The 70,245-nt window shown below is 38.4% G+C and overlaps 2 protein-coding genes across 9 annotated transcripts; both read left to right on the forward strand.

Annotated features, from left to right (window-relative positions):
- The first annotated feature begins 7,496 nt into the window (after positions 1-7,496).
- Positions 7,497-22,314, forward strand: SLC12A9 (solute carrier family 12 member 9). 7 transcript variants are annotated; one of them, XM_074311671.1, is made up of 15 exons: positions 7,497-7,632; positions 8,842-8,906; positions 9,840-10,022; positions 10,541-10,675; positions 10,924-11,055; positions 12,340-12,648; positions 13,270-13,377; positions 13,777-13,888; positions 14,130-14,287; positions 15,689-15,771; positions 15,920-16,044; positions 16,574-16,766; positions 16,979-17,153; positions 17,371-17,517; positions 20,993-22,314. In XM_074311671.1, exons 3-15 carry the CDS (start codon positions 9,842-9,844, stop codon positions 21,862-21,864), a joined length of 2,730 nt encoding a protein of 909 aa, XP_074167772.1. In that variant the 5' UTR covers positions 7,497-7,632; positions 8,842-8,906; positions 9,840-9,841; the 3' UTR covers positions 21,865-22,314. The 7 variants fall into 7 exon arrangements, with proteins under 7 accessions (XP_074167772.1, XP_074167774.1, XP_074167775.1 ...); XM_074311673.1 differs by lacking the exon at positions 7,497-7,632 and adding an exon at positions 8,180-8,307; XM_074311674.1 differs by lacking the exon at positions 7,497-7,632 and adding an exon at positions 8,291-8,612 and having other exon boundaries at positions 10,541-10,653.
- Positions 22,315-33,523: 11,209 nt separating this feature from the next.
- Positions 33,524-44,782, forward strand: TRIP6 (thyroid hormone receptor interactor 6). 2 transcript variants are annotated; one of them, XM_074311677.1, is made up of 9 exons: positions 33,524-33,780; positions 34,120-34,202; positions 34,306-34,431; positions 34,618-34,998; positions 35,777-35,879; positions 35,999-36,168; positions 36,471-36,649; positions 37,073-37,193; positions 37,375-44,782. In XM_074311677.1, exons 1-9 carry the CDS (start codon positions 33,675-33,677, stop codon positions 37,504-37,506), a joined length of 1,401 nt encoding a protein of 466 aa, XP_074167778.1. In that variant the 5' UTR covers positions 33,524-33,674; the 3' UTR covers positions 37,507-44,782. The 2 variants fall into 2 exon arrangements, with proteins under 2 accessions (XP_074167778.1, XP_074167779.1); XM_074311678.1 differs by having other exon boundaries at positions 33,526-33,780; positions 34,117-34,202.
- Positions 44,783-70,245: the final 25,463 nt, after the last annotated feature.

Below are 70,245 nucleotides of genomic sequence, written 5' to 3' on the forward strand. Positions count from 1 at the left end.
TGAGATAGCCAATAGATTTCAGCAGAGTAGGCTCTCTCTCATCTCTCCCAGCATCGTGCCTAGGGAGGGACAGGAAGGCAGAGCTGGGTGGGGACCAGGGAAAGAGAGCAATGGGTCAGGTTTGTCCAGGGAAGGGGGTGGGGAATTAGGACCCACTAAAATTGAAGATGATGTAGTGTCTCTGGCTTCTTGTAGCCTTCCCTCCTACCCTACTTGTACCACTGAGGACAGAGAATTGAGCTGTGTCCCCCCACTCCATCTCTCTTCTTGCCCCCTTCGTCCTCTATGACTGACATCACATACATACTAGTAAGCCAGGAACCCCATATAGAGTAAATCCAGATGTCTTGCTCCTAGTTTTTATTCCTCTTCTCAGCTTTCCTGCCTTTTGCACCCTAGACATCCTGTCCCTTAGGCCCACTCCCTTCCAGGAAACAGGAGTCCTGACTCCCATCTCTTGTTGCTCTCCTGGGACCTAGGGATCTTAGGCTTTTTCTTCCTTCAAATCAAGATCACTCTGTCAGTGGTTCTAAAGGAAGGGCTCCCCTCTCTTACTATCCCTTTGTTTTCTGAAGTTTCAGGAAGCAGTCAGGGCAGCTGCCAAGTACTCATCTGCTTCTGGCGCCTAACGGGTCAGGGGCCACTGTGTTCAGGCCTGAGGAACCAGGGCAGGGGGTAGGGTAACGATCAGAAACTCATAAGCGCATAGATTTAAAACTGAAAGAAATCTCAGAGGTCATCTAGTTCAATAATCTCAATTTAGAGATAAGAAACTGAAGCCCAGGGAGGTTGTGATTTGATCATATTCAAAAAAGTAGTAAATAGCAGAACTAAGCTTCAAATCCAGATCCTTTAACTCCAAATCTCATGTTCTTTATACTTTATTATGCTATCTCCTCAGGGTGGGGCACCCAGAGAATTAGGGGACTGTATTTCCCTGGAAGTGGGGGAAATACTTAGAGGTTAGGGGTTATTTGAAAGATTAAGCATGCCTGGGCTCCTAAGATGGGACCAGGGCAAAATAGCACACAGGAAGTTTGAATCCTAAGGATCAAAAGACTCAGCCAACCTCACTATTCAGAGTTCTTCATTACCTCTTCATTCAGTCCAATTCAATTTAACAAACATTTTAAAGTTTCTATCTTAAAAATAATATGAACCTAGGGGCAGCTAGGTGACGCAGTGGATAAAACACCAGCCCTGAATTCAGGAGGACCCGAGTTCAAAATCTGGTCTCAGACACTTAACACTTCCTGGCTGTGTGACCCTGGGCAAGTCACTTAACCCCAGAAAGAAAGAAAGAAAAAGAAAAAGAATGTGAACCTGACACTTTTTTTTTTTGTGAAGAAAAAACTGAAAACAGCCGTCCTGCTAGATGTGCATATTTGTATGTGTGTTGGTATAAGATACAAGATAACTTGAGGGGGGAACCAAGGACGACTTTGGGGAGGAGGTGTCACCTAAGCTGAGTTTTAAAGGGAGGAAGGATCTTGACAGTGAGAAGAAGAAAGAATGGATTTGATGCTTGAGGTAATTTACCAAACTGGGAGACTGAGTTTTGGTTGGGTTTATGAAGAACCTAAAATAGGTCAGTTTGTCCTGAAGGTAAAGCACTTGTAGGAAGAGCCATATGAAATAAAGCAAGTCAGGTATGTAGGAGTCAGAATGTGGAGGGGCTTAAATACCAAGTGGAGAACATTGAATTTTACCTCAGAGTTAAGCATGGAACAGCAGAGGTGTGACATGGCAGATTTTTTGCCTTAGGAAGATTATTTAGTAGTATTGAGGGGAGGATTAGAAAGGAAAGAGACTGAAAGTAAGGAGACCAATGAGGAAGTCATTACACTAGCTGAGGTCAGAGATGATGAGAGCTAGAACTAGGAAGATCACCACATAAATAGAGAATAAAAAAAGAAGATGTAGCAGGGACAGGATTGAAATGATTTGGCCACTGATTGGCTATCACTCACCCAATGAGAATTTATGAAGTATCTTCCATTTACCAAACCCTTCTCTAGGTGCTGGGGACATAAATCCAAGGAATGAAACACTCCCTATTCTTAAGGACCTTATATTCAAGTGGGGAGACAAGTCCATATATAAACAAGAGAAAACCCAAGTTCAGCCCCTTTGTGCACATACAGCATGCTGAGTTGATTTACTTCTTATGTGGAAGAAGCTGGGAAATCTTCTGCAAAGATGTGATAACATGTAATGGCAGAGCCCTGCTCCCTAATTCAGAACATGCACAAGTATTATTTCTGGTATGCTTACCATGTGAAGAAAAGGAATCTTTTGATTGGTTGCTGAGCTGAAACAGAGGATGTATTCAAAAACCAGCCAAGGCATTTTCTTTTTCCTTCCTGGCTTTGTTTGAGTGAAGGGGCCAGCCCTGCATGGAGAGAAATGCCTCAGGCACTTATGTCCCCACCTGAGCTTCCACCTTGTGGCTCTGCTGTTGCTTATGTCTCTGCTGTCTAGATTTTTTTTTCTCACTCTTAATTGAAAGGACGTTAGAAATGATAATAACTTTGTGAGCTTCAAGATGTTAACAATAGGGAGAACACACCAGAAAAACTGACTGTGCATTTTCAGTCAAAAACAAGAGAGTTGTTTGTTTTCCTGGTCTATATGGAGTATTCAAGAATAAAAAAGCCTTTGGACAGAGTGGGTTCCTAACAGCTAAAAGACCACATGGTTATCTTAGATGAGTCCCTCACATGTAGCATATCCTCTGATTTGGTTATTCATATTTGAGTCTAGTCCCCAAGAGCAAGGTTGGCCATGTCCTCTCACAGCTCCAGGGTTAGCCCTGAGGGGCTGGAGATAACTTTTCTAATGCTATATATCTCAAGTACTTATTCTGGTATATTTTCTTCAAGATTAGCCACCATTATGCTTAGTGTCCATCATTTCATTTAAGTAAATATTATCACAAGACCTCGAAGCAGCTACATTCAAAGACCAAAGGTCTTGGAATACTATATATCAAAGAGCAACAGACCTGGGGTTGGAGCAGAAAATATTATACTCAGCAAAGTTAAATATAATCCTGAGTGAGCAAAAATGAACATTTCAATGAATTGTCAAATTTTTGGGATTTTGTTGCAAAAAGACTATTGAGAGAGAGAGAGAGAGGTATATATACATATATATATATATATATATATATATATATATATATATATATATATATGAGAGAGAGAAAGGTATATATATATATGCACAGAGAGAGAGAGAGAGAGAGAGAGAGAGAGAGGTATATATATATATAGAGAGAGAGAGGTATATATACATATATATATGAGAGAGAGAAAGGTATATATATATATATATATATATATATATATGCAGAGAGAGGGGGGGAGGTTTAAAAATCTTCTAAATTCAGAAAGAAATAAGAAGCTATGGTGGGTAGAGAATAAGGGAGGGGATTTTAGAGGGAACTTTATTCACATTAAATCTGAGTTAAAGAGAAAACAAATATTTAGAAGAGAATAAAAGTCTTCTAAATTTAAAAAGAAATGAAGGTTTGGGAATGGGACCAGGGAGAGATATAAAAGGTGTGTAGATTAACAGGAATAAAATAAAGATATATTTGGAAGATCATAAAAATTTTCTAAATTCAAATCTAAACAAGATGGGGAGGAGAGTGGGAGAAGAGGATAAAGGAGGGATCTTTGGTGGAGAGAGGTAGGTTAAATAATAGGAGATAGAAGTAAAGCAGAAAAGTCAAGAAGGATAGGAAATAAGAGATATACACATAATAATAAAGATCAGGAGTAGAATTTATTATGTAAAAAAAGCAAGAATAGTAATTATGATATCAAAGTTAACGCTAAAATAGATGTAATCAAAAGAGAAAAATAAAAAACTTCTGTCAGCCATATTAATCAATATTGTTTTAGACAATTTAAAAATAACTAGGTAGTTGGAATATTTCTGTGGTGCAGGAAATGATGTATTGGTAGAGTTAGAAAAATATGGAAAGACTTGAACTTATGAGGGAAGATGTTAAGCATCTTCAGAGATAAGACAAATAGTCTTAAATATATATATATATATGAATGTATATGTGTATGATTATACATATCTATGTATATATAAATATATCCATGCTTAATGATAGCATTCTTGGGGAAAAAAGGAAGAGGAAAAAAGAATAAAGTAAAAAGTGCTCAGCAAAAACAAAAGAGAATCTACAAAGCAGTAAAGATGGATAGCTCTGAACAAAGTGTATATTATTTACTATATAAGCTTTTTTTTTTAAGGAAATTTATTGCGTTATATTTTGAATTTTTTTTTGTTCTGCTGTGCACATGGCAATTTTTTTTCTATTTTTATTTTCTTTAAATAAATAAATAAAATTTAAAAAGTAATTGCATCAGCTTTTACAAAGGAATGTCTACTGAGAAGATATAGCAAGAAAAGAAATTCCAAACATTTCTACACATCTCTATATTTGGGGAGAGTGAAATTAAATTTAAAGAAATATATTTTCTTTCTTTCTTAGATGGGATTAAGCAAATATTTTTTTTCTTCCTTTCTCCTTCCCTTTTCTTTCTCTTCTTTCCTTCTCTAGCTCATTTTATCAATGAAGAAACTGAGGCAAACAGGGCTCAAGTGACCTTGGGGTCACAAAACTAGCAAGTATCAGAGGATGAGTTTGAACTCAGGCCTTCCTGATTCCAGGCCTGGCATTCCATTCACTGCTCTACCAATATGCCCCTAAAAAGGTATTATTCCAAGGATAGACAAAGTAGTTGCCCCATCAAGTTTATTCATTGTAACATAGCAGCTTGGATGAGTCTCAGTAACCAGTGTTCTGGTTCAAAATCACTTTTTAAGGCCTATGCCATTACCTTATTTGTGCTCAGTTTCCGACAATTCCCAGCAGGAACTCAAGCTCTCAGAATTAAAATTAGGAAAGAATAAACCCAAGACCAAAGAATTCACTGACTAGTGGGGGAAACGGAGCAAGGCCTTTCAGGTATCAGGAAGAGGATTACTGACAGCGTGCTAAAGGCTATAAAGAGATCAAAAAGAATGAGAAAACTGGAGGGGAAGAAAAGGCCAGGAGTCAGAAGCAGAAGATGGAGAATTTGATGAGGGGAGCCTGAAACTGAAGGTGGGACCCCAAAACTCTCTGAAAACTCCTTCAAGGAGAAATTCTCCTTGAACCCTGCATCTGAGACCCACCCCAGGGAACCAAGATAAAGTGGTTTATCTTGGTGGGACTAACTAGTAATATCATTTAGCTGGACATGTAGATTTCTATTGACCCCAGTTGTTGGCTCAAAACCACTCTCAGTAAGTGGCCTCCTCTAAACCTGGGGGTAGTGACAGCATTGAGGGAATCTCATTTGATTGAAACTTCTGTCTCCGATTTCCTTATAAAAATGACAACTTGGGACTCAGTCCTTGCAGAGGACCTGATATGTCATTCCTGGCATAGCAGCAAACTCTGCCCACTGAAATGATATTCTCTTTCAGCATTACCCTCTCTTTATCCTCATCTATTTCCCTAACGAGACTTTATGCCTCTCTGTCTGGATCTCTCTACTAGAAACTTTACTTTCTGTCAGGACTTTGCCACTAAAGAATTCAGCCTTTCTATTCATGCATAGCAAACGCTGACTTCCCAATGCCTATAATAAACCTCTGTCATCAGTCTAGCTTTTTGGGTTCCTAAATTCGTTTACAGAGAATGTCTGCGCCACCAGAAGGGGGTCCCCACAACTCTCTTCCTTGCAGGGAATCCGAAGGGGTTGCAGGGGAGCCAAACTTCTCCATGGTTCCCTGAACCCGGAACCTGCCACTGACCTCATCATCTAACTCCCTGACCACCAGGAACCTTAATCTAATGTCATCAAATTGAGTATCAGAAACACAGGAAGTCAGCTTTGCTATAGAATACTGGAAAAGGAGTAATGTACGAGGCCAGAAAGATAATTTGAGAGTGCAAAGAACCGAACAAATGAAAAGCATTTTATTAAACACTTTCTTTTGTACAAAGTCTATTTATTAAGCAACAATTATGTGTCAGGCATTAGGGACACCAAGAGGCAAAAACAGTTTCCCACTCTTAAAGGAATTCAGTCTAATTGGAGAGAGCAAAAAACCAAAATTATTCACAAACAAGACATGTACAAAATAAACTGGAAATAATTCCAGAAGGAAAGCATTAAGGGCAATCAGGAAAAGATTCTTCCAGAAAGCGGGGTTATAGCTGAGACTTGAAGGAAGACTGTGAATCGGAAGGATAGACTTGTGGACCTTGGGGACAAATGGAGTGTCTCCTGCAAGGTACTAAGGAACGGATAAAATCGGTGTCCCTGGATCATAAAGTACAAGAGCAAAGTATGAAAGCTAGAAAGGAGCTGAAAGTGTGTGTTCATGTGTGTGGTGTGTGGTGTGTGTGAGTGTGAGGTGTATGCGGTGTGTGTGAGATGTATGTGGTTGTGTGTGTGATGTATGTGTGTGGTGTGATCTGTATGCGGTGTGTGTGTAGTGTGTAGTGTGTGATGTGAGTGTGATGTGAGTGTGGTGTGTGTGGTGTGTGTGTGAGGTGTATGCGGTGTGTGTATGGGGGGTAGGTGATCGGGAGCCTTTTTGAACAGGTGTAGAGGCGGGGGTGGGGCAGATGCCGGTGATTTGGTCGGCTCTGCTAAGATTTGATAGCGATCACTTTTCTGGTCCTGAGACTCATTCAATTATACGACCAATAACATTCAAGTGCCCGAAAAACTCAGGATGACTTCTCTAGTCTTTCAGTGGGCCCGAGTCGCCACTCCCGTCACTTTTATTAGCCCCGCCCGTAAAGGTGCCAAAGCACAACGGAGCTGAGGGCAATTTAACATTTCCAGCGGCTGAATCACGGCGCGTTATCCGCACACCCGTCCTTTAATTTCCATTCCAACGCTCGTTTCACCGGACTGGGAATCGAAGCATCAAGGCCGCGGGACTGGGGACGGTTTACCTGAGGAATGGACCGAGGCCGGAAAATGCACCCTCACGCAGGCCCCAGAGTCCTAGAGGCACATAGTGAAGGGTTTTTAAAGTTACGTGTATGTAAAGAAAGGTATAGGACTGCACATGCGCAATGCCACAGGTCGGCCTGTGTTCTGTGCACCAGCCAGTCAAGTTAGATTGTTCTGCGCGCAATTAGGTAGGAGGCGGAAACGACGCTCTCACGCCGGACCGGCGTCCTCTCGTTCTCCGGTCTTTTAATCTTTTAATCCCGCCCAAGGTCCGACATTTTTTTCTCCCAAGCAACTACTGCGGCCTCCTCTCTCACGTGACAAAGGAACACGTTCTCGCCCCTCCTCCTTCCCCTTCGCCTCAATTTGCTTATTCTCGATTATCCGGGATAAAAGAGGCTGTCTTTTTTTCTTCTTTTGCCATTGATGGAGGTGCCGGAGGGATGACTATTGAATGTCACCGTGTAATCAAATTCAGTTTTAGCTTCCTTCCTCCAGCAGGCCTCACCCCGCAAAGCTCCATGTTCGTGGGGAGAGAAGGGAAGTGGATTGATGGGCGGGGAAGAATAAGTGCTGCATCTCTTTAACCCCATTCCTGCTTGGAGCGCATTTCCTTCTCCACTGGCCTCCGGAAGTCGTACATACAACTCAGGTGCTGCTTCCTACAAGAAACCCTCATTTTCAGGTTTCCTCCTCTCTCCCTCTTCAAATGACTGTCCCTGCAGGGGTTCTCAGACTGCGGCCAGGGCGCAAAAAAAAAAGTCCTCACCCTCTCACCCCCATCTCGCCCACCGAGTTATGGCAAATGGGCTGAGGGGCGGAGACAGAGTGTGAGCTCTTGTTTTTACTGTAGTCCGGCCCTCCAGCAGTCTGAGGGACTGGGCCCTATTTAAAAAGTCTGAGGACCGCTGAATGGACTCGTGCTGCGCAGGAGCTGGGAAGGTGCCGGTCACCATTCCAGCTGGGGCACAGGGACAAAAGCGAACGCGCTCTGCACCTCCAGCCTTTTGACGTTTTTTCTGGGCAGGAGTTAGGCCCGCTTTTAGCCCCGTAAGATAAAGCCAGTTCTTGCCCTCGAGGAGCTCAGTCTGGGAAGGAAGAAAGAAACATTGCAGTCCCCGGTTTTAACTACCTACTACCCAGGGGCGGAAAGGAGGACTAACAGTTCAGCATTCCAAGTCGGGCTCTTTCACCGGGGCTGCAGATTTCCCGGAGGGGGCGGGGAGGGAAGCGAGACTGCTAAGTCCGATTTTGAGTGTGCCGGGCTGAGCGTTGGGCTCCTCTCCAGCTGCGCCGCCTCACGTCCACGCGGGGGAATGCACCGAGGGTGAGAGCCCGGGAAGAGGCGGGCGCTGGGAGGACCGACCAGCCTGGAGGCCCGGAGCGGAGCCTGGGGCTGGGAATGCTGGGCTGGGGGCGTGGTAGGGAGGACTGAAGTCCCGAGGGCTCGCCCTCGCAGACCAACCGAATCCCGGGCTGCGTGTCGGACGGCCGAGACAGCCCCAGGGCTCGCCTCCTCCCCAGGGTTTTGCAGAGCTCGCCAGTCCCGGCCCCCGGAGGAAGCTTGGTTCGCCTGGGGCGGGGGTGTGTGTGAAGAAGCTAGTTACCCCCCATGGGCTGGGACTCGGCTAGGTTAGCTCTTGCCGGGGGAAGCGAGGAGGGGGAGAGGGAGAGGGAGTCTAGGCTCTTTAGGAACTGGTGAGGGCTAGGAGGGGAGTGGAGGGCTGGCCGAGGTGAGGGGCTGGGGGCGGGCAGAGTCGGGGATCTGCACACCCATAAGGAAAGTAGGGGGCGGCTGCGGGAAGCTGGGGAGGCCAGTGGAGAGTGGAATCTTTCTTTCCTTCTCCCCCTCTGACTGTAGGTGCGCTCACTCCCCCCACCAGCCATCTTCCACCGCTCTCAGGAAGTGCTGCTTTTGACGACCAGGTGAGTGTAGGATAACTCCTCCCTCCTCCCCCCAGGGTCCCAGTTTGTGGAGGTAACTTACCAAACCTTGCTCTCTCTCACCTAAGGAGGGATGTGAGCTTGAGGGGTACGTGTGGACCCCAAAGGGGAGGGGCTGCTGGGGGAGGAGATGCCGCATGAAGGGTGTGATGGGGTTGCTTTTCTGTGTAGTGGGGAAGGGCAGAGCAGGAGCTGGGATGTGGGAAGAAAATCCGGTAGATAGATGCTGCAGGTGCTTGGGAAACATGGGGGATGGAGGCTGCTCCCTCTGTGGAAAGAGGAAGGAGATGACATAGCAGCAGAGAGCCGAGGTGCTTCTGCTCCGGGGCTCAGGTGAAGCTGGAAGAAGGGTTTGCTTGTCATCTTACTTCCCCTTGTGGGCCCCAGGACCCAAGGTCAGCTTCCCTTTCGGAAATAGGGTGGGGGAAAAATGCGGTGTGTGCGGAGAAGAAATCTGCCCTCGGCTCCCCTAAAGTCCAAATATGCCTTCTCTGAACACTGAGCATAAGATTTGGGAGTCAGCAAGCCTCTGACTGGCTTTTGTGGGGGCCTCTCCTGAGACACCTAAGGGATTTGTTGCCAAGATTTTCTAAAAATGGCGAAGAGGAAGGATTCAGTGGAAGTTTTAGAGCGAGGTTTTGCCTGGACTCCAGATTAGATTATTTTGCCACCTTTAGCCTTTCTTGTTATATTCTTATAGAGTTATAATTTCCTGGTCAACAGATTTCTGAGAGGACTTTTGATGGGTTGTGGATTTTTCTAGAGAGAGGAGTCTCTTTGGGACTGCAGGAAATTATAGGGGACCAGTGGAAAATTCTGCCTTATACTGTGCGTTGGTGGGTTATAGTCCTGCCCTGTCTTCAACTCAGTTTCTGTTTTTCCCCATTACATGTTCACATATCTGTCTATCTGCAGCCATGGCAAGTGAGAGTTCCCCACTGCTCGCTTACCGCCTCCTTGGGGAAGAAGGAACCACATTTCTGCCATATGGGATAGGAGGCCCAGGAGGTGGGGCCCTCCGGAAGCTCTCCACCTTCCTTGGTGTTGTGGTGCCCACTGTGCTCTCCATGTTCAGCATTGTGGTCTTCATGAGAATAGGTGAGGAGCTGGGGAAAGAGCCAATACCTGAGATTCTAGAAGGAACAGACGAATGGATTTATGGACAGGCCTTGAGTTATGGGAAGTTTTGCTAAATTAGAAAGACACTGGATTTGAATTCCAGATCTGTTACTTATTAGCTGGTTGACTTTTTACAGAGCACATAGCCTTGCTGGACTTAAATTTCCTCCTCTATAAAATAATTAGATAATTTAAATGTGCCATCTTAGACTAGATGATCTCTTTAAAGGCTCTTTCAAATCTCAATTCTATGAGCCTTCAAATGATAGTTACAAAATCTCTATTCATTCTTTAACTTTTGCCCAGGTTAAGTTGGTGTTGGTGCCCTTGTGATCCCTGTTCACTATTCCATTCTCTACAAGGCCACATTAAATTGAGGGAAATTGGTAGAAAATATTCTTTTCCCTTGTGAATCCATGATCACTTAGGAGGGTAGAAACATATATGCCCCTCTAACCTTACTTCCCTATAATCTTCCTTTCCTTCCTTTCTTACAGGATTTGTAGTAGGCCATGCTGGGCTGATCCAAGCTTTGGCCATGCTGCTGATTGCCTACTTCATTCTGGTGTTGACTGTCCTCTCTGTTTGTGCCATCGCCACCAATGGAGCTGTGCGTGGGGGTGGAGCCTACTGTATCCTCCTATGAGAGATGAGCAAGGGGTGGGCACTTGTGTTCTCCAGTAGAGATAAGATGAGGCAATAGAGTTGGGGATTCATTCAGATGTCAGGTCAAAAGAAGTGCTTTTCTGTTTGAAAAGATAACTTGCCTAGACCTGTAGATCGGTAGAAAAGTACTGGCCTCTGTTAGAATTGCTATGAGTGGCCCACCTCATCTTTATTTTTCTTTAACTTTCCCTTCTCTTGTGTTTTCCCCTTCCAGTCATGATCAGCAGGACATTGGGTCCTGAGTTTGGAGGAAGTATTGGTCTTATGTTCTTCCTAGCCAACATCTGTGGCTGTGCTGTCTCTGTGCTGGGGCTGGTGGAAGCCATACTGGATGTCTTTGGAGCTGGTTTGTTCTCCCAATCCTGGGTCTCCAGAGTGGGGGAGGAGCCCTACTCCAAGGTCTTGGGGAGTCTGAGGTGTTAGGATTATTTTTGGTAGAGGAATGCCCTGGGGAAGGGTGTGATAGCAGACAGTCAGTGAATATTTCTTGAATATCTCTTATACTAGTAATAGTAGAGGATAAAGGTTTTGAGATATGATGCCTTCTTTCAAGGAACTTATATTGTAGTAGAGAAGAAGGGAAAGATGAAATAAATATGTAATGGGGAATTGACCACTGAGGGCCTATTCCTAAAGCATGGAGATATGTATTGAGCCTTTTCTTCTGAGAATGTTCCAAGTAGAAAGCAGGAATCCCCACTGTTCCATCTGTCTATGCTCCCAAGATGGTGCTCAACTGGCCCCTACTATACTCACACACAAAAAGAAATGCTGAGTTATGAGGTGTTCAGTGTAGTCCCACAAAAGGAGCACTGGATTTCAATAAAAGGACTTATATTTTAAGCCATACTCTGCCACTTTGAGCAAATCACTGAATCTCTAAGAGATTCAGCTTCCTCCTGTGTGTCATATCCCTATCAGCTCTTAATCCTAACTATATTCATATTAGGAAGGAGAGATGCAGAAATGCTTAAGAAAGAATGAGGAGCTGGTTTAGCTCTAGAAAGGACTTCAAATATTGTCTAATCTAACACCCTCATGTCACAGAAGAAGGAAATGAGGCCAGAAGGAAAGATCATGCTGCCTTTCCAAGAGTTTTTCCAGAATTCAAATCAACTTTAATTTGACAAATCTCTGTTAAATATTATTACTTGAAGATAGGGGTCTAAATCAATTTTGACTTTAACAGGTTTTTAATAAAAGATCCATGACTTGTTTTTATTATAATTGATTTCCTTTGTAACCCTATGCATTTTATTCTAAGTTTTTAAAAACATTATTCCAAGAGGAGTTCATAGGTTTTACCGGACTACCAGAGGGGTCCATGATACAAAAAAAGGTTAAGAACACTTGGTCTAGATGCTCTCTAAGATCACTGCCAGCTCTAACGTGTTATTATCCTTTGAAATATTTGTTAATCATTAAATTCAGAGTTGTGGTCCTGGCCATGGAACTCAGTGTGAGATGACATTTATGATAACTAGAACATTTGAAAGTGTCTGTTCTGAAGTGGGGATGTTGTGCAAGATTTCATAGGGTTCTATACCTCAATTTAGGTGGACATCAGATTTGAATAGTTTTTTGGAGTACTACTTCCCTCAAATGATTCTGTCCCTGTCTCTGCCTCCAGAAACAACAGGGCCAGCTGGGATACGATTGCTTCCCCAAGGCTATGGCTGGAATCTGCTATATGGAACAATATTGTTGGGTCTGGTAGGTGGAGTCTGTACCTTGGGAGCTGGCCTTTATGCACAGGCCTCCTTCCTTACATTCCTGCTGGTCTCTGCCTCCTTGGCCTTGGTGCTGATCAGCTTTATGGCTGTGGAGCCCCGAGATGTCACCCTCCCTCTTAGGCCAGGCACCAATGGTTCTTCGACACTCCCCCAGCTGGGCCACTTCACTGGCTTCAACAGTAGCACCTTGAAATCTAACTTGGGTGGTGAGTAGAAGTTGTAACTTGGAACTGTACAGAATCCTGAGATGAGGACTGAGGAAAGAACATTTGGGTATAGGATATTGAGAAAACAGGAAGTATGGTCCCAACACAATTCAGTTTAATTCAATAAATGAACACGTGTGCTTTATCCTTCCACTCTGTAGCCAGCAGTATGGTAGAATATAAAATAAATATTTTTTATAACATTAATAAAATAAGACTCTGCTTTTAAGGAAGTGTGGAAGTAAGATACATTCAAGGAATAATTAAATAATGAAGGACAGAATAAGTGATAGAGTGAATTGTTTAAATAAAGATTGCCACCATGGGTTGGAATGGCAGGAAAAAGTGAGACAAGCTCAAAAGAGAAGGGAAGGTATGCCAGAACAGGAATGAAAAAACAAAAAGACATGCCAAATTTATGGGCAAGTAGGAAAGACTACCCTGGCTAGAACAGAGAGACAGACTAGTTGGGGAAGAGGGAAAATGAGAGTTGGAATATTGGAAGAGAAAGATTAGCATCTTAGCTTCAAGGACAGCAAGTGTGGAGGAAAGGGAATGGGTGCCTTGGTTTCCAGGAAAAATGTCCATAGTCCCTTCCTTCTCTCTGTACTCTTTTCTCAGCGGGCTATTCCCAGGACTACACCACCGGGGCTACCATGAATTTTGCTAGTGTGTTTGCCATCCTCTTCAATGGTTGCACAGGCATCATGGCTGGGGCCAACATGTCAGGTGAGTCACTGTTGTCTTTGACCTCCTCAAAGGAAGTGCAAGTCCTAAGTACTTGGTGAAGGATCTAGCAATGATGAGAAAACGGTTTCATTTCTAGGAGATAACTACTTGGGGCCAGGAGGCCTGGATTGATGGTTCAGCTTTGTCAGTTCTTAATTGGGTGACCTCTTCTCTCTACACCATATTTCAAATGGGTATAGATTAGTACTCTGTAGAAGGGCCATTGTTGTTCTCTGGCCCTAACTTTCTTCTCACCTACTTAATATCCTGATTTCTTTGAATGGCCAAACTCTAATCTTGGAAAGAAAAACCTTTGAAGGTTTGAGGGGAGCAGAGGACCCTAAAGTTTGACACTTCCCCACACTTTGTCACCTAATTTAGCTTCTTTTTTTTCCCCAGGGGAGCTGAAGAACCCGAGCCGAGCTATCCCTCTGGGCACTATTATTGCTGTGGTGTATACGTTCTTCATTTATGCTCTGCTATTCTTCTTCTCCAGCTTTACCTGTGATAGGTAGGGGAAGTGTGAGGGTAGAACTGAGACCCCAATTTTGGAGGTGAAAATGAATGAGAAATACTTGGAGAGAAACTAGATACTTAAGTATAGGCTGGAGTTAGGGGAAGATATCTGGGTCCATAAGAGAATCAAGGTTCAAAGGAGAATTATGAGCAAGAGAATTGGCTATCTATGTCACTGATTAGAAAAGTGAGGGTTAGGCATGAGAAGAAGGATCATCTTCATTCTCTCCCTCAAGGACATTGCTACGGGAAGACTATGGCTTCTTTCGAGGCATTAGCCTTTGGCCTCCAATGGTGTTAATTGGAATATATGCTGCATCACTTTCAGCTTCTATGAGCTCACTCATTGGTGCCTCACGAATTCTTCATGCCTTGGCACAGGATGACCTTTTTGGTGGGTTTTCTTTCTTTCTTTCTTTCTTTTTAAATTTCTTGCCTTCAATGTTTTCCCCCAGCTTTTAAATATTTTTATTTAAAGTTTTGAGTTTGAAATTCTATCCCTCCTTTTACTCCTTGCTGTCCCACTCCCCCAGATAGTAAACAATCAAATATTAGTTATATGTGTGCAATTATGCAAAACATTTCCATATTAGTCATTTTTTACAAGAAGACCTGAATAAAAGAAAAAAAAATGAAAGAGAAAGAAAATAGCATGCTTTGGTCTGTATTCAGTCAATCTCAATTCTTTCTCTGGAGATGGATAATAGCTTCATCATTAGTCCTTTGGGACTGCCTTAGATCATTGTGTTGCTGAGATCACAGCGAGTCAATCACAGTTCTTCATCAAATAATATTGCTGTTAACAACATTTTCCTGAGTCTATTCACTGTACCTCAGTTCTTGTCTTTCCAGGTTTTTCTGAAATCATCCTGCTTTCATATAGCACAATAATATTCTATTACAATTATATACCACAGCCATTCCCCGATTGATGGGCATCCTTTTGATTTTCAATTGTTAGCTACTAAAAAAAAGAGCTGCTACAAATATTTTAGTATATATAAGTCATTTTCTCTTTTTTTTTGGATGCCTTTGAGTTATATTCCTAGTAGTAATATTGCTGGATCAAAGGGTAGGAACAGTTTTATAGCCCTATGGGCATAATTCTAAGTTCTTTAGAATGGTTGACGTAGTTTTCCCACATCTCATCCGATATCCAACATTTTCTTCCCTTTTTTTTTTTCAATATCACTCACTCTAATAGGTGTGACTAGTTTTAACAGTGTTGTTTTAATTTGCGTTTCTTTGATTAATAGTGATTTAGAGCATTTTTTCATATACCTATAAATAGCTTTGATTTTTTAAATCTGAAAACTGCCTGTTCATATCCTTTGACCATTATCAATTGGGGAATGATTTATATTTTTATAAATTTGACTCAGTTTTCTATATATTTGAGAAATGAGGGCTTTATCAGCGATATTTGTTACAAAATCTCCTCCCCCCAAGTTCTTCTGCTTTCCTTATAATTTTAGTTGCATTGGTTTTGTTTGTGCAAAATTTTTAATTTTATATAATCAAAATTATTTATTTTGCATTTTGTAATATTCTCTTATTTGGTCATAAATTCTTTCCTAATTCATAAATCTGGCAGATAAATTATTTCATGTTCTCAATTATTCTCAGTTTTAGTAAGTGTATATATATCTGACCTAATTTTGTGGCCTTTCTTGAATCCTCCAGATTTTCTTGAATTCTCTCTACCATTTATTGCTTCCCCCATTTCCCCCCTCCCCTTTGTTATCCTTTGAAGTTTTCTTGTTTAACCTCTGCCTCCTATCGCTTTCCCTTGCAGGGCTAATTCTGGCTCCAGCTAAAGTTGTATCCCAGGGAGGGAACCCCTGGGGAGCTGTGTTGTACTCCTGGTGTTTAGTGCAGGTGAACTGGGAAAACTATAGACTTGTCTCTTTTACTTTTCCTAAATGGTCAGGAAGTTGGGTGGGAAATCAGTTCTGAGGGAATTTGGCCAAGGGCAGGGGTTGGTGGTTAGGTTAGATGAAGAGACCTAAGTACCTTTTTCCTCTAGATTATGCTTCTGGTTGGGAAGCTCAACACCCTGGCAGCTGTGGTCACAGTGTTCTATTTAGTAGCCTATGCTGCAGTGGACCTTTCATGCCTGAGCCTTGAGTGGGCATCAGCCCCCAACTTCCGGTGAGGAGCATGGTAACCTTAGATTTTGGAGGGAACATTAATATTCCAGAAGTCTGGGATCATGAATTAGATCATGAGTCAGAGAACCTTCCAGAGAGTTGGAAGGGACCTTGGGGATTATTTAATCCAACCCCCTCATTTTATGTTGTGGAAATTAAGGCTTAAAGAGGTTATGTGACTTGCCCAACATAGTGAGTAGCACAGATGGAATTTGAATTCAGGTCCTTTGACTACAATCCCATGCTTTTTTGACTGTCCCACATAGACTAGAGTAATCAAATGGGTCACCCAGGGCACGTGCCTAGTAAATGGCAGGGATAAAACAAGTCTTTTGATGTCCCATCCAGTGTTATTACTTTTTTGTTAAGTCTGGGAATGAATGTAAGGTAGAGAAAAAAAACTGGATTTAGATCCCTATAGATTCCTGAAGGGAATTTAAAATAAATTAACCCTGGGCCTAAGGGTATAGAGTAGGAAGTCCCAATTTTTATCTGTCCTTGTCTTAAATGGTCTGTCTTTCTGTCATTAGCCCTACTTTCAGCTTGTTCTCCTGGCATACCTGCTTGTTGGGCATGACCTCTTGCTTGCTCATGATGTTCCTAATCAGCCCAGGAGCTGCAGGTGGATCTCTGCTGCTCATGGGGCTGCTTTCTGCCTTGCTCACTGCCCGAGGAGGGCCTAGCAGCTGGGGCTATGTCAGTCAAGCCCTGCTGTTCCACCAGGTTAGCAAGGGATGGGAATCAGAATTGCTGGTAGGGATCATGGGGACCTTCCTTTCCTTGTCCTTAATCTTGGGAGGGAATTGGTGACAGACTTTTAAGAAATGTTGTCCCAAGAGAGATTCACATTGGTACATAATGAGAGGGAGGGGGTTGGGGGAGTGGCAGCATGAAAAATACTGTTTAATTCTGTATCCTAATCCTTTTCTACTGAGGTCCGAAAATACCTATTGCGGCTGGATGTGCGGAAGGATCACGTAAAGTTCTGGAGACCACAGCTACTGTTGTTGGTGGGAAACCCACGTGGAGCGCTACCCCTGCTACGGCTGGCCAATCAACTGAAAAAGGGTGGTCTCTACGTGCTGGGCCATGTCAGCTTGGGAGATCTTGGTGAAGAACCCCCCCTCTACATCCCTAAGTGTACTCTGATTAGCCCCCACTCCTAAATCCCTTGATTCCCTAATTCCTTTTAAATATCATTCATGTTCTCTAGCTACCCCTTCCTCTGGGCTTATTGGGGAATGGAAGGAAGTTTTCATATGAGAGTTTGAGGATGAAAATGCAGATTTTCTGATGTTTCTCATTCTCAACCCCCCCCCCCACTCAGATTCTCTGCCCTTGGACCCTGTGCAGCCCCAGTATGGGGCATGGCTGAGTCTCATAGATCGTGCTCAAGTGAAGGCTTTTGTGGACCTTACTCTTTCACCTTCTGTGCGCCAAGGGGCCCAGCACCTGCTGCATATTTCTGGTCTTGGTGAGATTCTTCCCCCATCTTTCTCCTCTCTTTTTCTCCATCTTCTCTTCGTGATTCCTGCTGCTAGTTTTGGTTTCCATTTGTGCCAGTCAGAAAATGTTTATAATACTCTATTATGGGTAAGGGACTGTGCAGACATTGTGGGAGGAATATGAGGCACAGTTACTACTGTTGTGGAAATTTTAATCTATTTGGGGAAGTAATATATGCAGATACACAGATGCAAATAATAATACAAGGTGTTATGTGATAAGCTCTAGATGAATGATGCAGGTAATTGCTTTAAGAATATTGAGAACAGAGTCAGTCAACAAATATTTATTAAACATCTACTGTGTGCCAACCTAAATATAGAGATTCAAAGAAACGCTGTATAGTCCTTACTCTCAAGAAGCTTACATTATAATGGGAGAGAGGGACTATATTCAAACGACTATGTATAAACAAGATATATACAGGGTGAATTGGAAATAATTTCAGAGAGAAAGCACCAGTATTGAGGAGGTTTAGGAAAGACTTTTTGTAGAAGGTGAGATTTTAATTGATTTTAGTCAGAAGACAGAGATGTGGAAAGCATGGGAAATAGCCAATGAAAAGACATGGAATAAGGGAGGTGGGAGAGCCTTGTGCAAAGAAAACAGTAAGATCTGCACCCCTGGAAAAAGGAGGATGGAACCTTTAAAAACTAAAAAAGGCTTTAAAAACCAAAAAGAAGTTTTTTTTTTTTTTTTTTTTTTTTTTTTTAAATCTTGGAGATATTTGGAAGCCAGGAAGTTTATTTAATGAGAGTGTGATGGGCAGGAGGGATTTGACATGATTAGACTTGTCTGTTAGAAATATCATTTTAGCATCACAGTGGATAATAGACTGGAAAGCAACTAGCAGGCTATTATAAGAGATGTTGCAAAGATAAAAATGAACAAATCTTGTGAGAGATAATGAGGAGGGAGGATGACACCTGGGTTGCTAGGCTAGGTTACTGGGAATATGGTAATGTCCTCAATAGTCGTAAAGAAATTGGGAAGAGTGAAGGGTTTTTGGGAAAAGATAACAAATTAAGTTCTGTATATGTGTTTAAGCTGTTTATGGGACATCCATTTAGAAATGTCTGGTAGGCAGAGAAGTGAGATTAGAGGTGAACAAAAAGATTAGGATTGGATAAGTAGATCTGAGAATCATTAGAGACAATTGAATCTATGGAAGCTGATGAAATTACCAAGTGAAATAGTATAGGAAGAGAACAGAAAAAAAAACTTGGCACAGAGCCTTGTAGAATAGGCCTGACCTAGATGAATATCCAGCAAAGGATACTAAGGAAAAATAGTCAAATGGATAAAAGAACTAGGAAAATCTAGAGAAAAGAATAAAGGGAAAAAATGAGAGAAAGCTAGTTAGAACAAAAGCAAGAAAGAGAAGAGAATAAAGAGAAAAAAAGAAAAGTAATTATGAAAGATATATCAGACTTTTTTGAAGGAGAGAGGTAATAAACAAATATATTGGAATCTTGTATTTTCTATACTTTTTTCATTTGTTGTGATGCAATGAAAATGTGATCTGTTGTAGAAAGTCATTTGTGAATGCTTGCCTCTTTCCTTCTCATATTTTCATTAAGGACCTCATTACAATGTTTTCGTTGGGAAAAAAATTAGCTAAAAAGGCTTAATAATTGCTAATGTCTTGTGTTAGTAGTAATAACATCAACTCTGAATTTTCCCCCCTATTTTCCTGTTATGTTCAACTCTGATTGAAAATTGGTATCTTGGAAATGGGGAGTGAGGGATAGAGAATGGGATTTGTGTAATGACAACTATATGTTCAGAATCATTATAATGAGGAGGAAATGATCAGGTGAGAGTTTGTTGATCATTGTCAAATGAGTTCAGAAGAGTTATTAACATCACTAGCAGTTCAGCCTTCTAGTGTTGTTTTCTTATAGTGAGGGGACCAATGTGAAGTATTGATGAAATAGTGTTCCTCTCCTGTCCCTGCAGGCAGGTCAGATCAGGAGATAGCTAGAGAGTTAGAAGGAATGGCATCTGTCCAGAAGGAATGGCAGGAATGGTCCCCTGTAGCCAAGAAGGCCATCTCAGCAGACCACACAACAGTGGAATAATATCTACTTGATTCCCTGCTAACCAGGAAGAGAAGCCAGGCCAGGAAACTGGCACTGGGTATATTGGCATCTCTTTGATTCCCCAGAAAGGATCTCTTAGCATCATAATTCAATTTGACTCTTTTAAGACAGCTCCACCAAGATGCTAAAACAAGATGTTGCAAAGCCTCTTCTGCTTTTCTGTCTCAGTGCAGAGGTGGAAAGCTTTACCTTTCTTCAACTTTAGGTGGCGAGAGAACAATAGCTGTCCCTGGAGTTCTTAGCCAATAAAGTGAATTTCTTTCTGGGATATCAGGAATCACTAAATAGAACTGAAAACTTCTCTCAGACGACTGCATCTAACTGCCCCATCTCCAACAGAATAATTTTTCAGGTTCCTCATTCTCTCTTGCCACTGTCTGTTCAGTGGCATAAATGACTCTATGATTCACCTTTTACGTAATAAGTCAAAGCTTCCCATTTTTTTCTATCAAATTGATACTCTTTAAACAAACAAACAAAAAAACATTCTCCATAGGAGGAGATCTTATTTTCTAAGTTTTACTCTTTTTGGTCATAAAACATGTAGATACAAATTAACGCCCTTCCATCCAACCCTTCTCCCCAGAGTCTTGTAGCATGACTTCCTACTTGAATCATCCACACAGGAAAAAGGGTACAAATTGTCCCTTTGGGAGTCTTTTATTGGAGTCTTTTATCTGCTTCTCAATTCTAGTTCAGTAGTCAACAGCAACAACAGAAATCATTTTGCCCAGAGGCAAATTAAGTGTCAATGGCAGGACATCAATCCTCAGGTCTTCTTGATTCCAAGACAGTACTCTACCCAAGAAGATAGAATGCCTCTCCTGAACAATGTCCCATGAAATAATATTTATTATTGTCTTTAGTTGGCCAAACTCTTTAAGACTTTTATTTGCCTCTCTAAGAGGAACCTAAGGAATCAAAGAATTATATGTATGTATGTAATACACACTGCTTTTAAACTGTGGTCTGTTTCCAAGACTGTGTTCAAACACTTTCCAACTAAGTAGAACTTGTCAGAATTTGTACTCCACAGGCAAGATTACCATTTAAATTTTGTAATCACTTCCTTTCATGCATTACTTATTAAAGTAGGACTCTTCTGTGGCAGGTATAGTCAAGTAAGATAGATATGTGTTTGACAGCACTTTGCAGGTTTTCAAAGGTATAATAGTGGCATAAGGTGAGTATATTGAATAATCCACAAAGCACAAAATAAGCTATATTTAGGTGCCTACTAAGTAAGTGCAAACTAAGAAATGAGGTGCTGAAAGTCTTTGAAGGAGTCTTATTTTTGTATATTTTTTCCTTACCTTTTCTGTTTTGCCTTCCTCTTGCCAGGTGGCATGAAGCCCAACACATTGGTCTTAGGATTCTATGATGATGCCCAGCCTCAAGACCATTTCCTAACAGACCCAGTCTTTTCAGAGCCAATGGAAGGAGGAGGACCTGCTCTAGACTCCTTATTTCCTCCTCCACGAACACCTGGAAGTCCTAGGGCACTAACTCCCCACGACTATGTGGCCATGGTGGTAGATGCCCTGAAGATGAACAAGAATGTTGTGCTAGCTCGAGGGTGTGAGGCATTGCCACCTGAACGGCTAACCCGGAGCTCAGGGAGTTCCTCCCATTCTCACCACGTGGATGTATGGCCCCTTAACTTGTTGCGGCCAAAAGGGAGCCCTGGTTATGTGGATGTCTGTGGTCTCTTCCTCTTGCAGATGGCAACTATCTTGAGCATGGTACCTGCCTGGCAAAGTGCCAGGCTTCGAATCTTCCTGTGTCTGGGACCTAAGGAAGCTCCAGGGACTGGTGAGGCAAGGCTCCAGGTGTTGTTGAATCAACTTCGGATCCGGGCAGAAGTTCAAGAAGTGGCCTGGGGTGAAGGAGCCAGAATAGAAGAGGGAGAAGATGAGGGGAACTTTGTAAATGGGAGCCGTGGAGATGCTGAAGCTGATGCATTAGCCATAAGTGCCAATGCCTTAGTTCGGGCACAGCAGGCCAGTGGCAGGGGTGATGGTTCAGGGGGGCCTGATGGGGATTATAAAAAGGATGGGCCAACTACAGCCCTTACCTTCCTCTATCTACCTCGACCACCTGCTGACCCTGCTCGATATCTTCGATACTTAGCTCTGTTGGAGATGTTGAGTCAGGACCTAGGTCCAACATTGCTCATCCATGGAGTCACTCCAGTCACCTGCACTGATATTTGACTTTCCTCTTCTTCCTTAGGAGGAATTGAGAGGGGAATGATTAGTCTACTTACCCATCTCTATCATGTGGTCTCTGAGATTCAAAGAGGAGGTTAATTTGGGTTTACCTCCTAGGGCCAAAATCCCAGTAAGGATATTAAATGGATCATTTTAAGGGGCTTAACTTTTGTCTCCACTGTGGGAAAAGCCCTTCTGCACTGATGGGGGACAGCTCTGTTCCTTTAAATTATGAATGTGTGTGGAAGTGAACTCACTTTTCCTACTTCAAACCTACTTTACTTTCACTTCACTGGTGCCTTGTTAGGAGGGGCAGGTTCTCCTCATTTTGGGCTTCTGTTCTTTAGCCTACCTCACCATGATCCCTTATTTCTGATGCTCACTAATCTCCCAAGGCTTTTTGTATTTTAAATTTCTGTGCTTGCCGTGAATAAAAGGCCAACATGTTATGGATTATCTGGCTGTTGTCTGGTGAAAGTAGAAGAAGGGAAGGAGTTAACTGTAACTGAGAGTTAGGAAGTGGGGAAATTGGGCAGTAGGTGATTGGAAGCGTATGTATTTTCCAATCGGACTTTGGATACATAAAATCCTGATAAGATCCAGAGAGACACCAGCTAGCAAAGGTAGCAAGCTAAGTATAAATTGGCTGTTTGAGTCCTTGGCTTGGTCTTGTGTGATGCTAATAGCTAAACTTAGAATTAGGAGAAAGACATCAGGCAGAAATATCTGTCAGAAACCCTTAGTAAGAGCAGGGGGAAGAACTACAGGCACAGCTTAACTCAAGTGGATCCAAGGCAGAACCCAACTTAGAAGTAGTCCCATACTCCCTTGAAGGAGAAATTTAAGTTATTGCTACCATTCTCAGAACAAGTCAGGATCTGCCCATGCCATTTTTGGCCCAAGCAAAGATTGATCCAAGCATGTAATTACCACCCCCCAACCAAAATACTGGGCAAACCAAGATAAACTCCAAATACCATAAGGAAACACCTTGATTTGATAATACCCCAGAAGTAAATTTTGAAGTAGATTGTGACCCATAAGAAGTCCAGGTGAAGCCTTCAGGGAAAAAATATTCTCTGGCTACAATGATTACAGAAATACCTAAAGAGAAATTAAAAGAAGAGGGGGAAGGAGAAAAAATGGAATAGGTTGGGAGAAAAAGAATAGCAAGGTGAATGGATACTTAGAACATATAGAAAGCTTCATTCAGAAATTTTAAAATGTGATTAGATATGTATACATATATTGGATTTAACATACATTTAAAATATTTAACATATTGAATTACCTAGGGAAGGGGGTAAAGAGGAGGGGCATTTGGAGTACAAGGTTTTAGAAGGGTCAGTGTTGAAAAATTATCCATGCATAAATTTTGAAAATAAAAAGCTTTGGGGAAGCTAAGTGGCACAGTGGATAGAGCACCAACCCTGAAGTCAGGACCTAGGTTCAAATGTGGCCTCAGACACTTAATACTTCTTAGCTATGTAACCCTGGGCAAGTCACTTAACCCCAATTGCCTTAGCAAAAAAAAAAAGAAAAGAAAAAGCTTTAATAAAATTAAGAAATGTATTTAGAGTAGGCTAATTAGAAAACAATGACTCAAGGCAAGAAGAAACATTAAAATATACTTAAAAAAAAAAAAAATCAAATTTGTCAGAAATAACTGCCCTGAAAATTACATCAAAGAAAATACAATCTAAAAATTATCAGACTGTCGGAATTTATTACCAAACAAAAGAGTTCCAATAATTAAAAATGAAAACTGTCTAGAAATCTTATAACAAGGTATGAAATAAGAAGCCACCAATCATTTCTTGAAAGACATTCTAAAGTAAAGTTTTAACTAAGTATAATTTTGTCTGGGTGCAGGGAGGGGATGAAGTAAGGAAAGGGGAAGTGGATTCAATGGAATATAGAATTTCTGATGAAAAGGCCAGACATTTTGAAATGGAATTGGAAGAGCTAAGGATACATGAATGTATTTACACAAAAGTACACACATTTATTTAGTTGGAAGGGAATTTGCAAGGATTGATTGTTTATATGTTAATAGCGGAATAAGAAACAAGTGTTTGATATCTTTATCCTAATCCATTTTTAAGGATCATGAAGAAAGGTAAATATAGTAAGGAGCTTGTGGAAAGTTTTGTTCTTTTTTGTGGCTTAGGAGAAAACAAAAATAAGGAAGAATAGGGATTAAGTGGAAAAGGAGGAAAATTATATAATAGAGTGATACATAATACAGTGAAAGGTAATTGTAGAAGAAGGGGTGGGAAGAAATAGGCATTCCATAAAACAGACAAAAGAAGATTCAACACAATTATAAATACCTATATGGAAATTTTGATACAGTAAAACAGCAAATTCAAAAAGGAAAGAGTATGAAATGGTGATAAAGGTTGGGCAAGGTAAAGTCTAAGAAAGAACCCACAATGTGAAATGGAATGGTCATAAATAAAGCAATTTGCATGTTGGAGAAGAGAGATAGAAAGGAAGAAAGTGAAAATTTGAGATTGGGAGAAGGTTAAGAAGAAAAGAAAAGAAATGGTACTGTTGTTCATTCTTGGCTCTCAAAGAGGACCAATAGCATCAGGAAGGTGATGTCTTGACTTACAAGTAAATTGGATTTAAGTGAGCCTATGCTATGCAGTTATCAGTATCACTCTCTCCTTCAGAATCATTTCATTCAATGTCCAGTGTCAAGACATAGGTCAGGAGAACTGACAATGGCTCCAGATGCAATGGGAGATCTTGGCCTTTTTAAGGTAAGGTCTTTCCCAGTTCTCCATTTGTCTGAGGCAATATCCATTCTGTTATCTGAACTTTGCAAATGTCAGGCAACTGCTGTCTTTTACTACCTTCTTATAAAGAGGGCATGGGAGCAAAGACAATAGGGTGGAGGGAAGTATACAATGAGTGTAACTCTGTGAATAGGATAAATTCACCCACAAAATGGAAAAAGATAGCAGGATGAATTAGAAAACAGAATTTGATGTTTTTATAAGAAACATAATTGAAAAATTAAGATTCAGGGTTAAAATGAGGTGCTAGAACAAAATTTATCAAGCTTCAGCTGAATTTTAAAAAGCAGGAGGTAGGACTCATAATTTCATAGTAAGCAGAGACAAGATAAAAAGATAAGCAGGGAAATTATATTTAAATCCACCATAGATAATGAATCAATATCTATTTCAATGGATATATGTATCTAAGAGCACAGCTTCTAAATATTTGAAGGAAAAGTTAATCATAGTGGAAGAAAAAAATAATAAAACTTGAACAGTGGGGAACTTCAATATATCCATTTTGGGTCAAAATAAATTTAGTCAAAAGATCTTTTAAAAATCTGATTAAAAGTTTGAAAAACTTAAAAATGGCAGATTTCTAAAATACTAGATGGGAATAGAAAAGAATTATATACTGCTAGCTTTACAATGCATCTTTATGAAAATTGTCAATGTATTGGGACATTGTGACTTCTCCAAAAAATACAGAAAAACTTACTAATCACAATGTAATAAGATTATATTTAATAAAGGGCCCATGGAATATTTAAAAATTGGATACTAAATAACAACTTTAAAGAATTTGTGGACCAATGAAAAAATCATAGAAACAATAGAAAATCTCATAAAAGAAAATGAAAATAATGTGACAACATAATAAAACTCATGGCATGTAGCTAAAACAGTTCTTAGAGGAAAATATGTATTGTTAAACACTTCCACTGGTAAAAATGAGAAAGAACAAATTAATGGCTTGAGTATACAACTGTAAAAAACTTGTATATATATTAAAAAAACCCAACCAAACAACAAAATAGAAATTCCAAAAATTAAAGAAAAGATGAATAAAAAGAAAAGCAAATAAAACATTAAATTAATAAATTAACAAATTGTTGTTGTTGTTTTTTGCTGAGGTAATTGGGGTTAAGTGACTTAGTGTCTGAGATCAGAATTGAACTCAGGCCCTCCTAACTTCAGGGCTGGTGCTCTATCCACTGCACCACCTAGCTGCCCCCAAATTAGAGCTTTTTAAAGAAAAAACTAATTAAAAAAGCTAACTACTCAGATTTTTTTTTTAAGAGAGAAAAAAACCAAATTATACAAATCAAAAATGGAAAAGAATTCAGCAACTGAAAAAATAAATGACCAGAAACCATTTTTCTCAATTATATGCTAACAAAATTGATAAGCTAGAAGAAATAGATAAATATTCATAAGAAGATTAAATCTCAAAATGAAATTAAACAAACTATTAAAAAAGCAAAAAGCTTCCAAATAGGGAAGAGGAGAACTACAGAACCAGACAGATTTATAAGTACTTCCATCAAACATTCAGAGAACAATTGATCTATAATTACAAACTTTCTGCAATAATTATGTTTTTAAAAAGTAATAACTTTCTATGATACAAATATGGTCTTGACATCTAAATCATGAAGAAACAAAGTAAAAAAAGAGAACTATAGGTCTCTAGACTCAATGAACATTGATGCAAAAATGTTAAAGTTCCATAAAGTTTATTATAACATAAGAAAGATTTTATCTTATGATAAGATTGAGTTTAAATGAGAAATGCAGTATTTAGTTTAAGAAAGGAGTATAAATAATATCAATCATGATAATATAATAAAAACCATGTTTCATGAACAGATGGTGAAAAGGCTTTTGTCAAAATTCAGTACCAATTTCTTTAAAAAACTCTAGGAAGCATAAGGGAAAAAAATGACTTTTCTTTAACAGAATAAATAATAGCTGTTTAAATTTAAAAGTAAACATTGTATATAAAGAAAAAAGATAGGGACCTTTCCAATAAGATGGAATAAGAATTATCATTACCACTGGAAATAATAGCTGAACTAATATCAAAATGAAAAACTGAGGGAATAAGCATAGACAAAAAAACCCAAATTGCTTTCTTGCTAATTCAAGGATTTACTTATAGAGAGTAGCCTAAAGAAGTGAACCAATTTAAGCTTATTGAAATTCAGTAGTTGAAGGTTATAAAATAAATCAATGTAAATTGTCAGCACTCTTCTATGATAAATCAGTGTAAATTGTTAGCACTCTTCTATGTTATCAACAAAACACAACAGGAAGTTCTTGAAAGAAAAATTTTATTGAAAATAACTGCAAAAACTAAAATATTTGAAAGTGTGTTTACCAAGATGAACTTGAATCCAGTTATAAAACACTGTAGGAATAAAAACAGACCTATTTAAAGAAACATTAATTGCTTGTAAGTAGGTCTAGCCATTAAAATAAAAATGACAATATTACATGAATTAATCATAGTGCTGTGCCAATCCTACTACCAAAGGAATATTTTATAGAGCTAGAAAAAAATAAAAAATAAAAAGGAAATCCATATGGAAAAACACACGATCAAGAATCTCAAGGGTAATAATGAAAAAACTGTGAAGGAAGGAGAATCTATCAGTACCAAATCTTAAATTTTACTAGAAAGCAGCTATCTTTAAAATAATCTGGCCATGGTTAAAAGGGGAAAGATTGATCAGTGGAAATTTCATATTTATGAAAACCCCAAAGATTCCAGTTACTGGGGGACTCAGTATTTGACAAAAAAAAAAAAAAAATGGATAGTGGTCTGATAGAAATTAAGTTTAGACCAACATTTCACAGTATACATCAAAATAAGCTCTAAATGGAGATATGACTTCGATATAAAAGTTCATATCATAAAGAAATTAGAGCATTGGGGAAAATTATCTTTCAGATCTATATCTATGGGATGAAGAAGGGTTCATGACTAAACAAATGATAGAGCTCACACAATTTTAAAACTTTTTGCACAAATATAATCTGGTAAAAATTAAAAGTGAATTAGGTAAATAAGAAATATAGCTCTGCAGCAAATTTCTCTGCTAAAGATCTGATATCTAATAAAATTAAAGAATTCATTCAAATTTATAAGAATAATAGCCATAGCCCTATTAATAAATAGTCAAAGGATAAAAACAAGCTATTTTGAAAGAAATCCAAACTGCAAATAACCATCTAACAAATGCTCTAAATAATTAAAGAAGTGAAAATTAAAGCAATTCCTGATGGATGCATCAGATGATCAAAGATGACAAAATAGAATAAATGGCTGTGAAGTAGGAGCTAGTTCCTTGGAGGGCCTCGGGGTCAGCCAGAGTCAGGATAAATTAAAGTCCTTGGTCTTTAGGGGGAGGATTGAGGACAGACAAAGGGCAGCAGAAAAAGAGAGAAGGGGCAGACAAACTGCTACGAGGCTTGCCAATGATCTATCCTGGATTCTTGAGTCCAAAATCCAATTTCTCTCCTCCTGGGAAAAGTGATTCTGGCTTGTCTCACCCCATCCTCTTATTCTTGCCTACGATTATCTTAACACCAAACATTCAGCCAGCATCACCAGTGAGAGAAACATGCTAATAGAGTCATTGTCTCATATCAAATAGGTAATTAGCCTTAAGTGCTTGGTTGCCTGATTCAAATATACATTTTCAGAGTTTCAGCCCTCTACAAATGGCAAAGTTTGTGGGGGGAATACAAGAAAAATAGGCATTAGTATACTTAATAGAATTGAATTGGTCCAAACTATTCTGGAAAGCAATTTAGAATGATGCCCAAAAAGCTACAAAGGAGGTGCATACCTCACAATCCAGCTATATCATCACTAGACCTATATCTTAGATCAGAAAAAAAGAAAAGAGACTTAGGTAAACAAAAATATTTAGTGGTTCTTTTTGTAGTAGCCAAAAAGTGGAAATTAATAAAAAGCTTTTTTTTCTATTGGGGAAACAAATTATGATATCTGTCTGTAAGTATATTTTTGTGCCCTAAGAAATGATGAACTTGACAATTTCAGTGGAAAACCGGGAAGAACTCTATGATGAGATTCAGAACTAAGTGAGTACAACTGGAAATACAATTTATACAATATCAACATTATAAAGAGAAGACTTAAAAATTAAATAGCCAGATTCATCTCCTGCTGGATCTGTATTGTACTGTACAGCAGTAATCATTAAACTGTACTGCAAAGCAGTAATCATTAAAATAATGTCATGATTTAAATTGGAAGAGATCAAACAGTGGAACAGATGAGGTACACAGCACACTAAAGAAAATAAACATAGTAGCACAGTTTATGAAAAACTCAAAGATCGAGTGAACCTGCGAAATTTTAAAAGCAGAAACATTTTCAGCAATGGCTAATGTGGGAATTTGTTTTGTATGTGTATGAAGATAGTTTTGTTTTTTGTTACATGTTTTTTTCAACAGGGAAGGAATGGGAGGGGCATATTGCAAATTCATGTAAAAATATAAGTGAATATGTGTATAAGTACATATGTATATATGTGTGTATATATGTGTGGGGAAAAGTACTGATGGGGATCAGTTCAACCTTTTGTGGAGGTTGTGGGTAGCTCCACCTCACTGGATCAAGTCAGAAATTTAAGTTATGTCAAACCCCAAATTAAATTTTCCTTCTAAATCTGTCAATGGCCCATGCCAATTTGGCTGAAACCCTTTTGGGATTGATAGCCTGCCACAGCAATTTGCCTCCTAGTGTCTTTTTCCCTTCCCCATGCTCTCCTCTCATCCTCCCATCATGTCCCATGGTGTTTTTCTCCTTATAGCTAACTCTTCTAGGGTGCAAAATCCCTCTATGGATTTAGCCTGCCAGTCTTTCTCCAGGTTAATTGTGAGTTCCACTAAGGAATCTGTCTTTTCCATTTGTTAAATGCTAAAATCATTTCCTTTTGTTTTTTGTTTGTTTTTATTAAAACTTTTTATTTACAAAGCATATGCATGGATAATTTTTCCAACACTGACCCTTGCAAAACCTTTTGTTCCAAATTTTCCCCTCCTTCCCTCTATCCCCTCCCCTAGCTGACAAGTAGTCCAATACTTTTTTTTTTTTTTTTTTTTTGTGGATCATAATATTTTTTAAAATTTTTTAAAATTTTAATTATAGCATTTTATTGACAGAACAAAATCATGGGTAATTTTTACACCATTGTTCCTTGCACTCACTTCTGTTACAACTTTTCCCATCCCTCCCTCCAACCCCTCCCCTAGATGGCAGGTAGTCATATACATGTTAAACATGTTAAAGTATTTCCTAGATACAATATATGTGTGCAGATCCGTACAGTTCTCTTGTTGTACAAGAAAAATTGGATTCAGAAGGTAAAATTAACAGTTTACACTCATTTCCCAGTGTTCCTTTTCTGGATGTAGTTGTTTCTGTCCATCATTGATCAATTGGAATTGGATTAGCTCTTCTCTATGTTGAAGATATCCACTTCCATCAGAATACATCCTCATACAGTATCATTGTTGATAGTGTATAATGATCTTCTGGTTCTGCTCCTTTCACTCAGCATCAGTTGATGTAAGTCTCTCCAAGCCTCTCTGTATTCCTCCTGCTGGTCATTTCTAAAAGAGCAATAACACTCCATAACATTCATATACCATAATTTACCCAACCATTCTCCAATTGATGGACATCCATTCATTTTCCAGCTTCTAGCTACTATGAAAAGGGCTGCCACAAACATTTTGGCACATACAGGTCCCTTTCCCTTCTTTAGTATTTCCTTGGGGTATAAGCCCAGTAGTAGTATGGCTGGGTCAAAGGGTATGCACATTTTGATAACTTTTTGGGCATAATTCCAGATTGCTCTCCAGAATGGTTGGATTTTTTTCACAACTCCACCAACAATGCATCAGTGTCCCAGTTTTCCCACAGCCCCTCCAACATTCATCGTTATTTGTTCCTGTCATCTTAGCCAAATGACAGATGTGTAATGATATCTCAGAGTTGTCTTAATTTGCATTTCTCTGATCAATAGTGATTTGGAACACTCTTTCATATGAGTGGAAATAGTTTTAATTTCATCATCTGAAAACTGTCTGTTCATATCCTTTGACCATTTATCAATTGGAGAATGGTTGATTTCTTATAAATTAAAGTCAATTCTCTGTATATTTTGGAGATGAGGCCTTTATCAGAACCTTTAACTGTAAAAATGTTTTCCCAATTTGTTACTTCCCTTCTAATCTTGTTTGCATTAGTTTTGTTTGTGCAGAAACTTTTTAATTTGGTGTAATCAAAATGTTCTATTTTGTGATCAATAATGGTCTCTAGTTCTCCACAAGTCTGAGAGGTAAACCATCCCATGTTCCTCCAATTTATTTATGGTTTCGTTCTTTATGCCTAAATCTTGGACCCATTTTGATCTTATCTTAGTATGTGGTGTTAAATATGGGTCCATGCCTAGTTTCTGCCATACTAATTTCCAGTTTTCCCAGCAGTTTTTGTCAAATAATGAATTCTTATCCCAAAATTTGGGATCTTTGGGTTTGTCAAAGATTAGATTGCTATTTTTATTCACTATCTTGCCCTGTGAACCTAACCTTTGCCACTGATCAACTAGTCTATTTCTTAGCCAATACCAAATGGTTTTGGTGACTGTTGCTTTATAATACAGTTCTAGATCAGGTACAGCTAGACCACCTTCATTTAATTTTTTTTTTCATTACTTCCCTTGAAATTCTCGACCTTTTGTTGTTCCATATGAATTCTGTTGTTATTTTTTCTAGGTTATTAAAATAGTTTCTTGGAAGTCTGATTGGTATAGCACTAAATAAATAGATTCGTTTATGTCCAATACATTTTAAATATGTTGAAATACATGTTAGATCCAATATACATATGTATATACATACATATTTATACAATTATCTTGTTGCACAAGAAAAATCAGATCAAGAAAAAAGAAAAAGAAAACAAAATGCAAGTAAATAAAAACAGAAAGGGTGGGAATGCTATGTTGTGTTCCACACTCTATTCCCACAGTCATGTCTCTGAGTGTAGATAGTTCTCTTCATCACTGCACAAGTGGAACTGGTGTGAATCATCTCAATGTTGAAGAGATCCATGTCCATCACAATTGATCGTCATTTAGTCTTGTTGTTGCCATGTATAATGATCTCCTGGTCCTGCTCATTTCACTTAGCATCAGTTCATGTAAGTCTTTCCAGGCCTCTCTGAAACCATCCTCTTGGTTGTTTCTTACAAAACAATAACATTCCATAACATTCATATACCATAATTTATTCAGCCATTCTCCAATAAATGATGGGCATCCACTCCATTTCCAGTTTCTTACCATTACACAGGGGGCTGCCACAAACATTTTTGCACATGAACTCATTTCCTTTTGAACTGGAAACAGAGTGGATGCCCATGAGTTGGAGAATGGCTAGATAAGTTATGGTGTATGAATGTAATGGAATATTATTGCTCTATAAAAAATGATGAGCAGGATGATTTCAGAAAAGCCTTGAAAGACTTACATGAGCTAATACTAAGTGAAGTGAGTAAAAAGCAGAGAACATTATATACACAGCAACAAGATTATGTGATGTTCAACTGTGATGGACTTGGCTCCTTTCAACAATGAGGTGATTCAAGACAATTCCAGTAGTGTGATAGAAAGCCATCTGCTGTGAAGTGAAATGAGCAGAATCAGGAGATCATTCTAGACAGCAACATCAATATTATACTATAATTCTGATGAACTTGACTCTTTCCAACAATGAGATGATGCCATTTCCAATGATCTTGTGATGAAGCTATCTACGACTGAATGTGAATCTCAACATAACATTCTCACTCTTTTTGATGTTGTTCACTTGCATTTTATCTTCTTACTCATTTTCTTTCCTTTTTGATCTGACTTTTCTTGTGCAACAAGAGATGTATAAGTATGTTTACACATATTGGATTTAACATATATTTTAGCATGTACAACATATATTGGACTGCTTGCCATCTAGGGAAGGGGGTGGGGAAGAGGGGAAAATCTGAAACACAAGGCTATGCAAGGGTCAATGTTGAAAAAGTATTTGTGCATATGTTTTGAAAATAAAAAGCTTTAAAAAAAAAAAAAAAAGAAAAGAAAAAAGAAAGAGCCATCTGCACCCAGAGAGAGAACTATGGAGACTGAATTGTGCATCAAAGGAAAGCATAGTATTTCCACTTTTTGTTGTCATTGCTTATTTGTTTTTCCTTTGATCTGATTTTTCTCACTCAGCAAGACAAATGTGGAATTATGGTCAGAGGAATTCCACATTTAACCTATATTGGATTGCTTGCTGAAAGTGGAGGGAGGGAGGGAAAAAACCTTGGAATGCAAGGTTTTGCAAGGGTGAATGTTAAAAATTATCTTTGAATGTACTTTGAAAATAAACAAACTATTATTATAAAAATATGAACAAAAACAAAATAGAAAAAAACAAACCTTTTCTTGGTAACTATATGTTCTTCCAAGTCTATTTCATATTTACCATTCCTGTTATCTATTTTTAATCTCATTTCCTCTGTAACCTCCTCTCCTAAACGAAACCTACCTTTTGCCAAAGAGAACAGCCATTGTAAAATTTTGACTTGAAAGAACCCCGACGTTTGGTGCCTGAGCATCAATCCCAACCTTCGGTGCAGTCTCCAAACACATCATACGTGTGTATGTCTGAGGGGCTGAGGTGGAGGAGGAAAGAGAGGGGCGTGGAAAGCGGAGTCTGGGGCCACCACGTGATCTTCATCATTTAGGAATGCAATGATGTCAGTGGGGGCGTGGCTCCCCCAAAATTGGTGAAGAAGAAAAAAGAGAAATCAGAAAGTTTCTTCTCTCGGAGCTGGATCCAGAATCCAGGTGGAGAAGGAGAAAAAGAGGCCACTTCCGCTGGCAGAACGCGACTCCAGAGTTCCCAGCCGCTTCTCCCCTCCTGGAGAACACCTCCTTCCCTGCCATGTCTGGCCCCACCTGGCTCCCCCCAAAACAGCCAGAGCCGACCAGGCTGCCCCAGGGAAGGACCCTCTTGCGGGGCGCGTCTGGCCCGTTAGTCCACGGAGCAGGTAACTGATGCATGCTCAGCCCACGGGAATGAAGAGTTTCTGTGTCTCCGGTGCTCCCTTCCCGTCAGGATTCCTGTTCCCCTTTCCTTTTCCCGACCCCCTGCTGCAGACCCCAGGGCTCCCCCTCCCCCCACCCGCTGCACTCTGGTCTCCCTTCTTCCAAGTTCCTGTCTCTTAAAGCCTGGACCGTGCGGACCCTGTGCCTCGGGAAGCAGCGCCTTCCCCCTCCTTCCCCTCTGCCTGAAAGCCTGCTTTTCTCTCCCCTTCCTTTTCTCTCCTCCCCTAACCAGCTCCTTAATTCCCCTTCCTGTGTAGTCAGTTCCTACCGTTTTCCAGCAGAGCCAAGTTACCGGGGCCCGGGCCGGCCGGAAGAACTGGCGCCAGGCGTGGGAAGGTGCCCCAGAGCATCCCCAAGCACTCAGGTAGGAAGCGGGGAGATTTTGAGGCGGGGGCTTGGTGTGGAGTTCCCAGGAAAAGGGAGAAGAAATTTCCTTACTCCCTTGTCCCATTTCTTCTTGACTCCAGGGGCTCCGACCTGACCGGGGAGCCATCCACCTCAGAAGTTTGGATGCGGAGATAGACTCCCTGACCAGCATGCTGGCGGATCTGGACAGCAGCAGGGATCCCGGCCCGTACCGCCCAGACAGACAGGTGCTCCTCTCAGAATCCTCATCCTTTGCCTCTCCGACAACCTGTCCTTGTAGAACAGGAAAAGCTTTCCTGCATAATTTCTACAAGATGCCAAATCCCCAACTTTCCCTATCCGGGACTTTAGGGTTTGTCTTATTGAGCTTGGTTGCCAAGGTGGACACTACGCATCTCATTCTTTCTTTGTAGGCATGTGAACCCTTTCAGCCCCCTCCCAACCGCATGGCTCTCCTGAAACCTGGTGGAGGAGGGTCCACTCCACCAAGAATCCCAGCCCCATCTTATGGGGGCCCTACCCCTGCCTCCTATACTACAGCGAGCACTCCAGTTGGTCCTGCCTTCCCGGTGCAGGTGAAGGTGGCTCAGCCTGTGAGGGGGTATGGCCAGTCCTGGAGGGGAATGCCTCAAGCCGCCAGCCCAGCTCCAGCTCCTTACCCTCCCTCCACCAGTTGGGCTGACTCTTGGGGAGGCTCCTATGAGGGGCATAGAGAGCTCAGGGCCAAAGAGGAGAGCGTTAGAAATTCTGGCCCGAAAGGAGGAAGAAGAACAGGAGGAGGATATATAGCCAAGGTGAGCCAGGGAGACTGTAATGTACTGATGGGAACTGGTTGGGAGTGACTCTGGAGTAGGGGTGGCAAAAAAGAAAAAGGGATGGCTGGAAGAGAGGAGAGAGGGAACGGGAGAGAGAATTGGCAATCGGTTCTCATGGGAGGAATACTGAGGTTTGGGACTAAAGTGTGAGTTCTAACTCTTTAACATTTACTGAATTATTATGCGAATCATTTAATTGCAGCTTCCTCTTTAAAGTGAAGATAATCATACTTGCCTTACAGAAATTCAAAAATGCTATTTAATGTGAACTGTTATTTACTGCTATGTGGTTCTTTGTAATACCTGGCTCCTTCTTCTTAGGGAATTAGGAGAAGGACAGGCAGCAGATGAGATTGAGCCTCATTCTTGTCTGTAGTGAACCGTTGTCTCCAGGCAGTTGCTGTTAACTCTTGTCCTTAGAAGTGACTTCCCTTCCTGCAGAGAGCCCCGTCAGGCCTGATGCAATGCAGAGTCTTTCTCTTGAATCCTGCTCTGAATCTCCTCCAGCTCTTATCCTTCTCCAGGCCGATCTGCTCTCTGCGCCCAGTGCTGTCTCTTTTTATCCTCCCAGAGAATGGGCGTGGGATAATGCAAGGGCTTCTGGGAAGAACCACCCCAGCCAATGAGCTTGCCCCCTCTATCAAGTCAACCTGAGTTCTCACCTTGTAATTGTCCAACCTGAATTCTCACCTCGTCACTATCCAGACAACCCGAGTTCTCACTTAGTAATCCTAACACTTGTCCCCTCTTCTCATAGCCCCAGGCTGCTCCCAGCAGAGACCCCCCTGAGGAAGAGCTGGAAAGACTAACCAAGAAGCTAGTGTATGACATGAACCATCCACCCAGTGGGGAATACTTTGGTGAGCCAGGGTCTAATCATCTGGATTTTTTCAGCATTGTGCAGAGACGTTCTGGTATTCCCAAGACTAAGTTGAATCTCTCTTTTCCCTTTCTCCTGACCCCCTGCCTTGCTCTTTAGGCCGATGTGGAGGTTGTGGAGAAGACATAGTAGGGGATGGTGCTGGAGTTATTGCCCTGGATCGGGTCTTCCATGTTGGCTGCTTTGTCTGCTCCACATGCCGGGCTCAGCTTCGGGGCCAGCATTTCTATGCAATAGAAAGAAAGGCATATTGTGAAGGCTGCTATGTGGTAAGTGACAAGAGGTCAGTGTTTAGAGTGAAGAAAGATTTGCAATCAGAAAGAATTGCCAAGATAGGGAAGTAGATAATTTAATCTACAAGGGAAATCAGACTGCACTGCAGTCTGTTCCAGGTAGGCTATGGATCTTCAGGTTATTCCCTAGAGGGGTCTAGGAACTGAAGTAGGGAGTGGGGAAAATCCTGAGACTTGGTGGAGTGCTAAGATAATGAGATGCTGGAAGTATAGACATAGACTCAGGCATGGAGTTTAGTTGGAAAGTTAATGGGGCTATTCTGTTCCTTCTTCAACAGGCTACCCTAGAGAAGTGTTCGATGTGCTCCCAACCTATCTTGGATCGGATTCTGCGGGCCATGGGGAAAGCCTATCACCCTAGTTGCTTTACGTGTGTTGTATGTCACCAAGGTCTCGATGGCATTCCTTTCACAGTGGATGCCACCAGCCAGATCCACTGTATTGAAGACTTCCACAGGTATTGAGGCATCTCCTCCCTCTGCCCCCTCGTCTTTCTGTAGTCTAAACAACACCATTCCCCGACTTATGTCAGTTCCCCCAAATCTTTACCCTATTTATAGGAATCACATGTTACAAAGAGAAAAAATTTGAGAAGCCACTAGTCCAATCATTCATTTTTACAAGTAAGCAGACTAAAGCCCAGAGAAGTAGGGTGAAATGTCTACTCACATGGACAAGGAAGTGGTAGAACTAGGTTTTGAACCCAGGTCTGTTGACCTCAAGATGATATCTTTCCATCATGCCATTCTAACTATATCTGTCTGTAATAATATTTCTCCCAAATCCATGCTATTTTCCTGTGATTTTGGACTTCTACCTCCCTGGGTACCATTTTTCTTCTACTACCCTGTCTCAATGCCCTTCTTCACTCTACCCTCAGGAAATTTGCTCCTCGATGCTCTGTGTGTGGTGATGCTATTATGCCTGAACCTGGGCAAGAGGAGACTGTGAGGATTGTTGCCCTTGATCGAAGTTTCCACATTGGTTGCTACAAATGCGAGGTCAGGGGGCATATGCTGGGATGGGGTGTTACTAGGTGGGAAAGAGAGAGTGGTGAGATTAGGGAAGGAAATGGAAGATATAGTTGGAGGCTCTGTGGGGATCCTGGGAGCAGGGGGAGCAAATCTTGCCTGATGACTCCCTATCCTTTCTTCCTCCCTTTCTCTTCCTTCTTTCCCTCAGGAATGTGGACTGTTGCTATCATCAGAGGGAGAATGTCAGGGCTGCTACCCATTGGATGGTCATATCCTGTGCAAGAGCTGTAGTGCTTGGCGAATACAGGAGCTCTCGGCCACCGTTACCACTGACTGCTGAGATTCTCCATCATCATGACCTGCCACCATGTCCTCCTCCTTGCTCCCATTTACAATTAGACACCAAGTCCCATACCTTTTGCCCCCAATCTTCATCACATAACTACTGAGCCCCAGAACTATTATATCTGCCTGTGAGTGGAGCATGAATTGCTCCTTAGCTGGATTGCTATCATATAGGGAGGGAGTCGAGGAAGGTGCAGAGGAGGTTGGGTTGAGGCTGGTTGCACAGTGGCTTAGGCTGTAGAGGGGAAACAACCAAAGGACTAAATGCTTAATTTCCAGCATTATTGGACATCTGGGTACTGGAAAGAAGTAGAACTGGAAACTGATCCTGAGACTGTTCTCTTTTGGAAAGAGTGCTACTCTAGAGAAGAGTTTCATGGGCTCCAAATTCATCTGATCCTTTAAACCGCGGAAAAGGCCTACTTTCTTAGCTATTCATTATGCAACTGAGGGCCCTCTCTAAAATAAATCCTTCAAGAGTGCAAAAACCACCTGGTCTGGCAGCACAAAGGAGTAGAGAAAGTTACATTATTTCACTTAATCACAGACTTCCAGAGTTAGAAGGGATTTCAGAGGTCCATTTAGTCCAATCATAACCTCAGTTAATGGTCAACAAGCATTTATTAAGTACTTACTATATGGTAAGAATTAGGGGAAACAACATAGAAACGATTTCTATAAAATATGTACAGGCTAAGATGGAGATAACCAATAGAGGAAAGGCACTAGTATTAAGAGGTTGGATTAGGAAAGTTTCTTGTTAAAGGTGGGATACCTGGAACTTATAGAAATCCAAAGAAGCTAGGAAAGGGAGAATGAGGAGGGAAAGACTTTTAGGCATGGGTAATGACCTGTGAACATGAACTGAGCAGAGAAATGGAAGTTTTGTGCAAGGATCAGCAAGGAGGCCAGTGTCACTGATTGGAAAGGTAGAAGAGGTTAGATTGTGAAAGGCTTTGTAAGAGGATTTTGGTTTTGATCCTGAAGGTGATAGGGAGCCATTAGAGCTTACTGAACAGAGAAGTGGCATGATTGGAACTGTGCTTTAAGTTAGCCACCTTGATAGTTGATGATTTGGAGTAGAGAGTAAAAAGAGACTTAAGGTAGAGATCAACCAGGCTATAGAGGTAATTCTCAACAAAAAATTCCTCTAGAACAGAATAAGAGTAGTACCTAGCATGTAACAGGCACCTAATAAATGTTTTTTGTTTGACTGAGGCCTGACAAGAGACCATCCAACCTTTGCTCGAAGACCTCCAGTGAGGGAGGAAACTGTCTCATACCAGCCCTTTTGGATAGCTTGAATGCAAGTAGGAAGCTTTTTCTTTTATCAAGCACAATTTGCTTTTTTGGGGGTTACTGTTCTTTGTTTTTAGTTCTGCTTTTAAGACCAAGCAGAATAATTTGGAAAGAATTCTGAATTAGGTGTTAGAGGCCCAGTTTTAGATTCTAGTTTTAGTGCTTATTTTGTGACCTTGAGCAAATAAATCATTTGAGCAAGATACCCTTCAAGATCCCTTGCTGTGGTAAATCTATTATTCTAAGCCTAAAGAAGTAATCACGTTGCCCTGTTTTCTTCGACTAAATAGTCTCAATTCAAGACCTTATATCAGGAATGCAGAATCTTTCTTCTGCCACTGGCCACTTGGATATTTATAACATCATTTGGGGGCCATACAAAGTTATCAATTTACAGAACTCAAGCAGTGAGAAGTTGTACCTTGTTTTCAGATCATCTTCTCTTGCTATTGATTATGCAAATGATTTTGTGGCCAGATGTTCCCCACTCCAGCCTTATATGGTAGGATCTTGAAGCCCCAAGTTCTCACTTTCTCAGCTTGCAATATGCTCTTTGACACCTAACTTCTCCATCCCCAAGTTTCCCTAATAGAGAGGTACATTCCCAATAGCTTTATTAGAATCCTAATTTACTTTGCTTCTGGAGAGAGGAAGAGATTCCCCCTTATTCAAAATGGAGATTATTTTAATCATGGAGAAAATCTAGAGTTTCCTGCTGGTTGGGGCTAATATTTCCCTCTTTCCTTCACAGCCATTCTCCTTTTCCCTTAAGATATATGAATCCTCCAAAAAAGATGCTGGCAAGCCCAGATTTGTAATAGATTAATTCAGAATTTTATGAGTAAAGCAGGAATTTGGATAACCTTTTAAAGAAAGGTTTTAAAGAATCTTTTAAAGAAAGTTGAGAGATATGGCCTTGGAAGGTACAGGTAGAAATGGGAGGTTTTGTGGAACCAGTAAAGAAACTTTAGGTGTAAGATGTGTGGTAGCACAAAATAGCGATGGAAAGTTTCAATAGAACAGTTGTGATAAGGTCCCCACAAGACTACCCTTGCCCCCATCTCCAATTGCCAGGCTCAGTCTCATCTTCCTTCCTTTAGTAGGGGAAATCTTGGCCAGACAACACAGCCAGTATTGATTGATTGATTGAGGCAAAATGATGCTATAAGATGCTCTTCTTTTCCCTCTCCCCCAAATATCTTTTGCAAGGTATAGGGAACAAATGGGAGTATTTCCAAAGAAAGTAAATCTGGAGAGAAGCCCTGAAGGAAAGGAGGGAAAATCACTACAAGTTCTGTAAGAAATAGGCATATGTTGTATTTCTAATAAACCCTGTTGCTTGGAGAGAATAACCAAGAATAGGTGAGAAGAATTACTTCATGAAGAAAAGATCAGCTTGAGAGGGGACCAGTTTATAAGAAAGTTCCCAAGAGGTAAAGTTTAGGACATTGTGAAGGAGTGCATATGACAAAAGAAACACTAGTTGAGTTCTAGACTTCCTTTAATCCAGCCAGATATTCAAGATGGTGATCTCCCTTGACTTTTTTTTAGACTGATAAAAAGAAATTTATTATTGGCATTTGGGAAGTCAGCCTTTGCTATGCATGAATAGAAAGACTGAATTCCTTAGTGGCAAGGTTTGGCAGAGAAGTGAAGTTTCTAGTAGAGAAATCCAAAGAGAGAGGTATAAAGTCTTGTTAAGGAAATAAGTGAGGAGGAGATAAAAGAGAGTAACATTGAAAGAGAATATCATTTCGGTGGGCAGAGGGTTCCTCTGCCCCTTGCCCTCATTTATGAACCTTGCCCTTCCATGTGTGTCTAGTTGGCTTTCCATAACCTCCTCTTTGGAACTGGGAGAGGGATGAGATGTGTAAGATGGATTTAGCTATCCCATGGCTTCCTGATTCTAGTCAGAGCGATGGATTAACCCAGTACCAAAGGCCACTTCATTTTGCATCAGTTCATACTAATCTTCCCAGGTTTCTTTGAAGTCATTCTTTTATCATTTCTGGTATATAATAGTATTCTAGCATGTTCATATAGCAAAACTGAAGGACATCCCTTATTTTCCAATCTTTTGCCACCATAAAAAGCTATTCTAAATATTTTTTAAATATATAAATCAATCACTGGAAGTTTCTACTGTGGTGTCAGTGATATTTATTCATGCTAAAGCCCTATAATCCAATCAAATTTATTAAAGAACTTGATATCAACAAAAGGAGTAAAGTGTAAACCTCATACTTTATACTAAGTAGTCTCTATAATCTCAGGTTTATTCAGAGCCCATAAACTCCAGTGGTTCCCTATTATTTCCAAGATCTAGAATAAAATCCTCTGCTTTGCATTCAAAGTCTTTCATAACTTGATTTTCCTCTCACTTTTCTAATATTCCTGACAATAAATATGCAATTTAAATAAGCAAACAACTCCCTTGGAAAACTACAAATATAGACCATTTTAATTACAAAAGGCAATAAAAAATCACATGATTACATCAATAGTTACAGAAAAGTTTTTTGGTTTCCCCCCCCCCCCCGAGATTGGGTTATTTTAATTTTTGTTCTAATAATCTGAATATTTTATTTTTTGTGAATGTTCATCAGTTTGAATTATTTTGAGAAGCATATAATTGAGCAAAATCATTTCTAGCAAATTTACATTGTTGGACCTTTTTTTTTTTTTTTCTTTTTTTGGTAATCTTATTTTCCTTTTAAAAATCAAATTAGATAATGGTTCTTCTATTTTGTTGTGGTTTTTTTTTTTCCTTCAAAACAATCAACTCCTGGTCTATTTGTCATTTCAATAAGTTTGGGGTTTTTGTCGTTTGTTTGTTTTTTGCTGAGGCAATTGGGATTAAGTGACTTGCCCAGGGTCAGACAGCTAGAAAGTATTAAGTACATGAGGTCCCATTTGAACTGAGGTTTTCCTGACTTCAGGGCTGGTGCTCTATCCACTGTGCTATCTAGCTGCCTCCTCAATGGTTTTTAAAAATTTATTTCTCCTTTGATTTTCTGAATTTTTCTTTGTGTTTTAGTTAGTCTTAAAATTGTATTGCTTTTCTAGTTATTTTAGTTGAACTCTTTTAATTGATCTGTTAATTCTTTCTTTTGTTAATGAGTGTGTTTAAACGTATCATTCCAAAACTTATGGAATGCTGTCTCTTTCTTGTCAGTTTCCTTAATGAAATTACCCAGTGTTTCTGTGATTTGTTATTTGACCCATCAGTTCTTTATAATTAAATTACTTAGTTTAAAGTTTGAGATTTTTTCCTTTAAAGGTTCTTTATTGATAATTTTTCTTGTATGGAGGTCATTATAAGATATTTTTAAAGATTCACTTTTTGCATTTGTTCATGAGATTTTTAAGGCCTAACAAAAGATCAATTTTTGCAAAGGTATATACAACTGAAAAATATGTATATTCTAGTTCGGTTCATGTTCTGTAATGGCTAGATGTATCGTATTCATGATTCTATTTGAATCCTAATTTTTAAAAAAATTTCTTTTTTATTAGATTTGTCTAATGTAGAGCAGATGGTGGGTCCTTACTTATAATAATTTTATTGTGTGATTTTCCCTATAATTCAATTCATTTTTTCTTGAAGTATTTGGATGCTGTACCATTTGGTACATGGTTCTTATAGGGGTAGGTACCAAAGGATATGATTTAGGAGAGCACCAAATATTGAGATTGATGTAGGCACCAAATGTTGGGGTTCTGTCATGTGAAGAATCCATAATGGAATTAGTAGAAGTTTGAGGTCTTCCAAAATATCACAACCACGGATATTCTTTCAGTTTATATTTAAGGGAATTTGGGCAGGAACCCAGCATTGAGCATGGTTATGTTTTTGCAGGAGATGATTTGTCAAAGAAGTAGGCAGATAGGGCCTATATCCCAAAGAGATCTTAAAGGAGAGAAAGAGACCCATATTTACAAAAATGTTTGTAGCAGTCCTTTGTGGTGGCAAGAAACTGGAAACTGAGTGGATGTCCATCAGTTGGAGGATAGGTAAATAAGTTATGGTATATGATTGTTATGGAATATTATTATTCTATAAGAAACTACCAACAGGATGGTTTCAGAAAGGCCTGGAGAGACTTACATGAACTGATGCTAAGTGAAATGAACAGAACCAGGAGATCATTGTACGCAGCAACAAGAAGATTATATGATGATTAGTTCTAATGGATATGGCTCTCTTCAACAGTATGAGATTCAGACCAATTCCAATGATTTTATGATGAAGAAAGCCATTCACACCCAGAGAGAGGTGGGTAGGAACTGAGTGTAATTCACAATATAGCATTTTCACTCATTTTTTATTGTTTCCTTGCATTTTATTTTCTTTCTCATTTTTTTCCTGTTTGATTATTTTTCTTGTGAAGCAAGATAACTGTATAAGTATGAATGCATATATTGGATTTAATATATATTTCTACCATGTTTAACATATATTGGATTATTTGCCATCTAGGGGAGGGGATGAGGGAAGGGGAAAGAAAATTGGAACACAAGGTTTTGCCAGAGTTAATGTTGAAAAATTATTCATGCATATGTTTTGAAAATTAAAAAGCTTTAATAAAAAATTAAAATATATTTTATAACTTAAAAAAAAAACCTAGGCAGATAGTTTATAATAAAAAAAAAAAATCCATGAAAGTTCTGAACTGTGATACTAGATTACCCTAGTGCCTGTCAAAATACATTTCCATGAGCAGTTCATCAAATTCCCATATGGTTTGGTAACAAGCAGAGCATTCTGTGTATAGGGTGAGAATTGGGCCTCATTACACAAAGAATGAATTTCTTCGATATCAAACAGGAAATGTCCTAATGTTCTAGGTATAGGATGAGGTATATAGGGCCAGGAAAAGGATATAGAGTCCCTTAACTAGTAACTTAAACATATGAAAGTAGTTAAAATTCATTGCCAGCACAGTTTGAAAACCCAAATTTTTTTTAAATTAATTTTTATAATTATAAATTTTTTGACTATATATGCATGAGTAATTTTTTTTATAACATTATCCTTTGTATTCATTTTTCCAAATTTTCCCCTCTCTCCCTCTCCTCCCTCCCCTAGATGACAGGCAATCCCATACATTTTACATGTGTTACAGTATAACCTAGATACAATATATGTGTGTAAATCCAATTTTCTTGTTGCACGTTAAGTGAAAATCCAAATTTTAAAAGATCATATATGGTTCACTTTTGAGTTACAAGTTGCAAAAACAAATAATTTTTACATTTTATTTTCCTGGTTTTTCATTCCTCCCATGATTAGCCAAATTTAAAAAACAAGAAAAAAATATATATGGCTCAGTATTCAATCAGATAATTTAGAAAAGTTTAATTAATGAAAAATCTTTTTAAAAGTTTAAATTTAAAATTTTTTCTGATTTAATTAGTAGCTGTTTTCCTTTTGTACTGAACAAATCTTAGTCTCCTCATTTCCTCAAACATCAGAATTCACAAAAATAAAACCTCCCAAGTAAAACATTAAAACTAACTCAGATATGTTTGATTCTATCATTCACAGGAAATAGGCAGAAGCCATGTTATCATATTGTCGATGTTAAGCAATTTTAATGTTTGTTTCAGTATTCTACTATTAAACTTGGTAGTAAATTTGTTGGGTTTTTTTTTTAAAGAGATAGTTTTGTTTTAAATGGACTGTGAAAGATTATTTTTCTTTGCAACATTTAGAGTTTGGGTTTTTTCTTTAGATATGAATAGCATTTTCCATCATGAATATTTTATTATTGTCTTGGATCATTGTATTGCTGAGAAGACCTAAGTCAATCAATCATAGTTGATCACTGTACAATGTTACTGTTATTGTATATATTATTCTCTTGACTTTGCTCTCTTCACTCAGCATCAGTTCATGGAAGCCTTTCTAAGTTTTTTCTGAAATCTGCCTGTTCATTTGTTTTGTTTTGTTTTTTTTTTATTTTTTATTTTTCAAAATACATGCAAAGATAGTTTTCACATTCACCCTTGCTAAATCTTGTATTCCAAAATTTTCTCCCACCCTCTCCCATCCCTTCCCCTAAACAGTGAGTAGTCCAAAATAGGTTAAACATGCACAATTCTGAACATATTTCCACATTTGCCATGCTGCTGCACAGCATTTCTTAAAGCACAAAAGTAATTCATTACATTCATATACCACAATTTGTTCAGTCATTCTTCACTTGAAAGGCAACCTCAATTGACTGCCCTTTAGGAAGAGTTCTAAATTACTCTTTAGAATGATTGGGTCAATTCATAACTCCACTTACAATGTATTAGTGTCCAAATTTTCCCACATGTTTTCCAACATTTATCATTTTCCTTTTCTGTCATATTAGTCATTCTGATAGGTGTGAGATGATACTTCAGAGTTCTTTTAATTTGTATTTCTCCAATTAGAGAATTGCATTTCCCCAATGCAATTTCTCCAATCTAAATCAGTGATTTAGGGTTTTTTTGTTTTCATATGACTACAGTTAGCTTTGATTTCTTTATCTGAAACTGCCTGTTCAAATCCCAGTTTATCAATTGGGGAATAACTTGTATTCTTACAAATTTGAATTATTACTTTAGTTTCCCTTTTGCTGGTATGAATTCACCCTTTTCATTTTTGATATTGATAACTTGGTTTATAGGGAGATTCCTTAATATTTTATGTTGTCTATAGTTATTTTAAATAGAAATTGTCTATTGACAACATAGATGGAAAATCTCTTGCTTCTTGATTTTGTTGGTAAATCCACAGAAATGACAGTGATTTATGTTAGTTTATCCTTCCAATGTATCCTTCACTTTAGCTGAAGTTTTTAATTATTTCAAGTAATTGAAATTTAATGAATTTAATTTGCAAAGAAAAATAATCTTTCATAGTCCATTTACAACTAAGCTATCTCTTTCTGTTTATAGGAATAGGTTTAAAAAACCCAAAATTTACTACCAAGATTAATAGTAGAACGCTGAAACAAACATTAACATTGCTTAATATTGACAATATGATAACATTGCTTCTGTGTATTTACTGTGAATGATAGAATCAAACATATCTGAGTTAGTTTTAATGTTTTACTTGTGAGGTTTTATTTTTTTATGAAAGGTTAAGTGAATTGAAATTCAAGTTTATTCTCTAAAACTCTTTAAGTATACCACCATATAATTTGCAAAAGTGATAGTTTTGTTTCTTCATTGTTTATTCTAATTCCTTCAATTTCCTTTTCCTTCTTTTATTGCTAATGCTAATATTTCTAGTACAGTATTGAAAAATAATGGTGATAATGGACATCCTTGTTTCACCCCTGATCTTACTTGGAAGGCTACTAGCTTATCCCCATTACAGATTATGCTTGGTGATAGTTTTAAATAAATTAGTATCATTTTAAGGAAAGTCCCATTTATTTTTTATTTTTTTTTAAGTCCCATTTATTTTTATGCTTTCTAATGCTTTTAAGAAAATGGGTGCTTCATGTAAAATGTATGGGACTGCCTGTCATCGGGGGGAGGGAGTAGAGGAAGGGGGGGATAATTTGGAAAAATGAATACAAGGGATAATATTATAAAAAAATATATAATAAAAAAAAAGAAAATGGGTGCTTTGATAAAAACATTTTATCAAAATTTTTCGGCCTATATTAAGGTAATCATGTAATTTCTGTTGGTTTTATTATTGATATGGTGAATTACATTGACGATTTTCCTAATAATGAACCTTCATTCCTGGTATAAATCCTACCTGGTCATAGTGTATGATCTTTTTTAAAATTATCATAATCTCTTTGTTAATTTTTTATTGAAAATTCATTAGGGAAACTGGTCTATAATTTTCTTTTTCCATTTTGGTGCTTCCTTATTTAAGCATTACCACCATATTGGAGGTCACAAAAGGAATTTGGTTGGACTCCTTTGTCTGTTTTCCCAAATAGTTTATACAGTATTGAAATTAACTATTCTTTAAATGCTTGGTGGAATTCACTTGTAAGTTCATCTGGCTATGGGAATTTTTTTCTTCTGGAGTCCATTGGTAATTTGTTCAATTTCTTTTTCTAAAATGAAATTATTTAAATATTCTATCACCTCTTCTATTAATCTGGGCAATTTATATTTTTGTAAATATATATCCATTTCATTTATATTTTCAGATTTGTTGGCATATAATTGAACAAAATAATGCCAAATTATTGCTTTAATTTCCTCTTTATTGGTGTGAATTCACCCTTTTCATTTTTGATACTAGTAATTTGGGGTTTTTTTCTTTTTTTTTTAATCAAATTAAACAAATGTTTATATATTTTGTTGTTTTTTCCCCATAAAACCAGTTCTGAATTTTATTTATTAGTTCAATAGTTTTCTTAAGTTTTATTAATGTCTCCTTTGAATTTCAGGATTTCCAAGTTGATATTTAATTAAGAATTTTTAATTTGTTCTTTCTTAATTTTTAAAAATTATATGCCCAGTTCATTGATCTGTTCTTTCTCTGTTTATTAATGTAAATATTCAGAGCTACAAAAATTTCCCCTGAGTATTGATTTGATTGTATCCTATAAATTTTGGTATGTTATCTCATTTTTGTCATTCTCTTTGATGGAATTATTGTTTCTATAGTTAGTTGTTTGACTTATGCATTCCTTAGGATTAGATTATTTAGTTTCCAATTAATGTTTAATCTATCTTTCCATGTCCCTTTATTAAATATAATTTGTATTAAATATATTTGAAAAAGATGTATTTAGTATTTCTGCCTTTGATTGTGAAGTTTTTATGCCCTAATTTTTATGTGGATGCCATGTACCACTGAGAAAAAAGTATATTCCTTTTTATTCCCATTTAATTTTTTCCACAGGTCTGTCTATGTAGTTTTTCTAGAATTCTGTTCTTGACTTCTTTCTTGTTTATTCTGATGTTGGATTTATCTAGTTCTAAGAGGGGGAAGTTGAGGTTCCTAACTGGTATTGTCTTACTATTTCCCCCTGTAATTCATTTAGCTTCTCTTTTAGAAATTGGATGCTATGCTATTTGATATATATTCTTTAGTAGTGATATTACTTCATGTCTGTGGTACCTTTTAACCAGATGTAATTTCCTTCCTTTTCTCTATTTTTGTTTTTGATCATGATTGCTACCACCAATTTTTTTTTTTTAACTTCAGCTAAAACATAATACTTTCTTTTTTCCCTGAGGCAATTGGAGATTAAGTGACTTGCCTAAGGTCACACAGCTGGGAAGTGTTAAGTATCTGAGGTCTTCAGGGCTGGTGCTCTATCCGCTGAACCAGCTAGCTGCCCCAAGCATAATACTTTTTTGTTGTAGCTTTTTTACTTTACTCTATGTGTACTCTCTGCTTCAGATGTGTTTCTTGTAAACAAAGGATTCTAGTTTTTAATCTACTCTGTTGTCTATTTCTATTTTATGGGTGAGGCCATCCCATTCTTCCCATTCCCAGTTATGATTACTATGATTTCCCTCCATCCTAATTTTCTGGTTTATACTTTTCTCTCTATTTCCTTTCATCTTGTTCTTCCTCACCAGTGTTTTGCTTATAAATATCACCTCCTTCAATCTGCTCTCCCTTCTATCAGTTTCTTTCTCTCTCTTCTTCCTTCCTATTTCCCTATTGAGTAAGATAGATATCTATACCCAATTGAGTGTGTATGTTATTTCCTTTTTGAGCCAAATCTGATTGAATGAAGTAATCCTCACTTCTTTCTCTCAACTACAACAGGTTCCACACATCTTTATGTGACATAATTTATCCCATTTTCTCCCCACTTTACTCTTCTCAGCATGATCTTTTTTTTAATCCCATAATTTTAAAAATATCATATCAAAGTCAACTTATACATTCATCCTTTGACTATATAAGTACTCTTTCCAACTGCTCTAAAAAAGAAACAGTTCTTAAGAATTACTAGTATCACCTTCCAGTTAGGGATGTGAACAGTTTAACCTTATTGAATAACATGTTTTATTCCTTCCTGTTTATCTTTTTATGCTTTTCTTGAATCTTGTATTTGAAATTTGACAGCCTCCAGGTGATATATTTTCATATTCTATTTATTTTCTATTACTTATTTATTCTATTTATTTTCATATTCTATTTAAGAATTTCATGATCAAAAGATACTTCTAAGGGAAATTGCAGTTGGGAACTATGTCTAGTATACAAATTCTATTTGGTCATAACCTAATGGACACGATCACATAATGATTGTGCAGAAAAATTTATCTAAGTTCTTTTCAGAAAGGACAGATTCCTATCTTGGAAGTAATTCTTCCTATAACTACATAATTATCTCAGAAAGTGAAGATACCAAGCAGGTAGTGCTACTGAGTTGCTTCCAAAAAATCCAAGAGTATGTAACCAACAAAAGCAGAAAAAACAGATTTTGTGACTGAGGTCACAGGAAAGAATCAAGAGGAATTAAGTAGAATTTTAATTCCATAAATGTAATCACCAATATTTCATTATTTCTTGGAGTCCTTGGCAAAGTACTATCATTTCACTTCTGACATCAAAATTTCAAGGAGATAATCCACAGGATTCTACTGATGACTGAGGAACTGTCATAGCAGAGAATCATATTGTAAATAAGTTCTTTAGAAAACTCCCATTTTTCATTAATAAAGGAGTAAAGTTTATAAGATAACAGTTATAGATATGCAGAATAGAAAACTACTGGTAACAAAAACATGTCAGATAATAATAATTGTCAGATAGATAGGTCTCCTACTACATTTATAGTATGCTTCAGGTCCTTGGTTTAATTTGGTTTTATTTGTTCAGTCAAGGATGGAACATTTAACTTTATTGTTACTGGCTTGTAATGGTCATATTCAAAATATAACTAGAATTAATGTTATCTCCTGTCATTTTTCAACCTCTATTAGCTTCAAGTTCAGCAACTGAAATCTGTTTTCATTTCCCTAGTACAGCATTATTCCTACCTCTGATGCTTCTATGTTTAACTGAGCTGGCACTAGCTGCCCTTGGTTTGACTCCTCTACTAGACTTTTTCCCTTCTGGCCAACTGGGGCATTATATTATGTCCATATTTGACGTCAGAAATTAGTACTGGATTGTTTTAAGCAAAATTAATGTGATTTCACTAAGGAAAAAATAAACATAAGCATAATAATTTTACATATTAATGAGCTAAATTCATTTGTAAAAATTGAGTTGCAAAATGGAACAGCACCCAACAACATGCAACATATAAGGAACACACTTCAATAATAAATACACATAAAAAAATAAAGTGAGGGACCAGAAGAAAATGTATTGTGTCTCAGATGAATCCATAAAAGCAAGAATTGCAAACAAAGAATAATTTTTTTGGATAAGGCAACCATAAAAATAAATTCTGACAAGAAAGACAAATGATAAGAAATGACAAAAGAAAGACAAAAAAATATATTATGCTTAAAGGCCTTAAAAATAATGAATATTAGATATATATCTACCTAATGGCATAATATTTAAGTACTTTAAGGAAAAGCTAATTGAAATGTTTTAAAGGATTGTAGGCAATTTTAATGTCATTTTTTTCTACTGTAATAAATTCAACAGAAAGTTAAGAAGATTATGGATTGGAATAGAAAGTAGGAAAAATTGATTTAATATATTTTTTTGGTAACTATACAATAGTAATATGAAAGAGCAAACTTTTTTTTTTTTTAGCATCAAGGGATTGTGGATTTAAAACTAAAACAATTATGTTGTTCATCCTAAAGTGATATAGACTGGAAACTGAGTCCTGGAAAAGTTTAAGTTATATGCCCATAAGATTCAAAATCAGATCTCTTCTCTCCCATCAAATGCTGCATCACAAGATTTTTTTTTTGCCCTTAATACATTCTGACATTCTATCAATTTCTATAAAATATGAAAAAGCAAATATTAAAATACAATCTTATAATTTTTAATACTTTGAAGAGCTATCATTTCATGTATGTGGTTATGTTCTTTACTGGCTCATACTATAGATTTTCTGTGGTCTCAAGATATTTTTAAAGATAGGCTATACAATAAATTGAAAAATCATTTTACATTTAACGGTTCAGATAAAGCCCTCATTTCTAAAATATATAGAGAACTGACTCAAATTTACAAGAATTCAAGCCATTCTCCCATTGATAAATGGTCAAAGTATATGGACAGACAATTTTCAGATGAAGAAATTGAAACCATTTCTATTGATCAGAGAAATGCAAATTGACAACTCTGAGATACCACTACACACCTCTCATATTGGCTAAGATAACAAGAAAAGATAATGACCAATGTTGGAGAGGATGTGGGAAAACAGGTCCAGCCATTCTGGAGAGCAATTTGGAACTATGCTCAAAGAGCTATCAAACTGTGCATACCCTTTGATCCACAAATGTTTCTATTGGGCCTATATCCCAAAGAGATCTTAAAGAAAGGAAAAGGACCCCCATGTGCAAAAATGTTGTGGCAGCCCTCTTTGTAGTAACTAGAAACTGGAAAGTGGATGTCCATTAGTTGGAGAATGGCTGAATAAGTTATGGTATATGAATGTTACGGAATATTATTATTCCATAAGAAATGATCAGGAAGATGATTTCAGAGAGACTTACATGAACTGATGCTAAGTGAAATGAGCAAAAACAAGAGATCATTGTACACATCAATATCAATATTATACGACAATCAATTCTGATGGTGACTCTTTCCAACAATGAGATGACTGATCCCAGTTCCAATAATTTTGTGATAAAGAGAGCTATCTATACCCAGAGAAAGGACTGTGAGAACTGAATATGAACATTCTCACTCTTTTTGTTGTTGTTGTTGTTGTTTTTTGTTTTCTTACTCATTTTCTTACTTTTTTTGATCTGATTTTTCTTGTGCAGCAAGAGAATTGTATAAATGTTTATACATATTGGATTTAACATATATTTTAACATGTTTAACATATATTGGATTGCTTGCCATCTAGGGATGAGGATAGGGATAAGGAAGAGAAAATATGAAACACAAGACTATGCAATGGTCAATGTTGTCAAATTATCCATGCATATGTTTTGAAAATAAAGAGCTTTATAATTTTTTTTAAAGGCTACATGAGTTGCTATGACTGAAAAAATTCATTATCCTATGGCAAACCTGGTGAAGAACATCCCTTAGGTATATTAACCGCATTGTTATCTATGTATGTGTATATTCTTTTATTTGTTGGGAGGGTAGGACTACATTTAATGTCAGTCAATAAACTGGAGGCAATAAGTTAAGTGCTTACTATGTGCCTGGCACTGTATCAAGTGCTGGAGATACAAAAAAAGGCAAGAGACAAAGTTTGTTCCTAAGAAGCTCACTGCTTAACTATAACAAAAACTATGTACAAGCAAATTATATACAAGAAAATAAGAAATAATTGACATTGGAACTTGAAGGAAGCTAGGGAAGTCAAGAGGCAGTGTTGAGGAAAGAGAGAATTCTAGGCACTAGGGACAACCAATGAAAATGCAAAGATGGCAGAGTAATTACAAGTAGCAAGGGGTGGTCTCCCCTTGACAAAATTCCTCCAAAGAGATCTAAAAAAATGTACCAGAACAAATTCTAAAGGGGAAATGAAGAAGAAGGCAGTGAGTGATTTCTCCACATAAATTCAGCATATGGGGACAGACAGTAGGTCTGCAGATATGAATGGAGTTGGACCAGAATCATGTAATGTATAAACACTCCAGTGCCCAGGGAGAAGCTGTATATGAAACCAAAAAAAGGTAACTGGGAAAACAACTGGATCCAAAAAGACAAAGCAATAGGGATAGATGCAAACTGGCAGTTTTGTTGTTCACTATTTAGTTCTGGAAAACAAATTTAGGGGAGACAGAAGCAGATCTATGAATAAGGGTGAGGTTCTCTGATACAAAGGTCCTGGGCAGTATACTTAAAAAAAAAAAAAAAACATTTCAGAAATAAGTAAAAACAGTATAGTTTGGACCCCCAGATGTGAACAGGGTCTAATTTCCAGTATCTATTCTAGCTTGCAAGAATCCCAGACCAAAGGAAGTATACTCTGTCATTCTGAAATAACAAAACTTTCCAGCTGGTTGATAGGGACTGAATCCTGTGGCAATTTGAACTTATTCAGATGTAGACTAAGGTCAGGAACTTGCAAAGATCAGACCAGAGGGCAGCAATTATACTTTTCCCTAGATCAGATCACTTTGGGAGCACTGAAAGTTTACAATCCCCAATCTGTCCTAAAATAATACAACACAATACCATAAGAAAGAAGTAACAGGACCAGTCTAGACTCTCCCTCCAGAAGTATCACAAGAGTCCGGTTCTAATATCAAGACTGAAGTTAGGAAGAAGGCTAAAAGAACAAGCAAGCAGATAAAAAGAAGCCCACCATAAAAAGCTGTTGATGAAAAGACCAGAATCATGTTGAAAGTATTAATTTAAACACAAGAGTGAAAAGAAATATAAGAAGATAAATAAGGATGAAAAAAATGACAAAGAACTAAATAAGAATAAACTGTTTACATGTCCCCTCTGAACGGTTATATCATTAGGGTTCATAGAGGAAGTCCAATTATTCAGTCTGGGAATGGTTCTGCTTTGTCTTAATTTTAAGAAAAGATGTGTGACCCTGGGCAAGTCACTACCCCAGCCTCGGGGGGGGGGGGAATTTTTAAAGAAAAGAATGAAATTGTTTTTATTAAGATAATACTAAGAAAATAATGGGAAAAGAAGGATGGAGGAATACTGGAGGCAGGGGAATAGGAAAGGGAAGAAAAGTTAAGCAAAATTATCTTATATATTCGGGGTATACAAGTGAACAGATATACAAGGAAAAAGTAGCTACAGGGAGCTGCTAATACTTGAACCTCACTTTCATCTAAACTGGTCGAAAAAAGGAAGAGTACACAGTGTTGGGTTTAGAAATTTTTTTTTGCTTTACAAAAATAAAGGGGGAAATAATGGAGGAAGAATTAAAGAAAAGATGGATTAAGTTCTAAAGATGCACAAAACTATTTATAGCTCTTTTTGAGGCAGCAAAGAATGAGAATTTGAGGAGGTCCAATAATTAGGGAATGAGTGAACACATTATGGTATATAAATGTGATGGAGTAATATTGTGCTGAACTTTTATCAACATAATGACCAGTTACAATTTTAGAGGATTAATGATGAAATATGTTTTCTACTTCCTAAAAGAGAGGTAAAAACTTAGAATTCAGAATACCAGAATGCCAAAAATTTTGAACATGGCTAATGTCAACATTTGTTTTGATTGAATATATATTTATAATGGGTTTGAGGGTTTGTTGTTTTTTTGTTTTGTTTTGTTTTTGTATTCTCAATTTAAGGGAAGAGGGGTCAGATTGGGAGGGTAAAAAGGCATAATTTTTTTTAAAGAATATCAATCAATATTAAGCTCTTACTATGTGATAGGCACTGTACTAAGCAGTGGGAACACAAAAAAGAAGCAAAAGACAGTCCCTGAACTCAAGGAGTTTATAATCCGACGGTGGAGACACCATGCAAACAATTATATACAAAGCAAGCTATGTACAAGACATGTAGGAAATAATTAACAGAGGAAAGGCACTATAATAGGGATTAGGGAAAGTATCCTTTAGAATCTGGGATTTTAGTTGGATCTTAAAGGAATCCATAGCATGATCAAAAAAGGGAGAACATTCCAAGCATGGTTCTCCAAAGAAAAAGCCTGGAGCCAAACAGATGGAATGTATTGTTCCTGGAAAAGCCAGGAGAGCAATGTTACTGTATTGAAGAGTACATGTTGAAGAGTAGCCATTTAACAATGGCTAGAAAGGTAGAAGAGATTTTGAAGAACTTTGAATGTCAAACAGAAAATTTGTATTTATTCCTAGAGGTAACAGGAAGCCACTAGAATTTATTCAGTGGGGGGGGGAGGGGGAGGGAAATGGGTGACATAATCAAATCAGCACTTTAGGAAAATCACTTTAGTGGCAGAATGGAGGTAGATTTAGTGGAGAGAGAGTTGAGGTAGGCAGACCAATTAGCAGGCCATTTCAGTAATCGATATGGCAGAGGAGAGAAGAGGATGAGAGACGTTGCAAGGGTAAAATTGATAAGCTTTGGCAACAACTTTGATATGTAGCTAGAAGGGGGGGGAAGTGGAAGTGGTGAGAAATCGTAAGGAATTCAGCATGGCTCTTAAATTGTGAATTTGAGGGATTGTGAGAATAGTAATGTCCTCTACAATAATAAGTTAGGTTGGCAGAGTAGCATTTAAGGGGAAAGATAATGAGTTCTGTTTTGGACATATTGAGTTTAAGATTGTAAAATCTGTTTGACATATCTGGGAGGCAGCTGAAGCTGCAAGATTGGAGAGGAACAGAATATAAATGCCTGGAATCAAGAGATGGAGAGTCTCCTTCAAGAAATAGAAGTAACATCTTCTAGAACTCATTTTCAATTCATAGTTATAGTGGAAGAGAAATGCATTTGACCAGTGAGATCAATGGGAGGAGAGACAGAAATTCTGGAGGAACTAGAAGCTAGATGATGAGGCAGAGAGAACCCACCATAGTTACTTCAGGAGCACTAAGAATAGTGATATGCCCCAGTGGAGTCAAGCACAGCAACAAACCTCTTGGAAGTTAGAAAGCTCAGTACATTTAAACGAGGGGCATAGACTCAATAGTGTTTGTGGTGTTATGCCAGTCTCCTTGAATTGTTCTACCTCAGTTTCCCTGAATTATAATATCTCAATTTCCCTGAGTTAGTATGCTATGCCCTCCCCCCTTTTCTGTTCATTAGGGCTGAGATAATCAGGGCTGTAGAGATCTGGCCACCCTGGCATTCCAAAAGGTGTCCTACCTTAGATACCTAATTGACATCCTCTACCTCTATCTCTCCAGACTTCCTAATTCTAGTTTGACTACTTCCTTAACTCCCAATTTGTAAGAATTTATAGTTCTTATCTCCAACCTGTCAGAATTGAATTTATGTTCCATCCCTGAAAATTGCCACTCTCTGCCTTCTGCCTTTGTTTCTCTTTTCACTGAAGTCCTATAATAGTCCTTAGAGTCTCACATTTAATCAATTAAACTCTCCAATAAATAAAATATTAAAAACTCTTTAATTTCTATATTGCCTCAATTTCTCCAGCATTACAGTTGTAAGGTTATGATGAGGGAATACATTGTTCTAGAGAGTTAAGAGAGGATTCCTAGTTCTTGAATCCTACATAAATTCTCAACCAGATGTTATTAGATCCTAGTTTTCCTCTGAAATCTCAGTTTGTATTTACAAGAAAGCGCATCCTCTACTCTCTCATTTTTCTAACATAAGTTTTTTTTAATTATTATAGCTTTTTATTTACAAGATATATGCATGGGAAAATTTTCAGCATTGCAAAACCTTCTGTTCCAACTTTTCCCCTCCTCCTCCCCACCCCCTCCCCCAGATGGCAGGTAGACCAATACATGTTAAATATATTAAATTATCTGTTAAATACAATATATGTATACATATCCATATAGCTATTTTGCTGCACAAGAAAAATTGGACTTAGAAATAAGGTGAAAATAACCTGAGAAGGAAATCAAAAATGCAAGCGGACAAAAAAAGAGGGAATAGAAATGCTATGTTGTGGTTCATACTTATTTCCCATAGTTCTTTTGCTGGGTGTAGGTGGAGCTCTTCATTATTGAATAAATGGAATTGATTTGGTTCATCTCATTGTTGAAGAGCTTTGGTAAAAACAATGCTCATTACCAATCCAGGGTTTGGGAGAATCACTTCAGTGCTGTTATTTTGTATACATGGACTCATTATTTGTCATTTGTATGCTAATTCTTTAAGTACCTAACATTTGGTGAGGAAGAACTAAGCTGGCAAGAATGGGATCCTTAAGAGTGATCAGGGAATTATTTTTCTTTCTGAACTCAAATTCATACCCTTGGAATAGTTATAATAATTCTATCCCAGTACCTATCTTGGAAATAGGACATTCATAATAGTCCTGGATCCTGTTTGCTCTGTCTCCAAAAGAGAATTTGCACATCCCTTGGCCCTTTTCCTATTCCTTGTAAAAGTGTGTCAGACCTTGGATCATATCTATCTGATGAGGTCAGGGAACCAAATGATGAAGTACAAATGTTGAGGTGTGAGAATTGGGATGGGAGATCCCCTCTGGTTATGTTGTGATCCACATTCAGTTCCCACAGTCCTCCCTCTGGGTGTAGATGGCTCTCTTCATCTCAAGATCATTGGAACTGGTATCAGTCATCTCATTGTTGGAAGGAGTCATGTTCATCAGAATTGAATAGTCATAATATTGATGTTGCTGTGTATAATGATCTTCTGGTTCTGCTCATTTTACTTAGCAAAAGTTCATGTAATTCTCTCCAGGCTTCTCTAAAATCACCCCCCTAATCATTTCTTATAGAACAATAATATTCCATAGCATTCATATACCATAACTTATTCAGCCATTCTCCAACTGATGGGCATCTACTCAATCCAGTTTCTTGCCACTGTGAAAAGGGCTGCTACAAACAGTTTTGCACATGTGGGCTTCTTTATTTCCTTTAAGATCTCTTTGGGATATAGGCTTAATAGAAACACTGCTGGGTCAAAGGAGTTTGAATGGTTGGATCCATTCACAATTCCACCAAAAAAAATGTATCAGTGTCCCAGTTTTCCCACATCCTTTCTGTTAGGTTCTTACTAAGTAAAACAAAAGAAAGGGGGAGCCACAGGTAGCCCTAGGGAACTTCTAAATTTAGTTTTCTATACCATTAATTTTCTAATTTTTGACTGGCTCAGGCAGACAGGTTTTATAACCCACCAGAAGGGCAGTGTCCAGTGCAAGCAGCTCCACTGTCCTTAGATAATCGCCAGGTGATGTGGAGAGACCCAGAAAGTGGTGAATGGAAGGGGCATGGGGAAGGTTTGCTAAGCATCTCAAAACATTTTTAGATTTCAGGTGGAGGTAAGGCAATAGTCTATAAAGTCTAATGGGCTTAATTTAAAACTCTATGTTTTTATTCATGGGCTCTGATGATTCTCCTTCATCTTGTGTATTTTTTGTGGTGGAGTGCGATGGTCCAGTCTAGCTCCTCTGAAGGGCTCAGAATAAGTCTTTGTCAGGATAAGCAAAAGTCCTTGCCCCACGTTGTGGACGCCAATTTGTAACATGCTGTTGTCTCCAGAAGTTGTCAATCTCTCTGCTGTGTCAACTCAAATCTCTCCAACAGATTCTTCTTCCTGTAGAGAGCGGTTGTCTCCAGACAGTGGCCGTCCACTCTGGTCCAGAGAAGTGATTTCCCTTCCTGCAGAGAGCTGTCTCAAGTCTAGAGCAGAGACTCACTTTTCCTCCAGAGCTGCCCTCTTTTATCCTCCCAGAGAATGGGCATGGGATAATGCAAGGGCTTTTGGGAAGAATTACTTCAACCAATGAACTTGCTCCTCTTAAGCATGCAAGCTCTTCCCCAGAAATTCACAAGTAAAACTCCCAGTCATGGCCGGAACTAGAGAATTGTCAAGTATCGACTTAGCAATTAGTAAGAACCTAATATCTAATTATCTCATTAGCACTTCGTAAGAACTTAACATCCTTCCAACATTCATTATTATTTTTTCCTGTCATTTTAGCCACTCTGAGAGGTGTATAGTGGTACCTCAAAATTGTCTTAATTTGCATTTCTCTGAACAATAATGATTTAGAGTATCTTTTCATATGACTAAAAGTGATTTTAATTTCTTCATCTGAAAATTGCCTGTTCATATCCTTTGATCATTTATTAATTGGAGAATGGCTTGAATTCTTATAAATTTGAGGTCAGTTCTCTATATAGTTTTGAAATGAGGCCTTTATCAGAACCCTTGAATGTAAAAATTTTTCCGTTTATTGCTTCCCTTCTAATTTTGTTTGCATTGGGTTTGTATGAAACTTTTTTAACTTAATATACTCAAAATTATCCATTTTGCATTCCATAATGTATTGTTGTTCTTCTTTGGCCACTAATTCTTTCCTTCTCCATAAATCTGAGAGATAGATTATCTTTTGTTCTTAGAATTTGCTTATAGTATTACTCTTTATGTCTAAATCATGAACCCATTTCAATCTATTGGTATAGGGTGTTAGATATGGGCCAATGCCTAGTTTCTGCCATACTAATTTACAATTTTCCCAGCAGTTTTTGTCAAATAGTGAGTTCTTATCCCAAAAGCTGGGGTCTTTGGGTTTGTCAAACACTAGATTACTATAGTCATTAACTATTTTGTCCTGTGAACTAACCTATTCCGCTAATCAACTACTCTGTTTCTTAGCCAGAACCAAATGGTTTTGATGACTGATGCTTTATAATACAGTTTAAGGTCTCGTATAGCTAGACCACATTCATTTGAGTTTTGTTTCATTAGTTCCCTTGAAATTCTTGACCTTTTGTTCTTCCAGATAAATTGTGTTATTATTTTTTCTAGTTCTGTGAAGTAATTTATTGGGAGTTTTGCTTTGATTGTTCTGATTTGATTGGCACTGAATAAGCAGATTAATTTAGGTATTATTGTCATTTTTATTATATTAGCTTAGTTTCTTCATGAGCATTTGACATTTTTCCAAGAAATTAGATCTGACTTTTTTTGTGTATTATCCTGGGGATAACTTACTGCAATCTCTTTGCTAATATTTTATTTAAGATTTTTGTATCAATATTCATTGGGGAAATCGGTCATAATTTTCTTTCTCTATTTTGACCCTACCTGGTTTAGGTATCAGCACCACATCTGTGTCACAAAAAGAATTTGGTAGGATTCTTTCTTTCCCTATTTTTCCAAAGAGTTTGTATAATATTGGAATTAATTGTTCTTTAAATGTTTGGTAGAATTCACATGCAAAATCCATCTGGTCTTGAAGATTTTTTCTTAAGGAGTTGATTAATAGCTTATTCAATTTCTTTTTATAAAATGAGAATACTTAATTTGTTTCCTCCTCTGTTAATCTAGGCAATCTATATTTTTGTAACTATTCATCCATTTTACTTAGATGATCATATTTATTGGCATACAGTTGGGCAAAATAGTTCCTAATTATTGTTCTAATTTCCTCTTTATTAGTGGAATGTTCATCTTTTTCATTTTTGACACTAACAATTTGATTTTCTCTTCTTTTTCTGATCAAATTAAGTAAATGTTTATTTAGTTTTTTTTCCCCATAAAACAAGATCTTAGTTTTGTTTAGTAGATCAATAGTTGTTTTTTACTTTCAATTTTATTAATCTCCCCTTTTATTTTCACAATTTCAAATTTGGTATTTACTTGGGTTTTTAAAAATTTGTTCTTTTTCTAGTTTTTTTAGTTGCATGCTCAATTTTTTGATCTTCTCTTTTTCTATTTTATGCAAGTAAGCATCTAGAGATATAAAACTTTCTCTAAGAACTGCTTTGACTGCATCCCATAAATTTTGGTATGTTGAAATGATCAATTGTGTTTATGATTTGTTGTTTCATTCACTCATTCTTTAGGATCAGTTTATTTAGTTTTCAAATACCTTAAGTTATGCTTTTCTTTTTCCTTTTCCCTCCTCCCCAGTATTTTGCTTCTGACTACCACTTCCCTCAAACAGCCCTCCTCCTTTATAGCTCCTCTCCCTTTTTTATACTTTTCCCCTACTATTTCTGTTTTCTCTTCTATTAGCCTCCCTCTTTCCTTTCCCCCTTCTCTCTCACATCCCTTTAGGGTGAGACAAGTTTCTCTGTGAAGTCAAATATGTCTGATATTCTCTCTTTGAGAAAAAGCTTATGTGAGTAAGATTCACACAATATTCATCTCCTTCCCTTCTTTCCCTCAATTATAATAGTTATTTTTTGTGCCTCTTCATGAGATGTAATTTCCCTCATTTTATCTCCATTTTCCTCTTTTTCCACTACAATCCCCTTTCCACCTCTAGTTTTATATTTTTAATATATTTTTATTATTTTTAAAAAATTGTTATATTATCCCGATAAAATCAAATTATAACTGCATTCTCAAAGTACACCTATAACAGAGATATAGTTCTCAAGAGTTCTTTCCTTTTTATCTTTTTATATGTCTCTTGAATTCTGTATTTGGAAAACAAATTTTTTTGTTCAGCTCTGATCTATTCAGAAATAAATGAAATTCACCTATATGTCCATCTTCTTCCCTGAAAGATGATGCTCAGTTTTGCTGGATAGTTGATTCTTGGCTGCAATCCAAGTTCCTTTCCTTTTCAGAATATCATATTCCAGGCCCTTCAATCCTTTAAGGTGGAAGCTGCTAAGTCCTGGGTAATGCTGATTGTGGCTTCTAAATATTTGAATTGTTTCTTTCTGGCTGCTTGCAATATTTTCTCCTTCATCCTGTAATTCTGAAATTTAGTTATAATATGCCTTGGAGTTTTCATTTTGGGGTTTCTTTGAGGAGGAGATTGGTGAATTCTTTTAATGGCTATTTTACTCTTTGGTTCTAGGACCTCAGGGCACTTTTCTTTGATGATTTCCTGAAAGATGATGGCTAGACTCTTTTTTTTCATCATGGTTTTCCATTAGAGTGTCCCTCCTAGGGCTTGGAGTCCGGAGGACTCATCTTCATGGTGCATAGATAATCCCATGTGGCACAGTGTCCCCTGTAAAATGAATTTACAGGCCTGAAAACCTAGATTGATAAATAAAAGGTTTATTGTAGGAATTTGGAAGTAAAATTCAGTTACAAAGATGCCAGGGCCAGAGGTGGCCGCTGGGCGGGCAGGAACCCCTACATGGCTAAAAGGATACCATGTGTTGGCTGGGAGAGCTCCTGCCAAGAGGGCTCCGGCTTGGCCCTTTTTATATCTAGAAGATGATGGGCGGTACCCCTAAGTTCTCGGCAGGCTTTTCAATTAGCTCAGATCAGGTGAGGGCTGGGGGAGGCTGAGCTGATGATGGGGGCTGGGCCCAGATATTCAAAGGGTGCCTTTGACCAGGATTTGTGAATCAAGGTCAGCCAAGGGTTGGGCAATTAAAAAGGAATCTTTCAACCCCCATCAGTTCCCCCCTTAAACAATTAAGACTTAAATTCATTTAAAAAAAAGGAAATTAGGGGTAGTGTTCTTCATTTAAGGCAAGATTGAAGATTTTCTCCAAAGATCTTCAGAGTAGCGGGGTCCCCTTGTCTTGTTCCCCCCTCAAACCATCGCCTCCAGATGCATGTGGGAAAAGGGGCGTTGATCTCCTCTTTAACTGCTTTGAGCTGACAAGGGTCATAGAGATTTGGGGTTCCATGCCAGGAGGTGAGGCATGAGGTGTGGGGGATGGCAGGGCATCGAGGAGGTGTCCTGGTCAGAGTTCCCTGGTCAGTTGTCCCCAGCCAATGTTCTCCAGGCTGAAAGGCCAGCTGAAAATCCAAAGTATGAAGCCTAGAGAAAACAGATCTCGGGAACAGATTAAAAGTGGGATGTCATCCAGGGTGGAGATGGTGACATTCAGGAGAATGGGGCCTTTAGCAAGAAATGCATCAGGTCCCTTCTGTGGGCTGCTTGTCTGATGGCCCATCTAATTATCAAAGAGAAATAGGAGAAAATGCTGAGAAAATATTATTTGTAGCCTATCTCTTTCACCCTTAATTTCCAGGAAAGCTAATTTCTCCTGGGGTTGGGATTGACGGGTGTGGACTTTTCTGAGTCTTCAGGGGAGGCAAGAGGCCTTGATACCTAGTAGATTTAATGAACCACTGCTCTTTTGTGAGGCAGGGTCTAGGGATGGGTATATCCCCAGTTGACAGAGCTGCAGATCAAGATAAGAATGCAGTTTAAGCTCTTGGAAATGTTGGAAAAACTGCTGTTTTTCTTGAAGAGAGTTAGTTATTCAATAAACAAAGATCCTGAATCTTTTCCTTCCTAGTTTCCCCACTCTTTATGGAGGAGGGGTGAAAAGTATCAGCATAGCCTACCCAGCTTACCGGCTGGGGGTAAGGGGACACCTCAGGGCTGTCCTGGGATAAAGGGAAACAGGGTCAGAACTCAAATTCCTACCAGGGAACAGGATGCTGGGGGGCCAGGTGAACTCTTGTGGTATTCTGTGGTGTGAAAAGACAGCTCCTCCTGCTCGGATTCAGGGCAGAGACTGGGGTCTTCTAAGGTCTAAGTCTAGAAGAGATTTGCATTAAAAGGGCATCTCTGCTTCTTTCTGAGTGACTGGAGGCAGGAGTTGCCTGAGGAGAGAACTGAGAGTCTCAGGTTAACGAAATAAAGGGAAACAAACAGGTGTTAGAAATCAGTTTTAGTCTTACAGATTTCTATTAGTTGTCCATTGTCCAGTAGCAGACAGATGACCAGGCTAAATGCTTATTTGCCCAAGCATTTAGGATACACTGATTACATATAATCAGGCTAGAAACAGCAAGGTATGACATAATTGAATTGCATTAACTATTGCTCTGATGTTAAAATCAGTTACATGAGGAAAAAATGCAAGAACATAAATTCTAAACAAATATTTATCATAATCTTATATTGATAACAATAAAGAATTTGTCCCCATAGGTTCATATCCAAGTAAATGATATTCATACAAATCAGTTTGTTTTAAAATACCCAATGCAAATACAATCATATACAGAGTGTCTAATTCCACATAAGAGAATTCAAGAAGTTAGCAGTTAAACTTTTAGAAATAAAGCCTACCAAAATATGGATGGCATTCACAGAAACCCAGGCTAAGTTTGAATATTGCTCTTTTCCCAACCTTTTGGCTCCAAAAAGGGTTGGCTTTGCTGGGTGTGTCCTAACAGCAGGGAAGCCCCGTCAAGGGGGGTGGAGAGAGATTGGTTAATCTGTTCAGTGGAGTTTATTGAGAGGCAGTAACTGGACCCCAACTCTATAGCTTTCATTCTCTTTAGGCGTCCCTAAGAGAGAGAGATACAACAAAAAGTTTTAATTTCGCCAGAGCTGTGCCATGACGTCTCAATGAACAATGCTTGGCTTGACAGCGTCAATCAAGTCCTGGGAAATTGAGCTGTCCCACCTCACTGATAGAGTGTGTGGGGGGGTGTTACCTCACGAAGTGGAAGACTGAAATAGAGGGAAGAGCAATATTGGAGTAGGTCTCTAGAGAGATGACATAGTCAGTGGAGACAGCATCTTGATAAGAGATTCCCATAGCTTGGGATGGGAGAGGCATTCTGCTATTCTGAAATATAAGATCTTATCAAGTATTCTGATAAAGAGGCAGGGGGAGGTTTTGTAGAACTAAGAGGCAGGGAAACTGAGGCAGGACTGAGTCAGGATAATTAGGGAAACTGAGTCAGGGCAATAAAACAAACCAGACTAAAACTAGAAAATGTAAGGACTTGTGGCAAGAACCAGTTTCTCCCTGATAACCCCAGAATTATTAGCATAGAACAGCACTCCTTATTCAGAGAGACACATGCCTCCCTGTTTGGATCTCTGCAGTTGGGGGGCATCTCAGCTAGAGATGGATAGTCTTTAGGTCTGTGGTCATTTGTACATTTAACTCAATGTCTGCTGTGTAGCAGTGCTCAAGGCAGTCCCGTTGCCCTGAGAAGGCACCCCAACTCAGGGGCTCCGAGAGAGAGAGACCAAAAATGGAGTTTGAGAACTTCATTCTCTCTCTCTCTCTCTAGGGAGGACAGATTTCTGAGTAAATTATGCAATTAGACCAAGAGACAGGCCACCCCAACCATTAGAGTTCTGATCTCGAAATGCTGAAATAATAATTAAGGAAAGGAGGTAACAGGGGTGGAGAAACAGATCAGAGAGACTGCCAGTCTCAGGACGGTGTCTGATTTTGATTGTTTCTAAAGGATAATCCCAAAGACTGAATAAGGGATTTCAAAGTTAAAACATAAACCAGCCAATCATAGTCTAGTAAATTTTAAGCAAAGAGTAAAATAGTGAACTAAGACATCAGTTTTTCCCAATTTCCTGACCAGCTGAAATCTCAGTTTCCTTTCCCCCCTGTTTACAGAAATTATCAGATTATACATAACAGGCTAGTAAATTTCCTGAAAAAGTAATAGTCAAAGAGTTCTATGCAGCAACAGTTAAACAGGTTTATACAGCAATAGTTAAAAGTTTTTCTCATACAGAACAATAGTCAAACAGTTTTATGCAAGTCCCCCAGTTTTAACAAGTCTTAAAAAAACAGATCAATTAATTTGAAAGCTGCCCTATCTCACTCAGAACCTTTTCGGTGGAAGGTGGGTGGAGAAATCCCACATGGCCCCTCCCTACTCTGATAGTAGAGGCAGAGAGAGGGGAAGCCATCTAGCATTAATGCAGAGAATAGTGAGTTGAAGACAAAAAACCCTACCCCCACCCATCTTCTAGTGATTAGGGTGTGGGGGTGTTTGGGGCATTTAGAAAGGTCAGACCCTAATTGGAGATAAAACGACTCCTGAAGCAAGTTGGGGGTTGGGCAAGTAGATTGGAACTCTACATAGAATTCAGGTGTTAATGTAGCCATTCTCTAAAAGGCAGCTTGAGGGAGAGTCTATTCTTATTCTATATCCCTGGCTTCCTGGACTGAAGCCAGAGAAGTTCAGTCAAGAAAGAGACAGTTTAAGGAAACTGAGGCAGTAAAAAAAAAAGAACTGTTTCATACCAGAACAGAGAAAGATTCTAGCGAGGCACCAAATTAAAAGTACTTAAGGAGTGTTTTTTCTTAAATAGTTTCAATCTCTTAATTCTCCTCCCGCTGCAGTCAGGATGAGAGAAAGAGAAAAGAAACTATTTTCACTCTCTTAACAATTAATTTGCCTGGATTCAGAATTTTGTTCCCCAGCCCAAATTACAAAGATGTCCTTTCTGAAACTCTAGCATGGCCAGGACCAGAACTTAGAAAGGGCATCTTTTAATTGTCAGCATATGAGGGGGCATAGGGAGCATCCAATTGAGAGAAATACAGTGTGCGCTAGGAGCTGAGACAGAGAAAGGCTTGAACAGCTACTTTAAATTCTGTCTAGGCTTTAGAAAGCAGGTAAGTATGAGGCTTAGAAAGAAAATGGGCAGCTTTAAAATCCTATATCCTGTCTAGAGAGCATGTAAACCGAGTCCCATTTTAAAAGATATGGGACAAGCTAGTTCTCTGAGAGTGCTGGGAACCTTGGCTCCTTTAAGAGCCAGGTAGAAGCTATGGGAGGGGCGTTCACAGTTGCGGCAGAGCACCTTTTTAAAGTGAATAGGAGAGTTTTGTAGAGATCTTGAAGAGTTCCCAAATCTCCCTACTGTACCCCAAGAAGGGGACAGGATGGGAGCATTTAAATGCCAGGTTAAGCCACATGGGAGAGGTTGGAAAAGAGAGGATGAGGGAAGGGAGAGGTGTTATCTTACCCAGTGCTTCTCAGGTGGCGAAGGTGAAGGCTCACACAGTTGGGTAGAGACACATCTCCTAGTTTGCCCTGATCCATTGACTGTCTCCTCGTGGCTACAGCCTGGCCACTATGGTGGGGTGTGACAAGGATCAAACATAGATATCTCCCCCAGAAGAGATCAAGGAGACTGCCGGCCTGGGACCTGAGAGGGTTGGCCACATGGTGGGGGGAGGGGTGAAGAAGAGACACTCTCCAGTGTTGGAGTTGCAGCCTGTGGGCAGGCTTTTCTGGTGAGATAAAGGGATTAGAAATGCTTTGGAAAAGCAGCCTATAATGATAGAGTGAGACAAAAGGAGAGCTTTTTTTTTTTTTCCTGAAACACTAGTAGTCTCCATGGAAGACTTTGCATGCACCCCAAACCTGGTCTGGGTGCCCTATGTTTTAGAGATAGAGTGAGACAAGGATAGGAACACAGATATTCTTCCCATAAGCTGCTCGAGCTGCTAAGGACGAAAATTGGTTCTGAGAGACCTGAAAAGGTTAAGGTTAGTTTTTGGGGTAACAATTTTTGGGGTCCCCATACAGGCCACCAACTAATGAGGGAAAGGAAAGAGGGAACCCCATTTCTCAGTGCTTAGATAATCCCATGAGGCGCAGTGTCCCCTGTAAAATGAATTTACAGGCCCGAAAACCTAGATTGATAAATAAAAGGTTTATTGTAGGAATTTGGAAGTAAAGTTCAGTTACAAAGATGCCAGGGCCAGAGGTGGCCGCTGGGCGGGCAGGAACCCCTACATGGCTAAAAGGATACCATGTGTTGGCTGGGAGAGCTCCTGCCAAGAGGGCTCCGGCTTGGCCCTTTTTATATCTAGAAGATGATGGGCGGTACCCCTAAGTTCTCGGCGGGCTTTTCAATTAGCTCAGATCAGGTGAGGGCTGGGGGAGGCTGAGCTGATGATGGGGGCTGGGCCCAGATATTCAAAGGGTGCCTTTGACCAGGATTTGTGAATCAAGGTCAGCCATGGGTTGGGCAATTAAAAAGGAATCTTTCAACCCCCATCAGTATGATTCTGGGCAAGTCATTTAATCCTGTTTGTCTTAGTTTACTCATATGCAAAATGAGCTGCAGAAGGAATTAGCAAATCACTCCAGTATCTGTTAGGTTCTAGCACTGTTAAGTGCTAATGAGATAATGAGATATTAGGTTCTTACTAAGTGCTAAGTTGGTACTTAAGATATCAATATTCCCAGTGCTCCCTGGATTTCTTTGTGCCTGATTAAAACAGATCTTTTCTGAAAGTCTTCCAAAATATCTTCTGCTGGAAATTTGTTACACTCCAAATATTTGTGAGTTCTGTCACTCATCTTCATAAATTCAAATCTGGTCTCAGGATGTATTAATGAGGGAAAGGAATTAATGAGATAATGAAATATTAGGTTCTTACTAAGTGCTAAGTCGGTACTTAACAATTCTCTAGTTTCCTCCTTTACTGGGAGTTTTACATCTGTGAACTTCTGGGGAGGAGTTTGAATGCTTAGGAGGAGCAAGTTCATGGGTTGAAGTAATTTTTCCCAGAAGCCTTTGTGCTATCCCATGCCCATTCTCTGGAAGTATAAAAGAGAGCGGCACTCAAGAGATAGAAGGGTCTTTGCTCTAGGTCAGAGTTGAGGCGGCTCTCTGGAGGAAGAAGTCTCTCCTCTAGACCAGAGAGTGATAGGCAGTCTCAGGAGACAACAGAACTTTACAAGTATCTTTGTCAAGAAAACCCCAAATGAATTAACAGTCACAAAATGGAGTTACAAAATGAACAAGAATGAAAAATGATTGAACAGCTATCATTAAAGAGAATGATAACAGTGAGACTACAAATCACAATCTGTGCAGTTAAAATCCTACTTCTTTGATGCAACCATTCTAGAGAGCAATTTGGAACTATGACCAAAGGGCTTTAAATTGCATACCTTTTGATCCAGCAGAATCTCTATTAAATATGTATCTCGAAGAGATCATAAAAAAAGGGAAAAGGATGCATATGTACAAAAATGTTTATAGTAGCCCTTTCTGCAGTGGCAAGAAACTGAAAATTGAGTGGATGCCCATCAATTAGGGAATGGTTGAATAGCTTATAGTACATGAATGTAATGGAATATTATTTTTCTATAAGAAATGACAAGCAGACTTATTTCAGAAAAGCCTGGCAAAACTTACATAAACTGATACTAAGCAAAGTAAGCAGAACCAGAACAACTGATGGACTTGGATCTTTTTCAAGTGAAATGATTTAAGGCAATTCCAATAGACTTGTGATGGAAAAAGCCATCTGTATCCAGAGAGAGAATTATGGATATTGAATGTGGATCAAAGAATAATATTTTTACCTTTTTTTTTTTTTTTTTGGATGGTATTATTTGATTGTTTTTTTCTTTTTTTTTCTTTTGATTTTTCCTCCCTTTTGATTGGATTTTTCTCAGGTAGCATGATGAATATGGAAATGTTTAGAAGAATTTCTTCCTTGCTGTCTAGGGGAGGGAGAAAGGGAGAGAGGGAACGAGAAAAATTTGGAACACAAGGTGAAAACTATCTTTGCATTTATTTGGAAAAATAAAAAGCTATTATAAAAATATTCCCAGTTCTTGAGTCTTTATAAAAATTTTTTTGATTATTATCTGAATATTACATTTCTTTTGTCATTCTATGAATTTCATCTTTTGCATTTAAAAACATTATTTTGAGAAAGACTCTATAGGTTTCACTATACTTTCAATGGGGTCCATGACACACACAAAAAAGGTCAAAAATGTCTGTCTGAGAGGAAAATTTGTATCTCTGGTCAAATATTAAAGTGATGACAAACGAATTGATACAATGATAAAATACAATCTTAAAAAATTTGAAATAAACAAATTAGCAGAAATTATGAAAATTGTTCATTAAGAACTACAAAAAGCAATTATTTTCTTTTAAAAATTTTTTATTTTAAAATCAAATTTATTTCCTTTGATAAAATTATTATTCAGATGATTTGTTCTTTGATCCACTTATTCTTTAGGAATATATTGAGGTCACCATGTAGATATGAATTGTTTCCTCAAGGTCATAATATTGATCATAATTTTATTACATTTTTGTATAGTGAAGAGGATGTTCAATATTGCTGATCCTTTTATATTTCATTTCTTGGTAATTAGGACATAAGGTTTTCTAGAGCAGTGGCAGATGCTTGAGGACTGCATATTGATTTAAAAAAACACAAATTAACATTATGATAGTTGTTTTGAATTTTTATTTATTTTATTAAGCATTTCAGGTTCAGTAAATATACCTCAAAGTCTGGCTAGGAATGTGACACCTACCTCTGTTCTAGAGGACTTTCTAGAATTTAAATGACTCCAGTGTTCAAGTAATCTTATTTATTTCACCTGTTTTTCTACTGCAGCATCATCTTTTCAAGTGCCTCCTCTAATTAGTTTGCTCTAGAGAATCACAACAAAGTCCAAGTGCCAAACTGTGATTAGCCTTTCAAATGCCAATTAAAAAATAATGAAACAGATCAAAGTTTCTTCAACACAATTGTTAAACCATTCTAAAATTTCAGATAATTGCCTTGGTTTTTATTTTCTCACTGTTGAAGTCCATTGTGTTATCCTCAATTATCCAGCAACACATACATGCAATTATTTCAGTGACTGCTTTTTTCAATCATTTCCAAAAGCCAATCAAAATGTGAATTTTTTATCTATTCACACACAGATATGACTCCCTTAAAGTTTCCAGAGGCCTTCTCTATAATGTCCTATTGTTTCTCAATTGCAATCCTTCTCTGGGAAGAGGTTTCTTTTCTGCAAATCCTTTTCTCGTAAGCAGGTTTCTTGGGAGGCTTCTGGAGCCTCCAGCCAGAGCGAAGGTAGAATCTTAAATCCTCTTCTTCCTGAATCCTGGCTCTGAATCTCCCAGAGTGTGGGAATCAGAGTCTGCCTCCAAGAGTGTGGGAAGTCTTCTCCTTGACTTTCACCAGACTACATGTTCCCTCCTTTTATCCTCCCAGAGAATGGGCTTGTTTGTGGGTACTCCCAGGGGCATGTGGGAACTCCTACAACCAATGAACTTGCTCCTTTTAAAGG

Source organism: Sminthopsis crassicaudata, chromosome 4, assembly GCF_048593235.1.
Source record: "Sminthopsis crassicaudata isolate SCR6 chromosome 4, ASM4859323v1, whole genome shotgun sequence".
Classification (NCBI taxonomy): Eukaryota; Metazoa; Chordata; class Mammalia; order Dasyuromorphia; family Dasyuridae; genus Sminthopsis; species Sminthopsis crassicaudata.

Bases quoted from the DNA above. Each gene is read 5' to 3' on its own strand.
- TRIP6 (XM_074311678.1), top strand. From the start codon at position 33,675: ATGTCTGGCCCCACCTGGCTCCCCCCAAAACAGCCAGAGCCGACCAGG. The intron at 34,203-34,305 runs GTAGGAAGCGGG...TCTTGACTCCAG, and splicing joins GAGCATCCCCAAGCACTCAG to GGGCTCCGACCTGACCGGGG. The intron at 34,999-35,776 runs GTGAGCCAGGGA...CTCTTCTCATAG, and splicing joins GAGGAGGATATATAGCCAAG to CCCCAGGCTGCTCCCAGCAG.
- SLC12A9 (XM_074311671.1), top strand. From the start codon at position 9,842: ATGGCAAGTGAGAGTTCCCCACTGCTCGCTTACCGCCTCCTTGGGGAA. The intron at 13,889-14,129 runs GTAGGGGAAGTG...CTCTCCCTCAAG, and splicing joins TCCAGCTTTACCTGTGATAG to GACATTGCTACGGGAAGACT. The intron at 16,045-16,573 runs GTGAGGAGCATG...TTCTGTCATTAG, and splicing joins GCATCAGCCCCCAACTTCCG to CCCTACTTTCAGCTTGTTCT.